We start from the raw sequence: 72,089 nt of genomic DNA, 5'->3' as shown, positions 1-72,089 counted from the left end.
TGATATTTTGAGGAAAACGGGAAAGCACTAATGTCCACGGTTTTCTCAGGGCAATATCCTCATGAACATTGAAGATAGGAGCAGGAGAAGGCCACTCAGCCCTTTGAGCCTGCTCTGCCATTCATCATCATCCAGCTCAATAGCCTCGTCCTGTTTACTCCCCATGACCTTTGGTCCTATTTGCTCTAAATACTACATGTAGCCGCGTCTTCAATACATTCAATGCTTTGGCATTAACAAGTTCCTGTGGTAATGAATTCCACAGGCTCATCACTCTTTCGGTGAAGAAATGTCTCCTCATCTCCATCCTACATGATCCACCCCGAATCCTCAGTCTGTGTCCCCTGATTCTGGACACACTCACCATCAGGAGCATCCTCCCTGTATCTACCCTTTCTCGTCCTATTAGAATGAGATCCCCTCCCATTCGTTTAAACTCCAGCGAAAACAATCCTAAGCTAGACAGCCTGTCCTCATATGTTCGTTCCACCATCCTCGGAATCAGTCAGGTAAACCTTCGCTGTACTCCCTCCAGAGAAAGAGCATCCTTCCTCGGAAAAGGAGACCAAAACTGCACACAGTGTTTGAGGTGTGGCCTCACCAAGGCCCTGTACAACTATAACAACGTATCCCTGCTCCTGTACTCGAAACATCTCTCAATGAAGGTCAATATAACATTTTCCTTCTTTACTGCCTGCTGCACCTGCATACGTACCTTCTGCGACTGGTGCACAAGGACATGTGGGCCCTGCAGCACACTCCCCTCTCCCAATTTGCAGCCAGTCAGGTAGTAATCCACCACCTTCCTTTTGTTTCCAAAGTGAATAACCTGACATTTATCTAAAATAAACTGCATCTGCCATTGATTGGCCCGCTCACAATCTGTCCAGATCATGCCATAGGGTCTCTGCATCCTCGTCACAGTTCACCCTCCCACCCAACTTGGTATCATCTGCAAACCTTGTTACATTTTATTCCTTCATCCAAATCATTAATATATATTGTTAATAGCTGGAGTCCCTGTGGCACCCCACTAGTTACTGTCTGCCTATTTGACACGGGCCCCTTCAGCCCTCCCCTGTTCCTTCTCTGCCAACCAGTTTTCTATTTATCTCAGTACACTTACCACAATCCCATGTGTTTTAATCCTGTACAGTGACCTCTTAAATGGGGCATTGTCAAATGCTTTCTGCAAGTACAAATATACCATATTGACCAGTTCCCCTTTGTCAACTCTGATAGTTACATCTTCACAGAATTCCAATAGATTTGTCAAGCATGATTTCCCCTCCATAACTCCATGCTGACTCTGTTTGATTTTGCCACGGCTTTCTCAATGCTCTGTCATAAAGGGTAAAGGATTTGAGAATTTTCCCCACTACTAATCTGCAGCTTACTGGTCTAGAATTCCCTTTCTCTGTATCTCTCTTTCTGAGTGTTGGAGTGGCAGTAACTGCCCTCCAATCTACAGGGACTGCACCAAAATCTAAAGAATCCTGACAACCAAAGCATCCACTATTTCTGGAACCACTTCCTTAAGTGCTCTGGGATGCAGATTTATCAGGCCCTGAGGATTTATCAGGTTCAATCCCCTCAATTTCCCAGCACCATTTCTCTACTAATATTGACCTCCCTCAGTTCTTCCCTCTCACTAAATCTTGCATTCTCCAGGATTTCTGGTACTTGATTTGTATCTTCGAGTCAGAGAGTCCTAAAGCACAGAGACATGTCGTTTGGCCCAAAGTGGTCCATGCTGACCAAATTGTCCACCCATGCTAACCCCATTTCCCTGCATTTGGTCCACATCCTATCCATGTATTTGTCAAAATGCCTTTAAATGTTGTTAACGTACCCACCTCAACCACTTCCGCTGGCAGCTCATTGCATACACGTGCCAGCCTCTGTGTAAACAAATTGCCCCTCAGGTTCCCTTTTGTACTTTTCCCCGCTAACCTTAAACTAATGCCATCTAATCCTCGATTCCCCAACCCTGGCAAAAAAGACCGAGTGTATGCCTCTCATAATTTTGTACAGTTCTGTAAGGTCCCCTCTCAGTCTCCTAGACTGCCAAGAAAAGAAGTTCTTGCTTGTTCAGCCTCTCCTTATAACTCAGACCATTGAGTGCGAGCAACATCCTTATAAATTTCTTCTGCACTCTTTCCAGTTTAATAACATCCTTCCTTGAGCAAGGTGACCAATACTGAACACATGCTCCAACTGCAGCCTGACCAACCTCCTGTACAACTGTCCTTTTTTGTGAAGACAGAACTAAAGTATGTATTCAGTTGCTCAGCTGTTCCTTTGTCCTTTGTCATACATTTCCCCATTTCTATCTGTAGGGAACTACATTTGTCTTCACCAATCTCTTTCTCTTCACGTACTGTAGAATCTTGTAGTGTCAGTCTTCATGTTCCCTGCAGCTTACTTCCTTTTTACTGTGTTTTCCCCATCTTAATCAATCCCTTGGTCCTTCTTTGCTGAATTCGAAACTGCTTTCAAACATCAGACCTTGGCCAATCTCTATGCTTCTTCCTTCAATTGGATACTGTCTAATTTCCTTTATAAGCCATGGATTGGCCCTGTTACCCATTTTGCTTTTGTACCAGACAGGAATAAATAGTTGTTGCAGTTCCCCCATGATTTCATTGAATATTTGCCAATGCCTATCTACTGTCGGACCTTTAAGCAACTTCCACTAATCTATCAACGCCAACTCATGCCTTATATACCTTCATAGTTTCCTTTATTAAAATTCAGCACCCTAGTCTCCAAATCAGCTGGCTCACTCTCCATCCTGATAAAAAAGCTGTATCATGTCATGGTCGCTCTTCCCCAAGGAGTCACACGCTGCTAGATTGGCAATGATTCCCTTCTCATTACACAGTACCCAGTCTCAGATGGCCTGCTCTCTAGTTGGTTCATCCACATGTTGGTTAAGAAAACCATCCCATATGTAGGCCAGGAATTCCCCCAAGTAGACATTGTGGCTAATCTGATTTGTCCGATCTGGATGCAGATTAAAATCACCCATGATCACAGATGTCTCCATATCATTAGCTTGGCTAATTTCCTGTTTAAGGAGAAAGTGAGGACTGCAGATGCTGGAGATCAGAGTTGAAAATGTGTTGCTGGAAAAGCGCAGTAGGTCAGGCAGCATCCAAGGAGCAGGAGAATCGATGTTTCGGGCGTGAGCCCTTCTTCAGGAATGCGGAAAGTGTGTCCAGCAGGCTAAGATAAAAGGTAGGGAGGAGGGACTTGGGGAGGGTCGTTGGAAATGCGATGGGTGGAAGGAGGTCAAGGTGAGGGTGATAGGCCGGAGTGGGGGTGGGGGGCGGAGAGGTGAGGAAGAAGATTGCAGGTTAGGAAGGCGGTGCTGATTTTGAGGGTTGGGACTGAGAAAAGGTGGGGGGAGGGGAAATGCGGAAACTGGAGAAATCTGAGTTCATCCCTTGTGGTTTGAGGGTTCCTAGGCGGAAGATGAGACGCTCTTCCTCCAGCCGTCGTGTTGCTATGGTCTGCTAATGGAGGAGTCCAAGGACCTGCATGTCCTTGGTGGAGTGGGAGGGGGAGTTGAAGTGTTGAGCCACGGGGTGGTTGGGTTGGTTGGTCCGGGTGTCCCAAAGGTGTTCTCTGAAACGTCCCGCAAGTAGGCGGACTGTCTCCCCAATATAGAGGAGGCCACATCGGGTGCAGCGGATGCAGTAAATGGTGTGTGTGGAGGTGCAGGTGAATTTGTGGAAGGATCCCTTGGGGCCTTGGAGGGAAGTGAGGGGGGAGGTGTGGGCTCAAGTTTTGCATTTCTTGCGGTTGCAGGGGAAGGTGCCAGGAGTGGAGGTTGAGTTGGTGGGGGGTGTGGACCTGACGAGGGAGTCTCAGAGGGAGTGGTCTTTTCGGAACGCTGATAGGGGAGGGGAGGGAAATATATCCCTGGTGGTGGGGTGGGGTCCGTTTGGAGGTGGCGGAAATGACGACGGATGATACGATGTATATGGACATTGGTGGAGTGGTAGGTGAGGGCCAGTGGGGTTCTGTCCTGGTGGCGATTGGAGGGGCGGGGCTCAAGGGCGGAGGAGCGGGAAGTGGAGGAGATGCGGTGGAGGGCATCGTCGAATTTCCTGTTTAATACTATTCCAACATGACCACTGCAGTCTGGGCGTCTCTGTATGACACCCACTAATGTTTTTGTCCTTTGGTATTTCATAGCTCCACCCACACAGACTCCACATTGTCGAAGCTAATGTCCTAAAAAGAGATGAGCAAAAATACGTGACCAGGAATTGAGATATTTCTGCTCAAATATTGATCTTGGTTTGATGCTAATTAGCCTTGTCAACTTTCAGTGAATTGCTTCGTAAAATCTGGGACCGCCAGCAGAAGGCGGTGAGCTAGAACATTTGTGGAATTGTTTTCTCAGTAAATGAACATAGATACATTTTGTTGAGATGTTCACAGTAGATGACAGTGCTTCTCTAGCAGTTGGAAGTGAGGGCTGATAGTAGACCCTTCACCCAACACCTTCACTCACAAAAGTTAAGGCACACAAAAGATTGACTGAGGCTACTTAGTTTAACATCATTTATTGAAAAAAATGGTCGAGTGTTTAAAAAAGGATGTTACAGCAGAAAACTGAGAATGGCTTTATAAAATGGAAATATTGCCTGATAAAAGTATCGGAATTCTTGGAGAAAATGGAGGAAACCGTGATTGTAATATGTTTTGATTTTCTGAAGGTGTTTGATAGCACCCATGCATAAGATTACTGAATAAGATAGGAACCTTGGCTTTGGAGGTACTGGATTAACACGGAGAGAGGATCTTTGAAATCCCAATCAGAAAAGTTTGATTAAGAGTTTTATTGTACAGGATGTCAATCTGTGGAGTACCACATAAATCTGTTCTGGGGACAAACAAAATTTACAAAGTATTTTGATGACTTAGATGAGGAAAGTGAGTATATTGTAGGTGAGTTTGCGAATGACTCAAAAATTGGAGCAGAGACAAGTGGTGAGTATGACACAAAAAGAAGTTTGCGGAGGGATACAGATAGGACAAGAGAGTGAACAAGGAGCTTTGCATAATAATGGAATGTGGATGAAATAAATGAGAACAGACATAAACAGTGAAGTTATGCATTTTAACGGGCAGATAGAGATTGAATTCAGAAATCTACAGGGAGTCAGCATCTCCGAACCACAAAAAGTTAGCTTTTAATTTCAACTGTCAGTAAGGATGGCAAATGTCATGTTGGGGTTTGTTTAAAAACTAATGGAATATTGACATTAGGAACAGTCAGATAGAGCAGCTAATGTGTGGCTGAGGAGCTGCTGCAGGGGTTAGGATTCCTATTTTCCAATAACTGGGATCTCTTCAGGGATAGAAATGACCTGTATAAGAGGGACCGGAATTGGAAGGGGACCGATATTCTTGTGGGGAAATTTGCTAGCGGTGTGCTGAAAGTTTTAAACTAGTAAGGGAGATGGTGGGAACCAACAAGATAGTGAGAAAAGAGAAATGTTTGAGGTGAGATGCGGTGAGCAATTCTAGGGGTCAAGGCAGACAACAGTTTGGCAAGAGTGAGGTAAGACTGCGAAACTGCATTTACTTCGATGCAAGAGGCCTCACATGTGAGACAGATGAACATGGGGAATAGATGGGAATGTGGGACAAGGATATCATTACCATTACAGAAATGTGGCTCAGGGGTGAGCAGGACTGGCAGCTTAATGTTCCAGGATATAGATGCTATAGAATATATAGACAGAGGAGCAAGACAGGAGATGAAGTGGTGTTTTTGGTTAGAAAGAACATTACAGCTGGATGTAGAGAGGATATTTCTTGGAGACTGCCCAGTGAAGTTATATGGATGAAACTTAAAAATAAGAAAGAGGTGATGACCTTGCTGGGATTGTAAAATGGGCCTCCTAATAGTCAGTGGGAAATTTTGAAGCGATTATGCTATTTATAAGAAAAAAGAATAATGGTAGGGAATTTTAACTTTCCAAATAGAGTTTGAGGTAGTGTTAAGATCTTGGAATGTGGAGAAATTGGTTAAGTGTGTACAAGAAAACGTTGTTATTCAATATGTGGATGCACCTACGAGACAGTTCGCAATACTTGACCTTCTGTTGGGAACCAAGGCAGGGCAAGTGACTGAGGTGTCCATAGGGGCAGGCTTCAGGGAAAGTGATCATAATTCTATTGGTTTAATAATAATATTGAGAAAGGATAACATTGATTTAAAAATGAAAGTTTCAAATTAGAGTGTGGCCAGTTTCGATGGTATTAGACTTTGAGAAGTTGGTTGGGGGAGGTTATTCACAGGTAAAGGGATGGCTGACAAGTGGGAGGCCTTTAAGAATGAGACAATGAGAGTTCAGTGATGGTATGTTTCTGTTTGTGTGAAGGGCAAGGCATGGGAAAAGCTCAATGATGAGGGAAATTGCAACTCCTGTCCAGAAAAAGAAGGGAGCATTCATCAGATATAGACAGCTGGGATTGAGTGATCCTGAGAAGGGTATAAGGGCAGTAGGAGTATACTTAAACAGGAAATCATGAGGGAAAAAATGGGACATAAAATTGCTTTGGCAAATAGAATTAAGGAGAATCCGAAAAGATTCTAAAATTATTGTAAGGTTGAAAGAATAACTAAGGAGAGAATACAGGCCTTAAAGATCAACATGGCTTTCCTGCATGTCACCACAGGAGATGGCAGAGACACTAAGGAAATATTTTGCATCAATATTTACAGTAGACAGGAGCATGGAAGCTAAGAAACTTGGGAAATAAATAATATGATCTTAAAATGAGTTTATTTTACAGAAAAGGAGGTGTCGGAGGTCTTAAAGTAGAAAAATGGAAATAAATCCCGGAGACCTGATTAGGTATTTCCCAGAACTTTGTGGGAAGTTAGGGAAGAGATTCCTGGACCCCTTGCTGAGATATTTGTATTGTTGATAATCATAGATGAGATGCAAGAAGACTGGAGAGTGACTAATGTGGCAGCATTATTGAAGAAAGTTGTATGGAAAAACAAGGGAACCGTAAACTGGTGCCCCTTTCACACCAGAGATGCTGCCAGAGCTTCTGAGCATTTCCAGCAGTTTCTGCTTTTGTTTCTGATACACAGCATTCACAGTTCTTTCCGTTTTTATTTAGTAATTAGAGAACATTACTTTTTGAATTGGAGGCCTGTTAAAACATAACAACATCCGAACATAAGAAATACAATCAGGAGTAGGCCATCTGACTCCATGAGTCAAGTCTGCCTTTCAATAATATCGTGGATCATCTTTCAATGGACTGAGACTCCACTTACCCACTGCTCACTATAACCCTTCATTCCTTTACTGTTCACAAATCTATCTTCACCTTTATATCATTCAACAGGTTAGCCTCAGCTGCTTCACTAGGCAGGGGATTCCAGAGATTCACAACCCTTTGAGTGAAGACGTTGGCTTGACCAGCTATCCTTAGTAGCCACACACGCAGATGACAAGCAACATGAGTTTGACTGCGACAACACTACTATTGGGACAAGCCAAACAGAGAACAGCCAGGGAATTCCTAGAGGCATGGCATTCATCCACAGATTCAATCAATAAGCACATCGACCTGGACCCAATAGACCGGCCACTGCAGCGGACAGCTAGAACTGACAACCGGAAGCGGCAGATACAAACCACTATAAATGCCAGAGGAAACATCGCAGAAGCGCTTCACAGGAGGCACCCAAGCCCTGAGGATGTCACCTAGACAGGGGACGAAACATCTGCAACACAAATTCCCAGCTCGGCGAACAGAACTACAACAACGAGCACCCGAGCTACAAATCTTCTCACAAACTTTGAGCCTCCCTGCTTCTGCCTTATCTATCGCATTTATAATTTTACAATCCCCTCCCTCATTCTTCTGAATTCCAATGAGTATAATCCCAGTCTGCTCATAAGCCAACCCCTTCATTTCCAGAATCAACGTAGTCAAACTCCTCAGCAAACCCCACCCCAGTGCCATCTCATGTAAGGCGATGAAAAGTGTACAGAGTACTCCAGGCGTGGCCACACCAGCGCTCCATACAGCTGCAGCAGAAAGTCCGAATTTTAACCTCTATCCACTGCCAATGAAGGACATTATTCCATTTGCCTTCCTAATTAGCTACTGGACTTGCAAACCAGACTTTTGTGTTTTATGCACAGGAACACCCAGGTCCCCCTACACAGCAGCATTCTGTAATTTTTCACCATTTTAAAGTAGACCACTTTGTTATTATTCCTACCAAAATGGATGACCTCACATTTACTAACATTGTACTCCATCTGCCAGACCCTTGCCCATTCCCTTTACCTGTCTATATCCTTCTGCACACTTTGCTCTATCACTCATTTAAGTGGCTTCTGCGAACTACAACACACTACACTTGGTCTCTAACTCGAAGCAATCTCCCTGAATTGTAAACAATTGCAGTCCTAACAATTGTAAACAGTTGCATTCTCAACACTGATCCCTGAGACACATCACTAGCCACTGAGTGTCAACCAGAAAAACACCCATTTATCCCCACTTTTTGCGTTCTGTTAGTTAACCATTCTTCTGTCCATGCTAATGCATTGCCCGTAACACTGTGCATCTTTATCTTATGCAGCAGCCTTTTGTGGAGCACTTTGCTGAATGCCTTTTGGAAATCCAGATACACCACGTTCACCAGTTCCCCATTGTCTACCACGCTCATTATAACCTCAAAGAATTCCAATAAATCAGTTAAAGATGACCTGCCTTACATGAACCCATGATTCATTAAATAAATGTAGGTGTTGCATTTTTGTAAGGCAAACCAGGGCAGGACTTATATAATTAATGGCTGGGCCTTGGGGAGTGTTGCTGAGCAAAGAAACCAAAGGGTGCAGATGCATCATTCCTTGAAAGTGGAGTTGCAGGGAGACAGGGTGGGGAAAAAGGTGTTTGGCAAGCTTTCATTCATTGGTCATAATGTTAAGTGTAGGAGTCGAGATGTCATGTCTCAGCTGTACAGAACATTTGTGAGGCCACATTTAGAATTATTATAGACAAATCTGGCTGACCGTTTCTATGAAGGATTTTGTGAAACTTAAGAGGGTGTAGAAAAGATTTCCAAGAATGATGCTGGAACTGGAGTGTTTAAGGTATAAGCTGAGGCTGAAAAGGCTGGGGCTTCTCTTTTCCCTGCAGTGAGAGAAACGGAGGCTAAGGAGTGGTCTGAACAAGACTTATAAAATCATGAGGGGCATTGATATGGTGAATTGCCAAGGCCTTTTTCCTCGAGCGGGAGAGTCCAAAACGAGAGGACAGCGGTTTCACGTGTATGTGTGGGAAAAGCTGCCAGTGGTAGTGGTGGAGGAGGGTTCAATTACTGCATTTAAAAGGCACCTGGATGGGTGTATGAACCGGTCACATTTAGAGGAAGATTGGCCAAATGTTTGGCAAATGGTACTCAGTCAGATTGGGATATCTGGTCAGTGCAGTTGGACCGAAGGGTCTGTTTCTGTGCTGGATATCTGTATGACTATAACATTTGTTAAAACTGAAAAGAAGCTGTATTCTTACCACAGCTGGAATACTGTGACCTGTTCTTGGGATTCATATCACAAAGAAAAGGTACCCTGGACAGAGAGACAATCCACACGAGGTTTAGTCGACTGATCCTAAAGATTGAGGGACTGTCTTGAGAGTAGAGATTGAGTCGTTTGGGCCTATACTCATTAGAACATAGAAGATTCAGTACTGACATTCTGAAACATCTATTATTTTCAGGAAACTTGATGGTGTAAATGCAGAAATGTTGTTTCCCCTTGTGGGAGAGTTTCGGACCAGGGAGTAGAATCTCTGAATTAGAGGTCACAAATTTTGGGCAGAAGAGAATTTTGTCTCCCACAATGTAGAGAATTTGTGGAATTCTTTACCACAGAAAACTGTCGAGGTTGGGTCATTCAGTATTTTGAAGGCGGAAATGGACAGATTTTGATTGGTAATTGAATCAATGCTGACAGTTAAAACGCTGGAAAGTGGAGGTGAGGGTTATCAGTTCAGCCATGATGTCATTGTTTGGAAGACCAAACCCCATTGGCTGAACAGGCTGCTTCTGGTTCCCTGTCATTCATCTTTGCTCTAAGTTGGTCTTTTCAGAATTAGCTCGGCCTCATTTAAATTAACCTCCATTTCATGTTTGAAGCCCAGCTGCTTCAATGCCTCCTCATCATGAAAAAAGACAGGGATTGCCTTTCTCCCTGTTTGATGGCATGGCATTCTGCCTCTAATGCAGTGACTGCATTTATAGTCCTCCAGTTCTGTTGAATATTTGTCAAACACAACCACAGCTGTCACAGAAAAGGTTAAAGACAGATCAAAACTACATTTAAACTACCATATCAAACGCATTGTCGGTATGCATTGCATGGAATACACACATTGCATATTAAAGGTCTCTCTGCACTTATCCATTAAACACTGCAAGGGTTGTTCATAGATGATTTGCTTATGTGTGTATGTATGTCTGTGCCTGTAGATGATAATCTACTTGTATAACAAAGTTTCGATGCATCGTGTTGTTCCCTTTTTATTCTGGTATCAAGCATTTCAAAATCAGAATGACAGTGGGTAGGAGTTCAAGCCCCTTTACACGGCTACATCAAATGTTTTCTGTGATTGTACAGCTCATGTAATGTGCTGGGTAAATCTCCCTCTATATTGTGCTGTCCAATGCAAACATGTCAAATACATTTTGGTTTAGACACAGTATAGATCCGCATCCAGGATTCCCTAAAAAAAACCCTCCCAGAGCAGGTACAACACAGAGTCGACACAGAATAAATCACCCTCTACAATATTAAACATTCCATGAGATGTGCAGTAAAAGTTAATTATAGACTAAATATGCATTGCACTGAACCATTAAACATTCCTCAGCCAAGAATAATACTGCTGAGTTACAATGAAAACACTATCACAGTAAAGTCTTTCCGATCAAGCATTTCCAGATCACTCAATACTCAGACAGATTTTTGAGAAAATCTGGTTGTACTGACTCAAATCTCTCGAAAGAAATGGATGAATTTGGCTGAGAGCATATGTTGGTGAGGTGTTGGCTTCATGTTATTAAGGAAAACGTTGTCCGATTGTGGAGAGGCAAAACAAGGCATCAGATATAAAGGAAAATGGGGGGAGGCAGGAGGGGAAGAGAGAAAAAGAGAGACAGAAATATTAGCTGTGCCAATGTATCACTTAATCATAGTTTTTTTTGACTAAACATGACAATTGATACCTCTGTCATTTAACAATTATACAAATTATGTATTAAAAAGTCCTAACATCAATTAGTATTGGAATCCATTGAGTTATTTGCATTTTTTCCACAATTCGTGTGCTGTGCTTGTGGGGAAATATAAATTGCGGTTTTGTTGTTCTGTAATTTATTCTGAGAATTCTATTTCTGTGTTTATTTACATAAATGCTTAATTGGTTTCAATGAAGTGATGGGGACAGCAAAGCCAGATGAAAGAAGTGATTTGTTGGTAAGATTCAAATCGAAACAAGTTTATTTTAAGAATGGTGACCATTTTCAGAAGTGAATACCAATTTATGAAGACGAATTGCAAAAGATTTTATTTATTTCTGAATGATAAACACAATTTAAAACTTTTATTTAGGTTAAATATTCAGTGCTGGAAATTCTGCAATTAAACTTCAATGTTGAACTGGATCTACTCTGAATGTCGCTGCTGAAAATGTGTTGCTTATGCCTGAAATGTCGATTCTCCTGCTCCTTGGATGCTGCCTGACCTGCTGCACTTTTCCAGCAACACATTTTCAGCTCTGATCTCCAGCATCTGCAGTCCTCACTTTCTCCTACTCTGAATGTCCCACTAATTTATATTGTAGTCCGTTTAGACGGTGCAACATCACTCAAAGTGCATTTTAGAATATTCACATGAAATACTTGAAATGACATCAGGAACTGCGCAACAATTACATTTAATTGATATAGTTGTTGTGAGGTTTTGTTACACGTATCACTTTCTGGTAAGGGTCAGCAATGAGTCCCTATCCCCAACTGCCCATTCAATAGCTTGCTAAAGCCACTTCAGAACACAGTGAGTCTGGAATCTCATGTTGGCCAGACCATGGAAAGGTGACAGATGCCTTGTCGTTCGTGAACCAGCTGTTTTTGTATTTTCCCATTGACTCGGGTGACATGGTCACCATTTGGCTTTCTTTCCGATTCCAGGCTTTCTTTGAATTCAAATTTCACCCTGGGCAAACGATGGTATTCCAAACCCCGTCCATTCAGCATCAAACTGGAGTTTGGGAATATTGGTGTCATGGTGTCACCGCTGTGAGCCTAATATTGGGAATGCACAGAAAGCAGTCACAAACAGAAATGCAATCAATCTGACACTTTACCTCATGAACAAATATTGGAGTGCAATACTGGCAAGAACCCTCCTGCTGTTCACAGCAACATCACAGGAGACTTTGTATCCAATCATCAATCTAAACTGTGTACCGGACTCTGTCTGAAGAGCCTCACTCACCATAATTTGCATTTTTTGAATTCTTCACTGACTTATGAAAAGATTAGTCACATATCCCAAGAAGGTGCTCATCAGCTACCTTTTTGAAGGCCTGCCATCTTACTCGGCTAATTATGGTTGATCTTTCTTAAGAAGCTTTATTACAGCCAAATGGCTTCTCAGTCGAGACTGTAGTGCTGGAAAAGTACAGCAGGTCAGGCAGCGTCCGAGGAGCAGGAGAATCGACGTTTCGGGCATGAGGCCTTCATTAGGATACCTGATGAAGGGGTTATGCCTGGAACGTTGATTTTCCTGCTCCTCGGATGCTGCCTGATCTGCTGTGCTTTTCCAGCACTACACTCTCAACTCTGATCTCCAGCACCTGCAGTCCTCACTTTCTCCTGATGGGTTTCTTAGTCAGGTTCGGCACAGGAAAGGACCATCACCTTATTGTTGAACGGGTAGTGCAGGCCAGGTAGGAAGGTCAGACGACCTCCTCTGAAGGACAATACTGAACCATGTAACATGCTTCAAACCTTTGGTAGGTCTGTGATTATCGTTCATTATTCCAGCATTTTCATTTCATACTCTTTTATTAATTGAAGCTACCATGGTAGGGACTGATTCTGGAACTTTACTTCAAACCTTTTGATTGCTTATTACATACTCATAATGCCTCCTCAACCACTTTATCAAACTGTCATGTTAGCTTCAACGATTTTTTTATTGACTCGTGGAACGTGGTGGTTGCTTTTAGTTGTCCGTAGTTGTCCTTCAGCAGATGGCAGTAAGCTGCCTTTCTGAAATAACATGTTCCAAAATGGCCTGAGGAAGGGAATTCCAGATTTTGACCCAATTACAGTAAAGGATTGGTGACATATTTCCATGTCAGGATGCCGAGTGTTTTAGAGAGGAGCTTACAGTGGTGCTGTTCCCATGTATCTGCTGCTCCTGTCCTTCGAGATGCAAGTGGTAGTGGGAAGGTACTGTCTAAGGAAGTGGCTAAGTTACTGCAGTGTAGTATTTTAGATAGTGCATATGGCAGGTACTAAGAATCAGATTTGGAGGCAATGGACGCTTGTGGATGTGCTACTGATCACGTGGATGCTTTGTCCTGGACAATGCCAAGCTTCTTGAGTGCAGTTGAAGCTGCTCCTATCCAGTCAAGGGGCGAGCTGTGCTATTAGCCTCCGGACCTCTGTCTCTTAGACAGTCAATTGGCTTTGCGAGTCAGGAGGGTGAGTTACTCGCTGCAGTATTCCTAGCCTCCGGCCTGCTCGTACAACCATTGTATTTATATGGAGTGTCCAGCTCAATTTCTAATGAACAATAAAACCCAGGGTGTCGATGGTGAGGGATTCAGTGATGGTAACACTATTGAATGTCAAGGGGTTTTGGTTAGGTTGTCTCTTATTGTCAATGGTCATTGTCTCGCAGCTTTGTGGTGTGAATGCTATGTGCCACTTGTCAGCTCAAGTCTGGAAATTGTCCAAATTTTGTTGTGTTTGAATGTGGACTGAGGAGTCACTAAAAAGTGCGAGATTAATGCAGATTTCACTTCTGACCTTCTGATGGAGGGAAGGTCATTGCTGAAGCAGCTGAACAGGATTGTGCCAAGGACACTTTCTTCAGGAACTCCAACAGGGATTTGCTTTGGCTGAGACGACTGCCCTCTAACAAGCAAAGGTATCTTTCAATGTGTGACGTATGACTGCAGGCAGCAGGGAGGTTGTCACCTGATACCCATTGAACCCAGTTTTGCTAGGCTCCATAATATCACCCTCTGTCGAATGTGACCTGAATGTGAAGGGCTGTCACTCTCCCCTCATTTCTGGAATTCAGTTGTTTGTCCATGTTTAAATCAAGTCTGTAATTCAGACATGAGCTGAGTAGGCCTTGCGTAACCCACATTTAGATTAGATTACTTACAGTGTGGAAACAGGCCCTTCGGCCCAACAAGTCCACACCGACCCGCCGAAGCGAAACCCACCCATGCCCCGACATTTACCCCTTACCTAACACTACTGGCAATTTAGCATGGCCAATTCACCTGACCCTGCACATCTTTTGGACTGTGGGAGGAAACCGGAGCACCCGGAGGAAACCCACGCAGACACGGGGAGAATGTGCAAACTCCACACAGTCAGTCGCCTGAGTCGGGAATTGAACCCGGGTCTCATGGCGCTGTGAGGCAGCAGTGCTAACCACTGTGCCACCGTGCTGCCCACTATTAGATTAGATTACATTACAGTGTGGAAACAGGCCCTTCGGCCCAACAAGTCCACAACGACCCGCCGAAGCGAAACCCACCCATACCCCTACATTTACCCCTTACCTAACACTACGGGCAATTTAGCATGGCCAATTCACCTGACCCTGCACATCTTTTGGACTGTGGGAGGAAACCGGAGCACCCGGAGGAAACCCACGCAGACACGGGGAGAACATGCAAACTCCACACAGTCAGTCGCCTGAGGCGGGAATTGAACCCGGGTCTCAAGCGCTGTGAGGCAGCAGTGCTAACCACTGTGCCACCGTGCCGCCCACAGGTTATTGCTGAGCTAGTGCTGCTTGATAGCACCTCCCTACATCTAACTCATGATTGAGCATGGACTGATGGGGCAGTAATTCGCCAGGGTGGTTTGACCTATTTTCTGTGCACAGGACGTGCCTGGCCTATTTTCCACATTGTCCATGCCAGTGTTTTAGCTGTACCGGGATTGCTTGGCTAGCACAAGTCATCAGTATTATTGCCAGAATTTTGTCAGGCTCCATAGTATTTGCAGTAACCCCTGCCTCCTCCTCCTCCTCCCACCCCCCCCCCCCCCCCCCAACCCGGCCACAGTGTCTTGATTTCACATGGAGAGAGGCTAATTCCCTGCTGACAGGTATCTGTGATATTGGTGATCTATGAAAGATGCCGAGATGGATCACACAATTGGCACTTCTGGCTGAAGATTGCTGTGAATGCTTCAGCCTTAACTTTTGTGCTGATGTGTTGTGCTCTCCAACGCAGAGCAAGGAAATATCTGTGGAGCTTATTCCTTCAATGAGTTGTTTAATTATCAACTTTAATTCATGTCTTGATGTGGCAACACTGTGGGCTCAGACCCCTGTTTCCTGAAAGAATGGTCTAGCCACAATATCTCCAGACTATAATTCCAACCCCCACTCCATAATGTGGATATTCACAACAGAAGATTGCTTATCCTTTGTATTGTGTAGATTCCAACAATGCATTGTATATTCGCTTAAATTGTTAGTCTCGAAAATACTTTACTTAACAGACTTTAGGATATAATGTTCTGTTTTCAATTCTTCTCTCCGACAGACAAGGTCATCGATGTCACACTGGCTTTCCTCCTCACTAATTGCAAAACCAAATGTTTTTCACCTCATCTTTGAACTTACTGATGAAAATTGCTACATTCTTGACTAGACCGTTCATATACGCTGCAAACATCAAAGGATCCAGCAACCAGTCATGTAGTAAGCCACTGGACACAAGATGTCTTCACAATGACTACCTTCGACCATTACCTTCTGCCAACAAATAAAACTTCGATGCATTTGCCAAACTGCACCAGCTCCCATGAACCCTTACCATATTAAAGATGCAAGATCTGGTCAAAAACCTGATTGAAGTCTAGAAGCATTACATCCACTTTTTACACCCGATGTTACATCTCATTGCCTCTCCGGAAAACAGAATCAACCACTTCCGATATGATATCACTTCCACCAAAGCCATGCTGAATTTTATTGCTTAAACCTTACAATTCAAACTTTTAATGAATGCTGTCTCTTAGATTTACTTATTTACTTCCCTCAAGCTTTCTACTTTTAAACATAGGTTTATGAGTGAAACTACACATTGTCACTTAGCTCCTTTCACCCGATGACAACTCTTCTTATCTCTCTGACAGATAATTTACTCTAGCTGAAATAATCTTGTGTCTCTTCTGTTTCATTCTGGGAAATGGGAATGGAATTGAATACAGTGTTGAAACCAACAGCAATCTGTCCGTTTGTTCTTGACACTGTCAGTGTGTGTTCCCCCTCAGAGGCAGGAAGACTTTGTGCTGATAATACGGAAAGTAACGCCTGATGTATCATTCTCAGCTGGCACACAACTTCCTGTTTCTCTGTGCCAGCAGCAAGCCACACATCTCACTTCTGATCAGAAAATAAACCCAGGGGATGCAGTCTGGCGGAAACATCTGCCAATGTGGCCTATATCAGGACACAGAGTATGAAGTGATTACATTGAAGTGACATTTGCAAATTGACCTTTTGATCTCTGTTTCGCGGTCTGATTCCAGGACATCATTGGACGAGTCTCTCGACCATCTAACAAGCTCATTCGATTCACTAACGTCTGGGACATATCGACATGCACCTTGTCATGTCTTTGATCTTGTACTACTTGTTACTCTCTCTTCAGATTTAATGTTCCCAGTTTTTGATTCTGTCTTCTGTATCCATCACCTTCCCAGCCGAATACATTCTGTTTGATCAGTTTCCTAAATTTTGATCATCTAAACAAATAATACAGTTTTGTACAGACAGGTATGTTGGTGTGTCAGATTAACAGAACCAATATATGGAGAGATCACCTTGGCTGTATCGAACTCTGACCGACATTGAATTCAAATAAAGCACAGCACTGTATGGTTTCAATCTTTGCAAATCCTCTCTCTTTGAAAGAGCTTGTTCTAACGGTTAATTCTTTTCTTGATTATTTCAGAAACTATGACTAAAAATCCCTATTTTTAACAAAGTTTCAAATATTATTAGAAGTTGCAGCCCAGGCATTTCCTACAGTGAGCTTTGTGGTGTTTAAATGTTCTGGTCAAAATGTGCTTCAAGCACAAGACTGAAACATTGGTTTCTCCGAGTTCCCAGCCATTGCACTTGCAGTTCCATAATAACCGCAAGCTATTGCTAAGCCCCAGAGAGAACAAAATGTCCAGGCCCTGTACACATCCAAACGCCATGATGTCGGCCTCGAAGCCCTCCGTTTCTTCCTGTCACGCCAAACCAAGCAGTACATGCTCAACCTCAACTACATTTCCTTTCAATCCTCCCACTTCCTCCAAACCAACGGGGTAGCCATGGACACCTGTATGGACCCCAGCTATGCCTGCCTCTTCGTCAGATATGTGGAACAGTCAATCTTCCACAGCTACACTGGTACCATTGCCCATCTTTACCACTGCTACATTGATGACTGTATCAACGCCACCTCATGCTAGCACAAGGAGATTGAACAGTTCATCAACTTTACTAAAGCCTTCCACCCTGACCTAAACTTCACAGGGACCATCTCGGACACCTCCCTCCCTTTCCTAGACCTCTCCACCTCTATCTCCAGTGACCGACTAAACATTTACTGCAAGCCCACTGACTCCCACAGCTACCTGGGCTACACTCCTCCCACCTGACCTCCGGTAAAAATGCCATCCCTTATTGTCAATACCTCTGCCTCCACCGCACCTGCTCCCAGGAGGACCAGTTCCACCATAAAACATCCCAGATAACCTCCTTTTTCAAAGACTGCAATTTCCCCTCCCATGTGGTCGACGATGCCCTTGAACTCCCTCCCTCCAATCGCAACAGGGAGCCCTCCTGGCCCTCATCTTCCACCGTACCAACCTCGCATACATCATATCATCCTCCGCTGCTTCCACCACCTGTAAACAGACCCCATCACTCGGGGTATATTTTCCTCCCTACCCCTATCTGCATTCCGGAGACACCATTCCCTCCGCGACTCCCTCGTCAGGTCCATGCCCCTCCACCAGCCCACACCTCCCCCCTCACCTCCGACAAGGCCCCAAATGATCCTACCACATCCCGGAGCAATTTATCTATACTTCCACAAATGTCATCCACTGTGTCTGTTCCACCTGCTGTGGTCTCTTCTACATCAGGGAGACAGGACACTAACTTGCGGATCATTTCAGAGAACATCTCTGGGACACCCGTGCCAACCAACCGCACCGCCCCGTGGCTGACCACTTTAACTCCCTCTCCCACTCCACCAAGAACAGGCCGGTCATATTCTGTTCATTTCCAATGAATAAATACAAAATAACCAAGCCTGAATTTGGGATGATATTAACAGGATTTATTTTGATCTAAGCATGAACAGATTATTTTGACAAAACAGGTGGAGAGATTCACTTCCTGAAAAAGCAGCTCAAGTGGTATAAGCTGGCACCAAACCGAGTTTGGTCAATACTGAGGCAAAAATACAGCATACAGTCTTGAGTGAAATAAATAAAGAAACTGTGTTAGCTCCGGAACAAGATAGAGTGTATTAAATATGAACAAAGACACAAGTATTTTAGGATATAATAGAAAAGTAATTTATAGTATATTGAAATGCAAACAGAGATGTGAATTTGTGTCTCGACATTCTTCCTAGCTAAATTAATCATTTCAGAAATGCCTTTGTTAAATTTCATGAATCATTTGTTGGTCCATTCCACGAACCTTGCGAGGTCCTTGTTAAATTCTGAACCATCGCCTTCCAGGTTCACAGTGGTTGCGAGTTTCATGTTACAGCAAATTGTGAAGTTGTGCATTGTATGCCAATGTCTTAGTTAAAAATTTAAAGCAATCACAGCTCCAAACATTTACAAAATATCACTATGGATCTTCCTGGAATCCAAAAAAAATTGTCCCTTTGATCAATGATTTCTAAAATTTACTCACATATCTGTTGTGAAGGACGTTTTCAAATAACTTGAAGTGCAAATGGTTCACATCAGTCGGAATACAGAAACATTTCATGTGTTACCCCACACAAAAAGAAATCAAGCAATATTCACGAGTTGCTCTCAGCAAGTCTATGATGGACTGTTTTATCAAACAAAATCATTTCCAATGTTGTGAGGGCTCGTCTATCTTCTGTGCAATCGTCTGAATTTTGTGTCTGACTGCAGATGAAACTGGCTGATCTGGGTAAAAGTACAGTTTGTGCCTTTCACGTTGTTAATGTATATTGCTGACTTTAGTTGAAAAAGTGATGTTGTCCCAGGCATCGTCTGGCACCATTAATTAGACCATTAATTTCCACATCACTAGCCAGACTATCAGGGGGAGTGTATTGATCTCATTGAAACGAATGCTTTAATACTTCTGGTATAAATCATGTGAAGTGGAGCCTCTGAACGAGACATAGAACAACACAGCACAGAACAGGCCCTTTGGCCCACGATGTTGTGCCGAACATTTGTCCTAGCTTAAGCACCTATCCATGTACCTATCCAATTGCCACTTAAAGGTCACCAATGATTCTGACTCTGCCACTCCCACAGGCAGCACATTCCATGCCCCCACCACTCTCTGGGTAAAGAACATACCCCTGACATCCCCCCTATACCTTCCACCCTTCACCTTAAATTTATGTCCCCTTGTAACACTCTGTTGTACTCGGGGAAAAACTCTCTGACTGTCTACTCTATCTATTCCCCTGATCATCTTATAAACCTCTATCAAGTCACCCCTCTTCCTTCGCCTTTCCAATGAGAAAAGGCCTAGCACTCTCAACCTATCCTCGTATGACCTATTCTCCATTCCAGGCAACATCCTGGAGACAAAGTAGGAAAGATGAATTTCGAGTAGTAGGAAGTTTTCACAACAGAGAGAGATCACTTCGCCCTTCGCACCTGTATCGCGTGAAGACAAAGCCTTCCAGCCAACACCCACTTTATAGCATGTTGTCCATAACCCTGCAGGTGATAGCACTGTAAACATTCGGGAACATTGTGTAGGGTCTAATCCATTATCAACATCGATATGATCTCCAATGCTGTAAATCCAGGCTTATGGGGAAAAAGTAGGGGCAGAACTGTATCAATATTCAAACAGTTGGTCCAGCCCTGAGGAGCTAATAGGCCCATTTCTAAACGTTGTTCCTCAGGATATTTTGAATATTCTTGACTTAATATCATTGTAAACTGTCATGAAAAAAATGCAGATATGTTCCCCAGAAATGCTGACAGCAACATACCTTTATTCAGCCAAGATCAGCACCATGAATTAAGAAAGTTTTTAAAAAACTTTCTTTTAACTGATTATTGACAACACAGATTTCACAAAGTGCAAAGTACAGAGGGGAAGGGTGGAGGGGTGGGGGTGGGCGATGTTCACTATTCCCTGATGTCTGGATGCTTTTGTGAGCAACAGATGAATCTGTGAACCAGATTCAGGATGGTACTACAGGTATTTCAGCAGATACTGTGTACACGGAATTCTCCCATAAATCAGCAATGACATGAACATTTATCTTTGATGGTGTTTGAAGCCAACTAAAATTGAACAATATGGTGGGAGAAGTTCCTTTCATTTCTTTGAACTAGTAACAAGGGACACTGTCTGTGGACCTGGGGTGGCAGGAGGATCTTTCACAGCAGAATGTGAGGGAACAGAGTCACCGTTGGAAATCCAGATAGACTGTAACTTTTGTCACTGGAGGGTGAGAGTTCGGGGGGGGGGGGGGGGAGGCGGGGGTGACCTCATACAAGTTTATAAAGCCATGAGTGGAAAGGTGAATGGCTCTAATTGACATGATTCATACTGGAAATGTACGAAGCTTTTGTTTCAAAAATATCACATATCAATAAACTCCACCTGACCCTACGGCTAGCGATGGTCTAATTAATGGTGCCAGACAATGCCTGGGACAACATCTCTTTATTCAACTAAAGTCAGCAATATACATTCACAATGTGAAAGGCACAAACTGTACTTTTACCCAGATCAGCCAATTTCATCTGCAGTCAGACACAACTTAAAATTCAGACCATTGCACAGAAGATAGACGAGCGCTCACAACATTGGAAATGATTTTGTTTGATAAAAGAATCCATCGTAGACTTCCTCAGAGCAATTCGTGTCAACAAACTTGTTTTTTTGTGTGTGGGGGTAGCGCACGAAATGTTACTTTAATCCGATTGATGTGAACCATTTGCACTTAAGAAATTGTTTGAAAACGTCTGTCACAGTAGATACGCGAGTAAATTTTACAAATCATTGATCAAAGGGGACAATCTTTTTTGGATTCGAGGAAGATCCATAGTGAAATTTTGTAAATGTTTGGAGCTGGGATTGTTTTCAATTTTTGACCCAGACATTGGGGTATTTTCCCTATGGTGGGGGATTTCACCAATAGGGAACATGCTTTTCCAATGAGAGGAGAAAAATTTTAAAAAGAGATCAGAGACAACCTTTTACACAGAGAATGGTTTGTGTGTGGGATGATCTGGCGGTGGATACTTACAACCTTTAGAAGACATTTGGATCAGTAAATGAATATCAAATGTTTGGATGGATATGGGCCAAGTACACACAGGTGGGATTAGTTTAGTTTGGGATTAGGACTGGCATGGACTGGTTGGACCGAAGGGTCTGTAACCATGCTGTATCACTACATGACTCTATGACTATTGATCAGTTTTTCTCAATACTAAACAGTGCTGTAGTGATCCTTGAATGAACTGTTGATGTTAAGGTTGTGTCTGAGACTCTGCGAATATTTCCTTCAATGAGAGGAGGGACTAGTTCTCCAAGTTACACAACTGAAAATAAACTTTTCTCCAGCATTGTTGCTGAGTCGTATTGTTTCTGCGGAGGCGGTGGTTATAGTTTGTAGTTGGCTTTCCACCAACTGGTCAACCGTGAGACAAAATATCTTTGATCCACTGCAGAAACTCCACCTGCTTCCAGTAAATGAAACTGGGAACTCAAGGACCTTTTCTGTCATCAGCTTAATTGCTGCCAACTCTTGGATCTGGCCGATTAAAGGGAAAATGAATCAACTAAACTAAAATCCTACCAAACAAACTATATTTTCCCATTAACTCACAATGGACGCATTTCACTTGGTATTTCTCCCTTTAAAAGGAAAGTCACTGAATACAGCATTCATTGTATGACTATCAGAAAACAGGACATTGAATGCAGTGACGTTCTGGTTAGTTCAGTCTGTTTATTGAGTATCTTTAAAGCTCCTGAAAATGAAGTTAATGGATCCAAAATCCCACATTGCAGTAACATTTGTTATCATCTCAAAGTAAATTAACAAAATTGAATTGGTTCAAACTCACATCACTTGTTACACCATTCCCTGATTCATGCATCTCATTAAAACTGAGTGGGCCCTTTATACATGGTTAACACTGGTGTAGTGTAACAGCGAATGTTTGCTGATTTTTATGAGTTAACTGCCCTGTCAGAGCTATCAGTGAGCAGAGAAATGTACTGTTTATAACCTACATTCGTGATAATTATTACTGTAATACTCTAACTTAACCAAACATTCCTGATGTACCCAGACTGTTACCTGCAATGGTTTAGACGTTGAGGGTTTTAAAAAAAAGTTATGGACTGTCTTGTTCTAGTTCATTTGATGCTCTTTCAAAAGTTTACCTCGGTGTTATGTATCACTGCGGACTCACATTTTGTTTCTCAGGCACACAGCTTTCCTTTACTGGGCATTTTCGTGTCGGAGCAATTTGAAAAAAAGATGCAGGGAGAGACATTCTGCAATGTAAGGAGGTGCTTCTAATCTCCGGGTCCAAACTGTTTAGTGACATACACTCACATTCTGAACATAATCACTTTAGACATGCTCTATATTAGGTTGCCGAAACTGAATTTAGAAACGCAGATTAGAAATGGTATGTTATTTTGTAATGTGAGAGAGACTTTGAGTGACAGCAAAAATAAAGTCATTCATTTTGTTGGCTAATAATATTATTGAAGTTCTTTTTAGCTTTATCTGCTTGTGGTGGAATGTAGGATTAAAGGGAGTTAACTTCTAATTGAATATTCTTAATATAATCACTTTGGACACGCTCTGTATTCAGTTGACTAAATTGAATTTTGAAATGTCTAGTATGAATTACATGTTATTTTTTAGTGCGACAGAGACTTGCAGTATCCAGGGAAGAAAATCTCAACTGTTTTATTAGCTAGTAATATGTTTGAACTTTAATTTTAGTTTTATCTGCTTGTGAATGAATGTAGAAATAAATGGAGCTAACTTCCAGTTGAATGTTTTTTTTAAACAAAATACATGCAACTATCATGTGAAACAGACCTGAAGCTACTCAAATTTACTTCCAAAGAAGCTATTCAGCAAAACAAATATCCCAAGATGTGCATGTGTCCATGTTTAAGCAGAACCTCATGTAAAGACATGACCCCATGTGTTCGGGCTGTCCAAGCTGATACCAGGATCCAGTCTCAGCCTCCAGCAGGAAACCAACATGCGGAAGCTGTAAGCCTGCCCCTTCCGATGGCCGTATAAATCCTGGGCACTGGACCGTAATTCAACACTCCTGGGTCGGCTCTGTTTAGAAAGATCTTAGCAGAACCGCTTCCCACAAGTTATCAGAATGATTGTGTCGACACTTTTTCTCAGTTTGTTACTGACTTTCTTATCATGTGAGTGTTTGTTGTTCAAGTCTCTCTTTGTGACTGTCTCAATGTTAGTCTACGGCAGGAATGTAAAAGACTCAGCCATCATTTCACCAACATTAATGCTCATGGTTTATTTGTTTTCTTTTTAAAGGTGTCCAGTCGGAGGTTGTTTTGACCCAGCCAGAGGCAGAGACTGGCCGTCCCGCAGGCAGCCTGAAACTGACCTGTAAAACCAGCGGGTTCGATCTTGGCAGCTACTACATGCACTGGGTCCGACAGGTTCCCGGACAGGGTCTGGAGTGGCTGCTGTACTACTATAGTTCATCCAACAATAACTATGCACCAGCGGTTAAGGGTCGATTTACTGCGTCCAAAGACACTTCAAACAACATTTTCGCGTTGGACATGGGGAACCTGAAGATCGAAGACACCGCCATCTATTACTGTGCAAGAGACCACAGCGAGAGGAACCAGGGCTGGACCCGTTCAAAAACAGCTCGAGGGAACATTTTGTCAATTCCATCATAAACTGACGGTCAGTACGAGTTTTAAATGCAATTATACCAACTGCAATCTGAAGCAGACCTCAGGCTGCCTCTTACAAAACTATCAAAGAGGAAATGTACCATTTAAACTAGCAAACTGCTGACACAATGGGACAATGTTTTGGGCATGTCATATGTACTGCTAACACTTCCATCAATTAAATGCTCGGACAAAATGTTAGTTTTAATATATCTGACAGCTCAGGAAATCACTGCTCATTGTTATGTCAACTATGGCATCAATTCTAAACATGATCAGAACTAAATGGCTCTTTCAAATGAAAATTGAGACCTCGAGTAAAGAACAGAGAATGAGTGTACTGGTCTACATCATTGTGATACTACAGTGGGTCACAGTGTTGTGCACAGCGACATCCTCATACAAAAACCACTGACAAGTGTTTATCTCAAATTGGTGATTTCTACCATGGCAGGAGCGAGAAATAATGTGAGATGCAATTTAAACGCAATCCAGTAGTGCTAGTTTGTACAAATGTATAATTTTTTCTACCTTCTTCGTGTTGATTGTCAAGTTAAATACAGACCAAACCTGGAAAAGTATTCCAAGCTTTCAAAATACAATGGATCGTAAAAGCTGAAATAACACACTGAATCATTTTTAGAGGAGTCTAAATCACTGCTGTCTAGGAAGTGAAGAAATTCTCTGCATTTTACAGTTTACAGTCTGTCATAGTATTTGACACAACGTATCTCACAGTGATATAACTGGGGTGACACTGCAATTATGACCAATACAAAAACCTATTCAGCCTCCATTGTTTGAAACTGGTCAGTGATTACTTCTACAAACCGTCTTAACTTGCAGTGCAGTATTAGTTCTGTGCGGTTTAATGCCAGTATCACTCTTTAATTTGTAAAAGTGTTGGGTAATTATCGATACCCCAGTTGGGGATTTTGAGAATCAGCTCATGTGTTACTCTGTGAAGTATAAAATAGTATTAACATTAATCAAGAATGTTCAGAATTCACTAGCACAATTATGTGATGAAGATTTATCGTGACTTTATTTTGCCTGTGGTTCTGAAAATTTAAAATGATGGTAGATTTTTGATTTGTTTTATACAGAGTTATTGTGTGACCCAGTCCAGAGGATGTAACACTGTGACGATCTTGATTACTGGGGCCAAGGGACCATGGTGACAGTGACTTCAGGTAAGACCCTTGAACTTTCTTAGTGACTTTTTAAAAACTTTCTATTCATGTGACTAATTTCTGAATTAAATGAAACTCAGATTCTGTGCTGAGTTTGGTTTGGTTCGGATTGATTTTTGTTCAGACTGATTACAGACTTCAGTTAAGGCTCAGCAAATAGTTACAATGGGGATAATGGAGTCAGTTACTCGGTGTATCTCTTTTTTTGATCAGATGGGCATTCTGTGTGGCTGGGTTACTTGAAACACCTAATGTCTCTTAATCAGTCAGCTATAAACAATGTTTAATGTCAGTGACACCCTGACTGTGAGTTTTATTATCAACAACAAACGCTAAGAATTCAAAGATGTTTGAGACATTACTGAACATGATTAAAATATGCTAAAATATCATTATTAATTTCTTGAATATATGTTCTTACCCTGATTATATTTTCGCATTTATTTTGTTAATTTTGTTGATGACAAGCAGGTTAGAAACTGTCATACAATTTTCTTGCGGTGCTATATTGCATTCTGTTGATTAGATTCTGAGTTTGTTTTACTTGATTCTGTTGAATTGAGTTGATTAGATTTTGGCTTTGTTTTAGTTGGTTCGGTTTGAACTGTGTTGATTGGATTCTGACTTTGGTTTTACTTGGTTTTGTTGAATTGTGTTGATTGGATTTTGAAATTGTTTATTTGATTCTGTTGAATTGAATTGTTTGGATTCTGATTATGTTTCATTCAAATCTGTTGTTCTGAGTTGATTGGATTCTGATTTTATTTTCCTTGATTCTGTTGAATTGAGTTGATTGGATCTTATTCAGTTTGTGAAATTGATCAGCGTTTTTATGCTTTCTGTAATCGGTGTTTTCTTTCTGGTGAGGAGATTGACTCTCTGGATTACTTTTCATTACCAATATTTGTGAAGTTCTTTGGTTTTTCATGAATCATTTCTGCATTTGTTAAACTTATATGACACATTTTTCTCTGCTTGATTGAAAACATTACATCCATTTGTAACGGTCTGAAAAACAACTTAAGGCAGAAACCCGGAAGTGTGAGAAATGAAAAAAACGAGTTTCTAATGCATTGACTTTTAAAAGAAAACTCAGTTCTAATAGTAAACTAACTGAATTTTGTTTTGAGTAGCCTCATTCAAAATAAAATTTGGGACTAAAATCTGAAACTGCAGAATTGGTCAGATTAAGTAATTAAAACTAACTTAAAATTATAATGTGGTAATATTTGTCCATTCAGTAATTTTGTTTTGACCATGAAGTGATTAATCAATATATGCCTTCAACCGCTCTACTGTGCGCTGCACAAGATTGACATGATCAGGAAGGATGTACAGGTTGGAAATAAATAGAACTGTTGCCAGAAACGTTACAGCTTTAAGTGTTAAGTCCCCTCACAAACAAGGCTGCTGTTATGACTTGTTATTTCTATTCAATTTAATCATTAGTTTGCTGGATTCTGAGCAGGTTTGTTAGACTTCAATTTGTTTTTTTTTGTGAGGTTACATCATGTTCTTGGTTCTGTTGAAAATGTTTGCAGAGCTAGTTCTGCTGCAAACACACCGTGTTGTTATCTGGTGATCATTGATCTGTTGAGGAGGGACTGTGCTTGGGTAACATTAAATATGTTATATTTGGGAAACCGTTTCTGGTTTCTACATTGTTTTTGCAATGTTAACACGGTTGGTGACAGTGAACCGCTCCAGGTTCCTCATTCAATGCGATCAGCATGCGAGGTGAAATTTCATAAAGCCTAATATTAAGTGAAAGGCAAATCGCAAAGGTTTTAGAAATGAAGGGAAAACAGATACCTTTGGGCGCCATTTTTACTTAAAAGTAATAATTAAGGATTAATCTAATCCATGCTTTACAATCCAAATTCAGAACTCCACTATCTAGTTCAATCACAAGGTGTGTTTTTTAACAGTTTACAAGTCATAGAGAAATATAAATAGAATTCCAAAAGTCTAATGTTCTAATAGTTCTTGCTGTTGAGCAAAAATGCCATGACTGTGTTATAATTGATCAACACACACCTTTCAATTCCGCTGTACACTACATACATATTTTTCTGGCTGGAAAAGATCATTGGCAAATACCATTTGGAAATTCTGCTCAATTCTATGAAGAACAGGTCAGTTTCACTGCTTTGATCAGTTTCACACGTAACTTGAGTTAATTAATTGTTATGTCCCTGATTAAACTGGATTTACTGGATAAAATAAAACATTAACTGAATTATTTAATCTGCACAGTGCTTTAGGTGTTCCCAATCTGTGCATTTTAAATAAATAGTTACATTTTACAACAAAATATCAACTGAAGAGTCATTCTTTCGGAGCAACTGCTATAGTGAATTATGTGACCAAGGCCAAATTTCGAATTAATTAAAATAATCCATTCATGACCTCGCAGGGCAGCAAGGTGGCTCAGTGGTTGGCACTGCTGCCTCACAGTGCCAGGGTCCCAAATTCGATCCCACCCTCGGGTGATTGCCTGTGTGGAGTTTGCACATTCTCCCTGTGTCTGCGTGGGTTTCCTTCGGGCACTCTGGTTTCCTACCACAGTCCAAAAGATGTGCAGGTCAGGTGATTGGCTGTGCTAAATTGCACACAGTGTTCAGGGATGTGTAGGTTAGGGTGCATTAGTCAGGGGTAAATATACATTAGGGGGAATGAGCCTGGCTGGACTACTTATTGTTCAGAGGGTCAGTGTGGAATTGTTGGGCCAAATGGCCTGTTTCTATACTGTAGGAACCCTACTCTTAAAACCATGGGAGTGCTTGCTGCAAACGCAGAGAATTCATTTTACATCGATGTGTTCAGACGGATGCAGTGTTCACAAATTTGCAGAAGACATAAACTAGAGGATAACAGAGCACATGGTTTATTCAGACACTGAAAAGAGAGTAATATTTATTTTAATTAATATACTTGACCGATTTATTGCAATGTCGTGATCGGAAGGAATCTGCTCACATTAGTTAAGTGTGACAATCATTTAGATTAGATTTCCTGCAGTATGTATCGGGCCATTTGGCCCAACAAGTCCACACCGACCCTCTGAAGAGTAACCCACCCAGACCCATTCCCCTACCCTATATTTACCCCTGACTAATGCACCTAACACTATGGACGATATAGCATGACCAGTTCACCTGACCTGCACATCTTTGGATTGTGGGAGGAAATCCATACAGACACAGGGGAGATTGTGTAAACTCCACACAGGCAGTCACCCGAGGCTGGAACCGAGCCTGGGTACCTGGATCTGTGAGGCAGCAGTGCCCACATTTACTTAGACATCCGCTAAAGCGGGCAACTCCCGTTTTCAATTCATACCTTTTTAAACATTTTAGTTCATTAAAAGCAGTTAACAAAAAAATGACCTTGCCCTAATTCCTTCAACAGAAATGCTTTCCACACTGGAATGCAGTATTGACTTTATGCAGTGCATGCAAAATCTCCACAGTTCAAGGAACGTTTTAAGAATATGTAAAAACAATTTAGAGAATAATCCATTTCCTCCGGATCTGTGCTTTAATTGGCGATATTTCCCACCTCAATAATTTTGTTAAATACAATGACTTATTAAGTTTATTAACTCAGTGGTTATTTATGTTCATTGTGAACACATTCTCGTTCACATTAATCCTCTGGTTAGTTCCTCTGATGAATGTTCAATTACAGTGAATATATTTGACGTGAGGAGTTGAGCAATGTATCCTCTAGGATTAAGTCTGTTGTGCAGTTTGTTTCAGTGCTATGTCTGACTAACTTGTCAATGGTCCTGACCATTTGTAAATTGTCCAGTTCGGATACCTGAATCTCAGACAGTTCAATTTCATCTCGCGCTTCAAAACCACTTTTATCTGCCAGAAATACAATATTCGATTAGGTGCCTCAGAATTGAGAGCCCTGACTAAGTTGTTCCAATCAGAACGAACATTTCAGGAACAAAAGGCAGATAGCAAGAGTTTTGAAATTGTTGGCAACAAGAGATATTTGCTGCATATTTTCTTTGTGCCTCAGTTATGCAGGACATATTCCGTGGCACAATGTAGAATCAGAATTTTTTTGCATCTTATTATTTGAAAACCTATTATCAGCTTTTATTGTCACTGGCAACGGTCATATTACACTTCAAAACATTTTAATCTTTTCCAAACTAAGTCGACCGTCTGGTGCAGCAACATTCACAGGGGAAAGAGGAAGGGAGTTCTAGGTTGGAATCCAGTGACAGTGAATTGATGGCAATGCAATTCCTAGATTTATTCCTCTGTAGTTCCCATAGAGTTTGAACAATTTGGAGCTGCTGTCAAAGCATTCTTGGATATATGTTGAAATGTTACTTTCATTGTACAAACATTCTGGAACAATCCCTAGTTGTTGGAAGGTGATAATAACTAACATGGTTTATGTACTGTCAAAACATGTGGGCTGTGTTCTCCGTGATGGTGTCAAGCTCATTGTGTTCAGGTCTGTTGTGATGTTGTAGTAGAGTCCCTGATTCTGTGCCAGGTGGCCTGTGTTCACTTACAACCTGTTAGAGAGGTATGTAACACAATCTCTTATCAGGTTACTTCAGTGCAAGAAAGCAGATTGACATGTCTGGGTGTTTGTTGGAATTCCACTCACAGAGGCCAATGAAATCTATTCAATCGCAGTCCTGACTTGTGTCTCTTAGATATTAAACAGAAATTTGGTGGTTCGCAGCTTTTTCCAGATCAATATTTGTTCACAAGCTTTTGGGCATCGCTAGATGGGGTTAATGGAGTAAGTGCTCAAAGAAATCCCAGCTTTTGATTTGCTGTTCAAACAATATCATTTATAACTAATCCAGAATGAATCATTTTCGAAGCATATTTGATGAGATTAGGCTTAGGCTGGTTTACTTTATATTAAACCAGTGCTGGAGCTGAATTTGATTGTTCAGTACGGTGGGAGTTCCGCTAAATCCAACACTTGCTGCAGATGGTGATAGCTTTTCAGTTGGTCTTCAATTGCTATCTCAGACCGTCCAGTACCTCTGCTAAGAATTCTTTTTCCAACAGGAGTCAAGCCAATGTAATCACTGTTTATCTCAACAGGTGTGAGCTCTTGTGCCAAAAACATGAAAACAATTTGGTGAAGAGGGGGGGTGGGGGTCTCTGGATGCGAAAGGTTAACCTTGCCTTCTCTCCCCAGGAGCTGCTAGACCTGCTGAGTTTCTTCAGAAATTTCTGTCTTTATTTTGGTTTTCTAGCATTTAAAGTTTGTTGTTTCATTGAAAAAAGTTGTGTTCGATGAAACACGTTCTTCAGAGAAAAGATGCATTTGAACAAATTGCGAATGTTCAGAGATATTAAATATCAGAGAATCATTGAATTTGATCGCCCTGATCTCGAGCTCTAGTTTCACAAGAAACTATTATGAAGTAACAACACACTCCAGAGTGCAGTGGCTGCTGTAATTGGGTGGAAGTTATTTTGATCACTCAAATAGAGAATGTCAATGATCCCGTTCCAAATAATCAACAGAAGGTTTTTTTACAGCATGTGTGAAACAATTAATTTGTTGAAATATTTTAATAAAAAGTGTTCACCACCAGTGCTAGCTTAATGAATGACACAATGATAGGAAGGTAGGAGCAAGAGAAGGGCACTCAGCCCCTCGAGCTGTTCCACCACTTACTTAGATCATGGAGCATCTGTGAGCTAAATCCACAGGTCTCCCTTTGGCTAAAACTCTTTAACACCTTTGATTAACAAGCAAAAACTATCCCAGATTTACTGATTCGACTGCCCATAACAAAGGGAGACACCATTTCTGAAAGACATTCCTGTGAGTACTGTGACACAATGAGGCTGGAATTAATTGCTCATGAAAGTAAACTTTAAATCTCTGACAATTTCCAATTGAAACATCCCAATCATCATATTTCATTAATTTAACATTATACTTCCCTGGAATAAAGAAATATAATGTGTGATTGCCTTGCTAAAAATGCGGGAAGCTTCCTTCCTATTACATGATTAAGAAATAGCTCTGTTCATTCAGTGAAAACACAGTCAAATCACACAAAAGGAAACCATGTCATCTTGTGGAGACACACAAGTGCCTCAAATAATTTTCAATTCTTCCACTGGTTGTTTGAATCTCTAGACAGGTGTGGAAGTGTCAGACCTTTTATATCGCCTTGAGAAACCAGTTATCATCAGTCTATTTGAATTGCTGAAGTTTGTATGGTATTAGCACATTCACAGCGCTGTTAGGAAGTGAGTCCCATGGCTGTGATTGAGGAAGAGGAAACGGCAGAGAAATAGTTGAGAGTCAAGTTGAAGTCTAATTTGTAGGAGAGCTTTCAGTTGAAGCATTTACATGCATGTGCGCCCTTATCCTCAAGGATCACAGTTTTGGAACATGCTGCTGAAGGGACATGTCAGCATGCAAACTGGAAGCTGAAGAAGGCCCCGCGGCCCCTCTAGAATGCTATTCCATTCATGGGATCATCATTAATCTTGCTGCTCACCAGTCTTCCCAACACACCGATAATATTGAACCTGATTGTTTACTCTCCAGCAAAAGAATGGTGAAACTTTGGAATTCTCCACCACAGAAATTGATTGAGGACAAAACATTAAATGATTTCAATAAGGAGATAGATTCCTTCAATCCTTAAAAAAATGCTCCGGTTATGTGGGAGAAAGGCAAACAGGGTACAATATTGGTTGAAAGCCATGAAAACATTGAATGGGGCATGGTTTGTAAGTTTGCACGTAACACCAACATTGGTGGTATAATTGGCAGTGAAAGTTATCCAAATGTACAATGAGATCTTGATCAGCTGGGCCAATGGGCTGAGGAGAGGCAGATGGAGTGTAATTTAAATGAATACGACGTGTTGCTTTTTGAGAAGACAAATCAGGTCACAACTTACAGAGTTAATGGTAGGGCACTGGATAGTGATGTTGAACACAGGGCCCTGAGGGTCCAGATTCATAGAGTCTTACAGAGTTCATGGTAAGGCACTGGATAGTGATGTTGAACACAGGGCCCTGAGGGTCCAGACTCATAGATTCTTGTAAGCGTTGTCTCAAGTACCTAGTGTGTTGAAGGTGTTTGGCACATTGGTCAGAGCACTGAGTGCAGGAGTTGGGGCTTCATGTTGTAACTGTCCAAAACATTGGAATGAACTGCCAGAGGAAGTGGTAAATGCAGAGATAGGTCCAACATTTAGAAGACATTTGAACAGCTCCAGGAACTGGATAGTTCTGGATGGATATGGGCCAAAGGCAGGCAAGTGGAATTAGTTTAATTTTGGAACTCTGGTCAGCATGGATGAGCTGGACCAAAGGAACTGTTTCTGTGCTGTATGACTTTATGACTCACTGACTTTATGGTGGAGTAGGCTCAAAGTTGGAAGGTGGTGAGCAAGTGAGGGGCTAGATTGGGCATGTGGGAGAGTTTGGGCTGGTAGGCTGTGAGGTGTTGGCTGCTGGGTAAGCTTGCATGCACTCTGTCTGGCAAGGTGGCATCAAGGTAAATGGTAATGGTCACAGGATAATTTGGTCGAATTGTGCTTGGTAGGTGAGGGGTAGTTTGAGCTGAAGTGCAGGAGGTCTGTCTTTGCCAGGCTGGTTTATGGAGAGGTGGGCAGGATGCCAGGCTGGTTAGTGCATAGGTGGGCAGTGTGCCAGGCTGATTAGTGCAGAGGTGGGCAGTGTGCCAAGCTGGTTAGTGTAGAGGTGGGCAGTGTGCCAGGCTGGTTAGTGCAGAGGTGGGCAGTGTGCCGGGCTGGTTAGTGCAGAGGTGGGCAGTGTGCCAGGCTGGTTAGTGCAGAGGTGGGCAGAGTGCCGGGCTGGTTAGTGCAGAGGTGGGCAGTGTGCCAGGCTGGTTAGTGCATAGGTGGGCAGTGTGCCAGGCTGGTTAGTGCAGAGGTGGGCAGAGTGCCGGGCTGGTTAGTGCAGAGGTGGGCAGAGTGCCAGGCTGGTTAGTGTAGAGGTGGGCAGTGTGCCAGGCTGGTTAGTGCAGAGGTGGGCAGTGTGCCAGGCTGGTTAGTGCAGAGGTGGGCAGTGTGCCAGGCTGGTTAGTGCAGAGGTGGGCAGTGTGCCGGGCTGGTTAGTGCAGAGGTGGGCAGAGTGCCAGGCTGGTTAGTGCAGAGATGGGCAAAGTGCCAGGCTGGTTAGTGTAGAGGTGGGCAGTGTGCCAGGCTGGTTAGTGCAGAGGTGGGCAGAGTGCCAGGCTGGTTAGTGCAGAGGTGGGCAGAGTGCCAGGCTGGTTAGTGCAGAGGTGGGCAGTGTGCCAGGCTGGTTAGTGCAGAGGTGGGCAGAGTGCCAGGCTGGTTAGTGCAGAAGTGGGCAGAGTGCCAGGCTGGTTAGTGTAGAGGTGGGCAGAGTGCCAGGCTGGTTAGTGGAGAGGTGGGCAGAGTGCCGGGCTGGTTAGTGCAGAGGTGGGCAGAGTGCCAGGCTGGTTAGTGTAGAGGTGGGCAGTGTGCCAGGCTGGTTAGTGTAGAGGTGGGCAGTGTGCCAGGCTGGTTAGTGTAGAGGTGGGCAGAGTGCCAGGCTGGTTAGTGTAGAGGTGAGTAGTGTGCCAGGCTGTTTTATGTAGAGGTGGGTAGTGTGCCAGGCTGGTTAGTGTAGAAGTGGGCAGTGTGCCGGGCTGGTTAGTGCAGAGGTGGGCAGAGTGCCAGGCTGGTTAGTGTAGAGGTGGGTAGTGTGCCAGGCTGGTTAGTGTAGAGGTGGGCAGGATGCCAGGCTGGTTAGTGCAGAGGTGGGCAGAGTGCCAGGCTGGTTTATGGAGAGGTGAGCAGCATGCCAGGCTGGTTAGTGTAGAGGTGGGCAGAGTGCCAGGATGTTTCGGGGGTGGAGGGTCACTGTAATGAAGTGACAGGTGGACGTGTTGTCAAAATGCAAAGCTCGGAGTCTGGCAAAATGGTGGGTGGTAAAGCACAGATGCGAAAGGAGCTGGGATGCAATGTGCACAGGTTGACTTGGGTAAGGTGAGAGGTCAGTGATCAAGGGCTGAGGTCATGTCTTGGGTAGTGGGCTTTTGTCAGAGGTTGTGAAAATGATGGTGCTAGGTCCAGTCAGGGCCAGATTCACCATGGGCCAGGTACAGGGCGGCAAGAGTGTAAATGAGTGAAAGGAATTGAGATCATATGTCCATCTGGAATATAGAACATTACAGTGCAGTACAGGCCCTTCAGCCCTCAATGTTGCGCTGACCTGTGGAACCAATCTGAAGCCTATCTATCCTACTCGATTCCATTTACATCCATATGTTTATCCAATGACCTTTTAAATGCCCTTAAAGTTGGTGAGTGTACTATTGTTGCAGGCAGTGCGTTCCATGGCCCTACTACTCTCTGAGTAAAGAAACAACCTCTGACATCCGTCATCTATGTCCTCTCCTGCTAGCCATCACTATTCAAGGAAAAAGGCTTTCACTGTCCACCCTCTGTTTATCTTTTATGTCTCAATTAAGTAACCTCTCAACCTTCTTCTCTCAAATAAAACAGCCTCAAGACCCTCATCCTTTCCTCATTAAACCTTCCCACCATACCAAGCAACATCCTGGTAAACCTCCTCTGAACTCTTCCAAAGCTTCCATATTCTCCCCATAATGTGGTGACCAGAACAGTACACAATACTCCCAAGTGCAGCCACACTTTTTGTACAGCCGCAGCCTAACCTCGTGGTTCTGAAACTCATTCCCTCTATCGATGAAAGCCAACACAAAGTATGCCTTCTTAACAACTCTATCAAACTGGCTGGCAACTTTTAGGGATCTATGTACATGGACACCGAGATCTCTCTGCTCAGCTACACTACCAATATGGATTGCCTTGGATGTGTTTCGTGTGATAGGGGTTGTGTGTTCCGGGCATGAATGGGTGTATAGCAGGGTAGGGTTTGTCAATGTGAGTGGGAATTTAGGTCTAGACAGAATAAGTGCAGTGGTTAGTCTGAGACATGAGGTTTGGTGGTGAACTGTGTGTCAGTTTGATAGTTATTAAAGTTACAGATTACTTGTTCATTTCTCAAATCATATTTACGTAAATACTCAGCTGTAACACTCCAAAGTCTCTGAACCTTAATAGTCCTCCATTTTTCAGAGGCCTCCAGAATTCAGAGAATTGTAAATGAGATGTTTCAACTTCCAGCCAATTGGCATGAGTTCAGCCGTGACAGCCATCCTCCCCGTCCCAGTGCTCAGCTCCTGCCTGTTGCTGCAGTGACCTTCCTCCCAGAGAGAACATTCTGCCTTGCATTGATAAGTGAGGAAGGCTCACTGGGCCTGATTTCCAAGTATGGGGATGGCAAACACGGGGGGACACAACTTTAAAGTGAGGGGAGATAGGTATAAGACAGATGTCAGAGGTAGTTTCTTTACTCATTGAGTAATAAGGGTATGGAATGCTTTGCCTGCAACGGTAGTAGATTCGCCAAGTTTAAGTACATTTAAGTCGTCATTGGGCTAACATATGGACGTACATGGGATAGTGTAGGTGGGATGGGCTTCAGATTAGTATGACAGGGCAGCGCAACATCGAGGGCCGAAGGGCCTGTACTGCGCTGTAATGTTCTCTGTTCGATGATTCACTCTGATTTCTGTCCGGGGGTACTGCCAGCTGTTGGGTATTTCCAGCAGCACGGCACCTTGTGGGGCAGCACGCTGGTTCCGTGGTTAGTGCTGCTGCCTCACAGTGCTAGGGACTCGGGTTCCATTCCAGCCTCGGGTGACTGTCTGTGTGGAGTTGGCACTTTATCCCCAGGTCTGTGTGCGTTTCCTCCCACACTCCAAAGATGTGCAAGTTGGGGGAATTGCAAATGTTGTGTTCAGTGATTGGGAGGTTAGGTGCATTAGTCAGGGTTAACTGTAGCATAATAGGATAGGGGAATGGGTCTGGATGCGTTACTTTTCAGAGGGTGGGTGTGGACTTGTTGGGCCAAATGGCCTGTTTGCACACACTGTAGAATTTCGATGAATCTGCATTTCCTTGGTTTGTATTTTGTGAAATGTCTCTGCTCTTCACAGCAATCCAGTAAAAGTGTCAGTTGGTGAGATCTTCAAACAGTTACTGGGGTGGGATCAGGATGTTCTTCTTCTGAAATTATATGGCAATGGTCAAGGTCGAGGGCATGATTCTAAAGAGGGAACCAATGATCATGATCAGCAACTGGTAGGAAACAAAAATAAACCCCAGTTATGCTGTCGACTTCAGCGGGAGCATACTGGCAAACATTTACAGCTGAGGATACATTTGAGTAACTGATAAGGTCAAATTAACAGAAACTAACATGCTCAATTGGTCATTCTATTGTAGAGACACCATCTCCCCCCACGCTTTATGGCCTGGTCTCCTCCTGTCAGGAGCACAACACCGGTTCTGTGATCTTTGGTTGTTTGGCGATGGACTATTCCCCTGACGTCACCAAGGTAACCTGGAAGAAAGGTGGGGAGCTCATCACGACTGGATTGAAGACTTACCCATCAGTGAGAAACAAGAAGGGAACCTACACCCTGAGCAGCCAGTTAACCCTGCCCGAGTCAGCGGTAGATTGCCCCAGCAAAATCTACTGTGAGGTTCAACACAGCGGGACACACAAGAGCAAAGTAATGCCATGTCCAGGTAAGTGTTGTGGGAACTGAGATAAACAGATCATCTGTGATTAACATGAAGAAGGCATTATTTATAACCGTTTTCACAGAATCACCTTATACAGCACAGGAAAAAGGCCCTTTGATCCATCCAATTCACGCCTATCAATAACAGCCACCTAACTATTCCAGTCTCATGTGCCAGCACACGATCCATTGCCTTGTGTGACTTGCCCTTGCAAGGATACTTCATACTTATAATGAGGGGCTCAGTCTCTACATGACTTATTGGTGCTGAGCTCCAGGCTAACACCACCCTCTGTTTGATTTTGTTTTCCCCTGAGATCCACTTGGAACCTCCTGGCCTTACCTTCACCCTGTGCCCCTGAGGCATTGATTTCTCCATCAAGGGGAAAGGTTTCATCCAGTTTACCCTGTCTATGCCTAAAATAATTCTAGATATCATGATAATCTTCTCCCTAATTCTCCTCTGCTCCAAGGAGAAGAGGTTTCATCCAGTTTACCCTGTCTATGCCTAAAATAATTCTAGATATCATGATAATCTTCTCCCTAATTCTCCTCTGCTCCCTGTCTATCTAAACTAGTTTCATAACTAAAACTCTCCAACCCAGACAAGATCCTGGCAAATCTCATCAATACTGCCTTCAGTGTAATCACATTCCTTCCATAACATGCACACAACGCTTCAGTATGGCCTAACCAGTGTTTTATTAAGTTCCAGTATCATCTCACCACTCTTCATTGTCAATGTTTAGGCTAATAAAAGCAAATATCCTCCCACTTTCTTAGCCCCTTTATCCAGACGACACAGTACTATAGGGGATCGGTGGGTACATGCACCAAAGATCCTCAGGCCTTTCCAGGGTTCCACCATTCAAAACGTCATACCTCACAGATTCTTCTGCCGAATTACATCACCTTACATTTATTCAGAATAATTTCCATTTGCAACTTTTCTCTTCACATACAACCAACCCTTTTATATCCTCCTGCAATCTAAAGCCATTATGCTCATGACTTACCAACATGACAGTTTTCATTTAATCTGTGAATTCACTGGTTAATCCTCCTAAATTTGAGTCTCAATCATTGGTATGTAAGAGAAATAGCACGGAAATCAACACTAATCTCTACAGAACACCAGGAGACATAGATTTCCAGTCACGCAGACACCCGATGACTATTATCCCCTGCTCCCACCACTCAGCCAGTTCTAGATCCAATCTGTCAAATTAACTCAGATCCCATTGGCTCTGATTATTGCTATCATTTGGACATCGAGTTATCTCTATGAAAACTACTATCAAATTGTTACACATGACTTCCTCTCAATAAAACCGTGCTGAAAATTGTTGATTTATCTTCCAAATGAAAACTAATTTCACTTCTCAATAGTTTCCTTACCACTGAGACTAGCTTGACAGATCTGTGTTTTCATTATTTATCCCTTCCTTCGTCCTGCATAACAGTGCAACGTTGGCTGATCTACACTCACTTGGCACAACTGCTGTGGTCAGACAGGAATTCTAAATTATTGTCAGCAACCCAACTATTTCATCCTTTGCATCGCTCAACCGCTTGGTATACTTTTCATCTGCCCTGGAAATATAACCACTTTTCATTCAGCAAGACAATACAGAACATCACGTCATGTGTCCTAATTTCTGAAAGTACATCATAACACCCCTCCATGATTTCTGTCCCCACACTGTCCCTCTTACTAGTGAACACTGACACAACACATTCGTTTTGACCACAACCAAATCCTCCAGCTCCACTCCAATAATAACACTTAATGGGCATTACTGTTTCCCGAATAATTCTTTTATTATGAATGAGTCTGTAACTTTTAAAAATATTTTCCTTTATTTTGACTGCTATTATTTTCTCATGGTCCCTTTTGCTCTTCTAATTCCTTTGTCTTTCAAACTCCCCCTTGCACGTTCTGTACTCCATATTAGTTTCTATTGTTTTGAGATTTCAGTATAGACCGGAAGCCTCCCTTGTTTCTCTTTATCTCCCCCTCCATGCCCTTTGGTGTCCAGAGCCCGCTGCATTCTTGATACCACGCAGTGGCTTCCTGGGAAATGTCCTCCCTGTGATTTTCCTATCTCTTTCTTAAATGTGTCACACTGCTCTGACTCAGATTTACCAATAAGTGTCAGCTTCCAGTCCACTCTGGTTAAGTCATTACCTGATCTTACTAAAATTGTCCTTCCCCTTTTCAGAACTTTGGGCCAATTTCTATTCCTTTGCAGTACAATCTGAAATCCAACTGATTTACGATCACTGTCTGCAAAGTGCTCCACCATTGATGTTTTACCCACTGGGTCGACTTCATTCCCTAAAGTTAAGTTCAGGTTCACACCTCTCTTGCAAGGTCTGGATTAAAATTCTCTGTATTAAACACATACTTTGTTCAAATATTCTCCTGGGGGCATTTTCAGAATTGTGCTCCCTGTAAATTTTTGACAAAATGAATATCCAAGCCTATGCTGAGGAAGTTAAAAACCTCTTTTCTCATTCCCCTATTTAATTTCCATGTCTCTGAAATTTGCCCATGTATTTGCACTTGGTCTTTTGGACCAATAGTAAGGTCTATCGTGCTCTCCCAGTAGTTATGTTTGCTGTGTTTTGGTTTTGAAGTACTGTCCATTTGCCTTTGTTCAAGGAGGTATCCATGATTTCATTTCTCTTTACAGCCTAAAATACTCTTGTCAGAATTGCGACAGAAGCAACATTCTGTACCGCACACCCCCTGCCCCCATCATTTTCTATCTTTCCCTGTCTCGCCTGAAGGCACTAAATCCTGGAATATTGAATAGCCACTCCTGCCCAGCTCTCAATATGTCTCCGTGACAGCAACGGCATCATATCTTCATTTATGCCAGTAATTCGTCTGCCTTGTTCATCAGACTCTGTCATTAAAACGAATACCATCCAACGTTGCTATCTCCCTTCTGATGTTACCGGCCTATAGTTTCTGTGCCTCCTTGACTCCCTTGCTGTGTCCTCTAAGTTTAGCCTTTCACATTGTCCTGCTGATCTTTCTGTGTGGATCCCAGCTTCTCCAGCACTCTGCACAATTATGATTCCTGTATCCATTAACCACAAGAAACCTTGATATATGAGAACTGATTGTATTTGTTATGAAATTCGTTAGATAATGTATGTGATGTGTTTCCTAAAGGTCCAGATATTCTCCAACCAACTCTTCTCCTAACTGTGAGCTCCAGTGAAGAAATCGCAAGCAGCAAGTTTGCAACCGTCGTCTGTTCAATCATCGAGTTCCATCCGAAGTCAATCTCCGTGAGTTGGTTGAAAAATGGCCGACGCTTGGATTCTGGCTTCTTCACGTCTCCCGTGTGTGAGGCGAACGGGAACTTCTCAGTGACGAGTCGGCTGATGGTCCCTTATGGTGAATGGTACAACAGTGCGGTCTATACCTGCCAGGTCACTCATGGAGAGAACACTCAAAGTAAAAACATCACCGCACTCCAGGGTAAGAGACACAGACTGAGAGAGCTACAAATCATTCTGAACTCTGATGTGAATCAAACACACTAATTTATCAGGCGTTGTAAACAGCACGGTACAGCTTCTCGTTTCCCAACATGCCACGTGTCTCATTTCAGTTTGAGTGTTACATTAGCATTGCTCATAATTCAACCTTTTGGCAAGTCAGAAAAGCATGTTTCGTCTCTGTTGAAGATAGATATATAGACAGTGAGCTTTGTTAAATAGTTTGTTGCCTGATCATGCTGGGAGAGGCATTCAGAGTGCTGAATACTTGCCTGGTAGCTGCTTCAAGGATAAGTTTGGGGTGGAGGGGGATATTGGAGAGATATCTGATTGAAACATAGAAAATACTGAGAGACTGAGGTCGAGTGAATGTGGAATAGATGCTTTGACTGGTAGGCGAGACTAGGACCCAAAGGCACAGTCTCAGGGTCAAAGGGGCACCGTTTAGAACTGAGATGGGGAGGGTTTCTTCAGCCAGAGGGTGATGAGTCTGTGGAACATGTTGCTGCAGAGGGCTGTGGGTCCAGGCCATTGTGTGTACTCAAGCCAGAGATAGATCGGCTCTTGTTTAGTACGGGGAGAAGGCAGGAGAATGGCTTTAGCCCGAAACGTCGATTTTCCTGATCGTCAGATGCTTCCTGACCTGCTGTGCTTTTCCAGCATCATTCTGATCTAAACTCTGGATTGGCCGAACAGCCTTATTCTGAACCTCTATCAAATTGACGTGGTTAACATATGCAGAGACCCTTACTTGAAAATAAATCAAAATGCGTTCAATGCTTCATTCCCTGCTCAGGAATGACCTGTTGGTTGGACATTGTATGACATCGATTTTTATCTGGTACTGAGCTCTTTAACTTCATTTATGGGATCAGACCACAGACCAAGTGGCTATCACATTTGATGAACTGGGATAAATGTGATCTCACTGAGCTTCTTTAAGATGCTCTCTGTAATTAATGGATGAGGCAGGAGAATAAATTCTGGTGGGAATGCTACAATAGGGATGAATGAACGAGGAACTTGAGACAGGCTGATTTAGCCTGGTTTGGGGTGGCGAGGTTTACACAGTGAGTAGTGGATGTCTATAAAATTAGTGACATTTCCATCGCGTTTGTAGATTAATTTAAGACGCTTTTGTTTGTTTTTTTCTCCCCTGCTCTATGAAGAAATTAAAAAATGCAGCTTGGTAAATAAAGTAAAAGTACAGACCAGTTATGAACTAACTGAATGGAGGCAAAGACTTTAGGAGATGGGTGTCCTTCTCGATATCCAGTGATGTACTCAATGTCTTGTTTTCAGATCTATTCCAAACACAGCCCACGAGGAACAATGACATAAATTAGAGAATGACATCACACCAATAACGCAAAGTATTTTTGATCACGTTAAATATAATGAACAGAATTTCCATGGCTGTACACCGCTCCTGTAACACTTTAGAACTCTGCAAAGAGAATAATTATTATTTATTATAATTTGTCCAAAATTTGGGATGTGATTTGGCAGTCAGTGTGACCAGCAGCACTTGTACCTAAGGGTTATGAACATGGAAATGAACTCATTATATTCAGATTACTCTTCTCACAAGTATCAATAGATGGTCTTAAGTGAGAGACAAACTCCGAAAGAAAGATAATTCCATGGGTTACATGATGGTATCTTCGATGATTTTACTTTTTTCACAGGTTTCACTTGTTACAAAGCCAGTGTTCTTTACGAATAATTACACAGGGTATGTTATAGGTAATCACAAATGTTTCACAGATCAAAATACATCAACAATAGTAAGCATCGTTTCAGCAATAGTTGGATTTGCCATTTTGAAGGTGGTGTCTTCACCCTGTGAAGGAGTAATCTGAAGATTGGCTGTTTGTATCAGAAAGGGGCATTTTTCATTGACTTTGATTTTTGTTTCATAGAAGATACCGAGTGTCACCCTAACACCGTTAAAATCCTCCCACCGCCAGTAGAACAAGTCTTACTGGAGGCGACGGTGACGTTAACCTGCGTTGTGTCCAATCTTCCTTCTGGAGTCAATGTGACCTGGAGACAAGAAAAGAAGCCTCTGAAATCAGAGATTGCTGAGCAGCCTGGACAGAATCCCGACAGCGTGATCAGCAAATTAGACATTTCTACTGAAGCCTGGCTGAGTGGCGTTACTTTTGAATGTGTGGTGTACCATCAGAATCTACCGACTCCGCTGAGAGACTCCATCCACAAAGAGAAAGGTGAGCAGTGAGATTAAAACACAAAGCATCCCATGTGTAATCCAGATCCAGTTACATCAATGACAGGCTTTGATTGGAAATGAACCAACACCGTTGGGGGCATTAACGATGCATCTGAAGGCAGGATAGCTAATTAGCTGATTAAGAAAAAGATGGACCAAAGGATATTGTATTCTGATTAAGTCAGAGAAGGTGGGAAGAAGCCTGGGTTGTGACGTCACCATCAGCAATGACAAATGGACAGAATGTCCTCGTTGTGGGCTGGAAACATGGAGGCAACTTTCACATTAAACTTTCTATTTTTTACTGAACAGTATGTGTACCATTCTGCTCCTTTCGAAATCGAAAGTGAATAAATCCCAAATTTAAAATGGCGTATTTTAATATTTAGTGAAATTGTGATATTGGTTCAGGATTTTTTTGGTTGATTTATATTTGTCTCAAATATTCTGCAGTGATTAATCCACTGGAGCCATCAGTGTCGGTCCTCCTGCCACCAACAGAAGAAATCTCCGCTCAGAGGTTTCTCTCCCTCACCTGTTTAGTGAGAGGTTTCTCCCCCCGAGAGATCTTCGTCAAGTGGACAAACAATGACAAGCCGGTGAATCCCAGTAACTACAAGAACACCGAGGTGATAGCGGAGAGTGACAACACTTCCTTCTTCATCTACAGCCTGTTATCCATTACAGCGGAGGAGTGGGCCAGCGGTGCTTCTTACTCCTGTGTGGTGGGACATGAAGCGATTCCATTGAAGATCATCAACAGAACAGTCGATAAATCCAGCGGTAAACCGAGTTTTGTAAACATTTCACTTGCACTGATGGACACAGTTAATTCATGTCAATAAAAATCTCAAAGTTGCATTTAATAATTCAACAGAAGTAATGAAGTGTTTTTTTTCCTCCAGCTGTGAGTTAAATACTGAATTAGTTGTTTCTCACTCTGACTTACATTCCATCTGTGTAGTTAAAGTGGATTATTAACAGGTCTGTAACAAGTGTCTTGTGCAGTTAATGTTCTCTGCTCAGATACACCCTGGGTCAGAGACAGAGTAAAGCTCACTCATTGCAGGATTCCACCAAGTACCTTATCCATCCTAAATCCCTCTGTGACAAAATCTGACAATGTCCATTTAAGTCAAGGGTAGGGCACGAGTTTTGAACTTGGTGTTTTTGATTCCCCCGATTGGACATTCTTACAAAATTCATGTCAGTTTTAAACTGCCAAATTGCACCAATTGGAAATGTAAATTTAAGACACTTTAAAATTAAATTTGATTGGAACATACCAATCGTAAAGAGTGCAGAACAGTTTGAATGTAACCTTTGTTTCTGGGGAACTGCCAGGGATCTTGCGCCAGCGCATGAGTTTTCAGAATGTAGCTTCACTTTCACACCAAAGAGAATCAACAGATAAGTTGTTGTGGAGCAGAGGGGAGGGGAACGATGAATGGTCTGTCCTCTTGCTCCCTGTCCAGAGTTTTCATGGTAGATGTCCTCTGTAATGTAACCCAGTTGCGAACAGGAACAGTCAGCTTCTTGCTTACTGTCCAAAGATTTTCACATTTCAATGCAAAACAATACCTTTGAAACAAGTTAGACACGCTTGGCTCTGTTAACAAATGATTAACATTGATTCCCATAATCCAAAACTGGTGTTTGCATCGTCCCAGTTTGAACTCCATAGTTTTGTCTCAGTTTTCTGGAGCACATGGGATCAATTCTGGTATTCGAATACCTGATATCATTTTGTTTCACATACAGAACACAAGTAGACATTTTCTAATAAACATATTCAGAAATGTTATCTCTGGGGCAGTGGGGATTTGAACTCATGCCTTTTCTCTCAGAGACAGAAGTTCTATCACTGCAACAGAAGAGTTGCTCATAAAACGCTTATCTCTGCACGACGATGGGAAATGTTTCCTGTAACACCAAGGTCAAATCTAATTATGGGCAATGCATTAAAATTAGAACAATAAATTAGAATAATAAAAATTGCAATCTGGTATAAGAACAGATGCAGAGAGATGATCGCAAATACACACGTAATGAGACATATTTATGTGCACACTCAAATGTGCACATAGATAAGATGTCACACACACATACTCGCACAGAGCCACACATGCAAGTGGTACTTGAACACTCACCTAAGCTCATACAAAAACTCACATACACCAAAAGAAAATCATTTGCACAAATGAACAGGAGTACTCACAGATAACCATGAGAAACATCGACACACGGTAACACACAAATGGGCATGAATACATATACATTCATACAGCACAATGCGTACAGACATACACACATGAACACACAGATACAAATTCCGAAAAATGTCCTCCCACATGTCAACTCACACAGGCACGTAAGTGCACAGAGATAAACATTAATATCATTATTTTCCCATTTTCAGAATCACAAACATACGATGACAGAGGCAGCTGAATTAGTTATTTTTAAACCACATTGATCAGCGTGTATACAATATCACACGCACACACAAATTCAGAGTCTCACATGCAGACACACAAGTGCATAGATGAACAAATAGAGGGGCGTTTATTAAATAAGGGTAATGGGCACAAGCATCAGCAAGCATCCACAAACAATAGCACAAACAAGCTGATCAGGAGATAGTTTGGGAAAGATTGCCACACAAGCAAACATCATCATCTAAATATAAACATCCATCAAAACATAACATTGCATGCTAACATTTATTAAGCATAAACATGAAAATAGCCCAGTGTAGGTAGGATCTGAAACAGACACATAAGCACACGTTTTAGATAGCACTAATGAAAAGTGAACACGCACAAAGACATTACAAGATAAGCATAGGCAGCAACGAAGTGGCATATTAGCATGATGATGCTTACACACTGGGAAAATACCAAAATTTAGGTGCACAAACACATGAGCACACCAGCAGTAAAGGAACAGGAATATGTTTATTCATGCACAGACACCAACATGGGCTAGAGTGAAGTAAGAAACTCTTATAACCACATACACAAACATTAAAGGGAAACCAAACACACCAAGCAATAGATCAAATAAATTAAGGGACACACGTACCAAAATTTATTCCTAAATATACAGATCTTAAAAACTAAAATATGAAGCAATGTCCTGACTGTGATGTCACTTATATTCATGATTTGCCAAGCAATTGGTCACCAATATAAAAGATGAGAATCACATTTGAACTTTTATTCAGTGATGGCCACAATTTTCAACTAAAGTGCTGTCACAGCCTATATTTAAAATATAATGATTATAATTAAAATCATCATTCGTAATAAGCATTCCTCAAATAATAATATCCTTAAATAATAGATGAAAAGAAAAATAATTTAAAACGTTCTGACATGGATAATGAAGAAAGAACATGTGCAGTTAGTATTTGTAATTTCTTGCTGAGTCAATAATGCACTAATAGATACAGATAAGAGTCACACTTGAGAAATACCTGACTGTTTTATGAAGATGTAATGGTCTCCAATTACATGACTTGGATGCAGATAGATCGATCTGGATCAATAAACAATCTAAATGCGTTCTCTCGGCTTTATATTTATAGATTCAATAGATCACACTTGGATTGAAGACTATGAGGATGATAACAGCAACATCTGGACAACTGCTTCCACGTTCATCACCTTGTTCTTCCTGAGTATTTTCTACAGCGCTGCCGTCACTCTGGTGAAGGTGAGAATAATCACATCTTTCTCACACCAAGCAGCCCAATATGTTTTGTGAAATCTCTGAGTGTGCCATTGAATAAACATTATATCTGAAAGTCCCTGATCATAAATATCTGCGGCATTGCTTTCTCTCTCTTTTCCAGGTTAAGTGAATGAATTGTGGACCCCTTTGATTTTCCTGATCTGCTTATCAAGGTCTCTGAATTCCCAATCTCCAATCTGTCCTGTTGCTGACTCTAACAGTGAGATTACTTCAGTTTATCAGCGGGTAACTGAGACAATTATTGATGGATTTTCCTTTTTACTTTGATATCTTTGAGATGGTTGTGGTTGGAAGAATTTGTAGCTTCCCAGTTGTTTGTTTTGTTTTTATTTGTTCCTTACACAGAATGTTGCCTACCCTTTCTGATGAGCCTTTGTATTCCCTTTCTTGTGACTGTTACTGATGTACAGAAAATTCCCAGCTCACAGCGCATGTGTTCTCGTCTCAATGTGGCATCCAGCCATTATATTCACTTCTGTTAGCTTTTACATCAACCTTTTGGATAAAAATGCTTTCTGAAATGGTTAATAAATCTCGAATGAATATGCACTAACCTTGAGTTTGCTTAATTCTTTCTTCAAGGCCAGTCAGTAATAATACATTTTCCCACATCCTATTCATTTCCCAGCCAAATACTTTCACTTGTTCTGTTTGGTTGTGTTTCATCCAGTTATTTAGTTTAATGCTGTGCTACCATGCAGCCCACTAATGTACATACATCTTTCACACGATATGCCTGATGGAACACTCCAGAGGCAGAATGATGAGAGAACATTTCCGCTTATGCACCAAGGGTCACGGCCTCGGGTCACCTCATGATAATTTTATAGGCTCCACCAGAAGCCGAAAAAAGGCAGACAACGGAGTTTGAAAGTTTACTCTACACTGTCTAAACTAAAAGTACTCCCAATGTCAGGGCAGCCTGGGTTAGTAATGCAGAAATCGCCACCTAAAGCGCCCAAGGAAACATTCATCAGCCAAAAATGTCAACGTTCAGTCAGGTATTCAGACACAACACGTGCACAATCCAAGGGCGGATTCTCAGAACTGGAGATTTTCTCACACATAAATCTCATGGAGCACAATTCCTGGGATCTACTTGACACACCACACCTGTCAAATCCCAGGGAATGAGACTGAGATCTATCTGATACAGGGATATTACTGAACAGCAAACCTCAAAAATAATAAATCAGAGGTCGCTGTGATCAGGCAAGGCACAGCTCATGAGTACTTGAAATATTCAGCCATTAAGATCTATATGACGCAAGACGGAATTGAGAACCAATCATAGCAACTGGTCACAGAGTCTGGAAACTATCAGCAGAGGAGAACATTCTCAATTTCTCAGAGTTGGTGAGGTGTATCATCCCGAGAATAGTGTTGTGAATCAGTCACGCACCCAATCTCATAACTTTGCATTTTTTTCAAAAACGTGGCACCTGAAACTAGATGCAACATTTCAGGTGAGACAAGAGACTGTTTTATTTCAGTTTAACATAATTGCTGTGTGTTTGTTCTCTACAGCGTAAGGTGATGAAGTCGGGTGTATTTGCTCTTCTGTCCTTGTATCATGGTACATTCCCTGATTTGTGCACATACACACGGGGGATCCTCTGCTCCTGCACCCCTTTGGGTTTACCCCCTTACTATTGTATGTTCCCCTGAGTTCATCACAAAACAAATAAGCACGTCACGCCTCCCTGAGACTGTGATCTATCTGACACACCGATATTAATGAATAACAATCCTCAAAATTTATAAATCACAGTTTGATTTCGATCAGGGAAGGCAGAGATGAGAAGTTCTGGAAACCCTGCTGCTTTCCATGTCCTTTCCCACAAGCCGTCTGTCAAGCTTTGAAGCTCCTAGCTGTTCTTCCAATATCCTCACATTTTATTTTAAATTGCTATTAATATTTTTCTGTAACGGCAAACACCCGTTAACAAATGGTTAACAAGTACAAAACAGCGGCTGAGATTAACTTGAACTCATCAAAACAAAAGGAAAGTAATCTGGAGGTAGAGCGGTGTAGGCAAGACCTGGGCAGAAAGAATGGAGTTCGTTTTTTAAAATTCTTGTTTCTGTCCAGAATTTTCCTTCCACACAATGTAACCTTTTATTTCCCATCACCCATGTCACCCACAGTATCTTTATTTTCAGCTACTAACCATCACCAGTAAATTGAATAATTTATGTTCAAAGCCCCTCCCACCATCAAATGTACGGCAGAAGTAGGAAGAGCTAGAAGGAGATTGGAGTCAATTTTTCTTGTGGTGAAACATTACTACTGTTCTAACACAAGGGATTTCTGAGGGATGGTCTAGTGAAGCTATGTGAATGGAACTCAGAAATAAGAAAAGCATGATTACTTTGATGCGATTGCAATAGTCCCCCCTGTAGTCAGAGTGAAATTGAGTAACAAATATGTCGAAAGATCTTATTTATACGTGTGAATAATAGGATTGTAATAATAGCAAATTTTAACCTTCCAAACATAAAGTGGGACAGCCATGGTCTTAAGAGCTTGGATGGTGAGGAATTTGGTAAGTGCTAAAGTCAATTTTCTTCATTAAATGCAGATGTAACTATCACAGAAGGAGCAAACCTGACCTACTCTTGTGATATAAGGCAGAGCAAGTGACTGAATGGTTAGTAGGGGAGCTTTTTGGGGCCGGGGTCATAATGCCATTAGTTGTAAAATATTTATGGAAAGGATTGGCATTATATATAAGTTAATGTTCTTAACTGGACGAGGGCAAATTTTGATAGTATGAGACAAAACCTTTCAAGGGTTGATTGGAGTAGACTGTTTGCAGCTCAAAGGACGGCCGGGAAGATTGAAGCTTTCAGAAGTGAGATAACGGGAGTTCGGAGGCAGGATGTTCCTGTTAGTGTGAAGGTAAGGCTGGTAAGAGGAGGGAACACTGGAGGAATAAAGATATTGAGGCTTTGGTTCGGATTAAGAATGAATCGTATATTAGAAATAGAGAAATGGGATCAAGTGAATCCCGAAGAGTACAAGAGGTGCAGGGACATTCTAAATAGGGAAATGAGGAGGGCAAGAAAGGAAAATGAGATAGCCTTGGGAGATAATGTTAAAGATAATCCAAAGAGATTTGACTAGTACATTAAGAGCAAAGGGGTAGATCATAGAGTCATAGAGATGTACAACTTGGAAACAGATCTTTCAGTCTCACTTGCCCATGCTGACCAGATATCCTAAACTAATCTATTCCCATTTGCCAGTACTTGGCCCATCTAAATCCTTCCTATTCGTATACACACTCAGATGCCTTTTAAATGTTGAAATTGCACCAGCTTCCTCTGGCAGTTCATTCCATACACACCATCCTCTGCATGAAAAAGTTACTGCTAAGGTACTTTCAACTTTATCCCCTCTCACTCTAAACCTGTACTCACGATTATAGGTTTAGATGAGACTCCACCCACCTCAGGGAAAAGACCTTGTCTATTCACCGTATCCATGCCTCTGATGATTGTATAAACCTTTATAAAGTTACGCCTCAGCCTTCAACGCTCCAGGGAATTCAGCCCAAGCTTATTCAGCCTCTCCCTATATAACCCTACATGGCTGTGAATATGTATAAGCCTAGAAGGATGGCTTCATATAAATCATGTTGCATTTTATATAAATGCTTTTTTTTATTTTCATTTAGTTTAAAATGGAGGATGGGTGCCTTTGCAATTTCATACCAGTAGCCCAGAAAGACCTGGGGAAATAAACTGCAACAAAAAATGGACAAAAAGTTATTGCACTACGGATAATCTCACCATATCATTCGTGTAAAAAATAATCCCAGTTTTGACCTTGAAGTTAACAGAGTTTATTAATTAGTCCTGTGTTTGTAATAATTTTCATCTATCTGTCATTCTACATTTAGTTGTTATAGTTACCGTGTGGATTACTGCACCTCTCTAAAAAGTCAAAACAAAATAAAGTAAAACTGCAAATTAATATTGTATCTAATTACTACAAAAAAAAGCAATTCAATGACACCAAATTGGAAAGGAATGTTGAAATGTAGCTAATTCTGAGGAGTACAAGAAGTTGCAAGAGATCATTAATTAATTTACGGTATGTTCAAATAATTAGCAAATGAAGATTCACACAGATAAACGTAAGGTGTTACATCTTGGTAAGAATAATGTGCAGGTCACTTATTCAAAGATGCACGTCTAAGTGAGGGAGAGAAACAAAGGGATCTCAGACCATGACATCAGTCACGAACAATTTCACCACAGGTTCCGAAGGCCATAAAAATGCAAACAAGGCTCTAAGCTTTATCTCGAAAGGGATAGATTTGAAAGTAGGGTCCCTATAAAAATCTGGTTGACTATAATTAAGAGTATTGCTTGCAGTTCGAGTTGACATATTATATAATGGATGAGAGAGTGTGAAGAGAAGATTTATAAGAATGCTACACAAGTTTCTGGCTGTGTATATCAAGGAAGAATTGTTGTGCTGTTCACTTTTCTCTTGTAAAGAAGGCTGACAGTTCTAAAATTATGAAAGGTTTTGAAGGGAGAAGGTACAGAGAAAACATTACACGACGGGGTAGAACATAACTAGAGGCTGTCAATATAAGATGGTACCTCAAGAAATTCAAAAGGGAATTCAGAAGAAACCTCTTCACTGAAAGAATGATGAGAACGGGGAATATGTGACCAGACGGAATAGTTGAAATCATTAGTTGAGATGTATTTCAAGGAAACTAGGTGAGCACTTGGAAGGGATGGGAATAGAGAATTACAATGGGCGATTTAGATGAGGAAAGATGTGAAACACCTTGAGTGGAACATAAGCGCTGGCATGAACTGATTGTACCAAATGGTCTGTATTTCCTCTGTAATCCTATGTAGAAAATCACCATTGTATGAAACAAAAAGTGTATTAAAAACATCTAGAAGAATTATAATGTTTCTCACAAAAAAGTCTCAAGTCTTCAACAGTGAATGTAAATGATTTTATCACATGGCCACACTTCACTATTTGCTTGATAGCACTGAAACAGCAGTAATCACAGTACTCTTACTAGGAGTAGGAGTAACCCAGTGTCCATGCACCAATTGGGGGATCTTAATGACTTATTAATGGTCTCAGTAGGACCTGCCAACCTGGTCCTGGGAATGTTGTGAACACTCTAGCCCTCACGGCTTCTTTCACTCACTTACTCTGATTTCCAGTTCCCGTAATGATCGCCACCATGGACAGGAGACTGTTCCAGTATGCAGATGGAATACCCTGTTATGAGCCATATGGTACTTCATTAGGAGGGACATCCTGCAGGTTTGTCTCTAGGATGCAGGAGAAGGTCTCCCACACAATGGAGGACCCAGCTTCAGCTAATAAACTGCCAGCATTGGCGGGAACAGACTCTACATTGACCACCTGAGTGGCCATCCTTTCCCTAATTTGGGATAAATAAAATACTACGGAGGTGGAAATATGAAAACCACTGAAACTCCTTCCTTCCCTTATTATTATCCATCGAATGACCTTGCAGCCTGTCCCTAGAGGGCTGATAAAACCCAGTCCCATTGCAATATTCAAGAACATGAAGAGCTGGCAGACTGGTCAAAATTGATAAAGCTTAACACAAACAGTCTTGTCCTGAGTGTTAAATTCTAAAGTGTAACTTGAGATGAGTTCAATAAAAATGGCAGAAGTACCGACACAACCACTTCCATCCATCAGAAACAAATTTCTATGAATGGGAACGGGTGGTCCGCTATTTGGAATGGAGCAGTGCATTTGAAACGTTAATGTGGAGCAGCAATGTTATATGATGGATGTGTGCACAGTTTGAAGCTGTTTGCTGATTCAATTTTGCTAAAGCTTTGGCAGATACATTCCAATTAGAATCAATTAAATCTGCGAAAGTTAACATTAAATACTCACATTTATGAGATGCTTTAACATAGAACATAGAAAAGTACAGCACAGAACAGGCCCATTGGCACACGATGTTTTGCCGAGGTTTAATCCTAATGTAAAATATAATAACAACCTACACACCCCTCAACTCACTGCTAAACATGTGCATGTCCAGCAGTCGCTTAAAAGTCCCGAATGACTCTGCTTCCACCGCCACCACTGGCGATGCATTCCATGCATTCACAACTCTCTACATAAAGAACCTACCTCTGACGTCTCCTCTATACCTTTCTCCTAATATCTTAATACTATGACCCCCCTCGTACCAGTTAATCCTGCCCTGGCGAAAAGTGTCTAGCTATTGAATTTATCTATTCCTCTCATTATCTTGTATACCTCAATCAGGTCTCCTCTCTTCCTCCTTCTCTCCAGAGAGAAACGTCTGAGCTTATTCAACCTTTCTTCACAAGGCAAGCCCTCAGTCCAGGCAGCATCCTGGTAAACCTTCTTTGAATGCTCTCCAAAGCCTCTTTCTTATAGTAGGGCGACCAGAACTGGACACAATATTCCAAATGTGCTCTCACCAGGGACTTGAAGAGCTGTCGCAAAACCTCACGGCTCTCAAACTCGATCCCCCTGTTAATGAAAGCCAAAGCAACAAATGATTTCTTAACAACCCTATCCATTTGGGTGGTAACTTTGAGGGATCTATGTACTGCACACCCAGATCCCTCTGTTCCTCCACACTGCCAAGAATCCTGTCTTTAACCCTATATTTATTCGAGTCCGACCTTCCAAACTAGAAAAGGATGCACCAAATGCCAAACAGGGGAAGTTTATTGGCATGTATCAGAAGAGTTAGGACCAAGACCAAAAACATGAAACTGGCTTTTAAGCAAGCTTTCAAAGAAAGAATGAGTACCAGAGGGCATCTGAGGAAGTTTATCAGTAAATTACAGCTAATTAAGGGGCTTGGCCATACTCATGGACAAAAAGATATAAAGCAATCAGAGAACCAAAGAACAGAGTGTGTATATAAGGGGTACAAGAGACAGCGTGAATCAAGGCTTTGAAGAATTTAGAGATAGACGTAAGTTTAAACTCAATACATTAGATGATGAGCCAGTTAAGATCTCAGTCCTTTCTCTATAAGCACAAGTTTAAGTTTACCAGTCTTGTCCAGGCCAGCAGTAAATGGGATTTTTATTTGCACTGTGCACATCTCCTGATTTCACAAGATATCTTAGTTTTGTAAATGCAATGGAATGCATTTTGCACCGTTTCAGGAATTCATTAAATAGAAATTAACCAAAGTAAACAACTTTCCAAAGCTGTCTTTCAACAGCCAGACTGATACAATATACAAAGAGGATCTTCATGAACAAAGTGGGCTTGTCAGGGGGTTAAATCATTTCAAATTCGAAAACTAGATTCCATTTTAATCATATCAGCTGGATGTTGGATACTCCATTAACAAAAGGTTCCCAAATTCAAACGATTGTTTGCAAATACAGAAATATTTTGACATAAAGGGAAACAACATTTTATACTGAACAAGAAAAGAGTTCTGATGCATTGGAAAGTGCACAATGATTGATCGAGATGTTCCTAATGTAAAAATGGACTGGTCAGATGGTGATGGACAGTTGACAACTGAACTTTGTTATGTTTTCAATTGGCAGGTTGCCTGAATGGTCAAGGTATTGTCATGCCAAATGAGGCAGAGAATGGTCATCGCCAATTTAGTCGAATCACAACAAGCATTGGCAGTTAACTGCCAACTATCACCTGGTCCACTCTCCATGCCTTTATCAATCAGCACTCATTACCCAGATAGATTAAATGCTTTCTCCCTTTCCATTGGAATTCTTGAGAGTGTCCTGCTTAGTACAATATTAAAGACTTAAATAAAAAAACTTTATTTTCATCAATACTCAAATTTCCATGTTGTACCAGCTGACAGAGGTGAAACTAAACTATAATGTATCAGGCCTGCAATGAACTGGTAAAGTTCTGCACTGGTCTCAGAGGAAAACCAGCAACAATGTCCTTGTGGAGACAATACTTTGCCTTTGATCCTATACAGCAGCAATTTCAAAGCCATTGAGGAACAGAAATAAATAGAAACAAACCACATGCACATACACACAGCACACTATTATTTAAAGTAATAGAGAGAAATTCTGCACTAACAAAAAACCTCATTGTCATTCCGAATACTGAATGTGGCACCAAAAGCACCTTTGGGATAATGACAGTTTGAAAATCTAGCCCATATTGGTTTGCAGCAGTTGAAGAATTAGTCATTCTATTACGAACCCCGGTTAGTTCCGGCACCAGTATGTGACCATAGATTCAGATTGCTTTTAAAGGCAGATATGAATATGAAGTTGGACAGTGGCAGGAGCACGGCTATCCTATGGACAGCACTAAAGAGATTTCACACCCATTGGCCCTTTAATAAAGAAATGGGGCAAACCTCAGAGATAGGGAAATGTAAATAAAGGAATCACTATCAAGATTTCATCCAATTCGATAGTAACTGATACCTGATCACCAAATTCAGCTGCCACTTGAAAGGATGAAAGAAGTCCCATAAGGAGAACTCCAAATTTCACTTGATTCTGTGTCACATTATCGCAAGAGAGCTTTGTAGTTGTCTTCTAGCAGACATCATTTTTTTCCACAAACCACAGAGATCAGAACCGAATAGTGCAGAACCACATCATAATTCATCTTGAGAAACTGTGTCAGTGGGTGTTTGGGTTTGCAGTGCCTCTGTATTCTGAGCTTCGGCCTCAACCTCTCGCTGATCCCTAGTTTTCTTGATAAGTTGCAGTTCCAGTCAGTTTCTATTTCATCATTGTCCCAGATTATAGAGGTTTCAGTATCAGTGAGTTCACCAGTATAGCGCATTGGTTAAATCAGCAGTGGCTCCACTGAAAAGGCTTTTAAATCTTGAGGTTCATAGAACAGCACATCGTTATCCATGTTAAAAGATGTAATAACAATTAACAACATTATATTTGATCTGCTATATTTCCCATTACTGACTGCAATGAATCTATCTCATGGGATACAGAAACTCACCAATGTGAGTAAAAACCTCTTAAACGTTGGGCAAAGCCCAGGTTATTGACTTAAGAGAATAAACTCCATACAATAATGCAACAAAGAAAAGCAGATTGAAGTCAAATGATGCACAGGTTTGATAGAGAGCAAAACCCTCTCTACCCAAGCAGAGTAGAAAAGTTGCACATTTTTATAACATCTTAATGCCACCTCAGAGTATCCAAAGCATCTCTTTCCAGATGTCTGAAACAAGTGCAGAACCCCTGGGGCCACTGTCAACTACATACTATCAAACCCAGGGAATCATAGACGGAAATATCAGTTGTGCCCAAGTAACAGTTTAAAATGTGTTTAATACCTCCGCTCGAGTAACTAACAAAATTGTTTCGAGGTATGAACAGTAAATGAGAATATGTCACTTGGCGCTTCGAGCCTGTTCCACCATTCAATAAGATCCTGACTGACCCGATATTAACAAGCTTATAAAACATTCCGCTTGCAATAGCCCACTTTAACTTCTCTCATTCTATCATTTTAGTATATTCCACTACATATATATTCTAATCTGGAGAATAATTTTCCTGCTGTTAGTCACTGTTCCACACTGTACTCCTTTCCTCATTCTCAAATTTAAAGAGCCTGCAATGCTTTTCCTCAGCCTATTCTTTAGACAAGATAAAATAGATTGCAACAGACTCCACTGTTTGCTGGTACTTGATACAATGAGAACTATTGAAATATTTTTGGTGAAAAGTATAATTTGTTTTAATCCTTTAAATCTGGTTCAGTTCGTTTTATATTTGCATTGAATGGTATTTTAGTTTGATCCAGATGTTAGCATAAAGTGAAATATTACAGCACTCAGTTTTGTCTCATTCTCCTTTGGTGGAAGTTGGAAAGGAGTGCTTTCAGAGGGTCAAGAGAGTGAAAAATGAATAGCCAAGTTGAGTAATAATACATGCAGGTTCTGACAAAGCCAATTTTCAATCAGAGATGTTCTATACAACAACCAATGTACTTTTGATCATGTAGTTACATGTCAGAAATGTGATATCTAATTTGTGTACCGTGAGAAAAGCAGGAAGGAGATGATGACCAGATCGTCTGCTCATCGGGATTGAGCGATAAATATTGGCCGGGACACCAGATATAATCTCACTTTAATTCAAAGTAATAAAGGTCCCTTTAGAGTGCAGAGTGGCTTTGGTTTAATGCCTCATATACATCTGACGTGCAGGATTATCTCAGGACTGCACTGCCGTGGCAGTATCAATTAGTGTATTCTAACCCCGAAGGTAGATCTTGAACCCTCAATCTTCCGACTCAGCGATCAGCATTATACTTAGTAGCACCTGAGCAGCACACAATACTCTGACAAGTGGCTTATTATTTACATCCCCAGGGATTAATGAAGCAATTAAGGGCAATTGCATCAATTCTGTATGAGATGCAAAACAGACCTCTGATGATAGAATGATAGTCTCCCCACCCTTGGTCAGTAGGCTTATTTTCCTAAATTAGATTTAGTAGACTTGGATTCCTATCCCACCTACTCCAGAGGTGTGTCATACATCGCTGAACATTTTAATTTTAAAAAAAAGGAACACTTCTTCAACCAATGGGCTGTTGTCATTTGGAAAGTGCAATATGTGTCATTAGGAATCAGCACTTTGGGTCACCTTTGCTGATTCCCTGTGTGTTCTACGGGAGTCAGTAATTTCTCTCAGTGTCCACCGTTAAAGCTACAAAAAGTTCTCTAATAACTCTCCTCAGTAGGTCATTTTTCCCTTTTGAATATGGGCAGTGAGCACTCAGTCCTATCTCTTTTTTTAGCAACAAATGGCTACCTTGCTTCCAGCTTGCTATCAGCAAGAGGTTAACTTGCACTGTAAAAGTGTGGTAATACAGAGAACAACCCTCCCCATACATGACCCAGGCGAAGATCACAAGATGCGGCACAAGCCAGTGTTTATGTCCAGAATTAGATAACCAGGAAGGATGTTCTCCACGGCTGGGGAGTCCCGAACCAGACCTCACGGTTTAGGAATACTGGCTCGGGCATTTTGGACTGAGATGAGGAAACTTTTCTTCACCCTGACAGTGGTGACTCTTTGGAATTCACTGTCATAGAAATTGATCTGGAAAACTGGGATAAACTGCTGAGTTAACTTCCAGATGAAAATCGAAATGACCTGAAAGAGTTGGTATAATCACATGGGGAGATATGTGGGAATAACCTGGGAATTACTAATCTCACTACACATAATATTGATTGAGGAAATGATATTCCAATCAAGCAACATCCTATAGACCTAACCTTTGTAGGTTGGCACCGGTTCAGAAAGAGACTGAACACATGCTGAAGCATAACATGGTCATACATTGGATCAAACTTACTTTTTGACTGTCACTTTCTTTTCTTGTGAACATAAATTGTCAACTTCCTCAGAATTTGGACAGAGTTTGGACTCCATGTTTGTTTCATAGCTTCAATTGAACGTAAGGAAAAATTAAGACACTTCAAGCAAACACTTTCAACTACAATTAAAGAGGCAGCTTGATATAGCACTTGGGGCAAATGGGATTGAATGTTATGGGGAGAAAGCATGATTAGGCTATTGAGTTGGACAATCAGCCATGATCGTGATGAATGGCAGAGCAAGCTCGAAAGATTGCATGGCCTCCTCCAGCTCCTATTTTCTACGTTTCTAAACCGGCTTAAATACCCAAGAAAACTAAAGATTCAGAATTATATGCCTTCGTCAGATGATTTAGGTAAACAGGTTACACATTAAATTTGTTTAGTCAGCATATAAAGTTAGTCCATATGATCTCCCAGTATTGTTGCTTGAGGCTGAGATTACAATTCATTAGAAGCTTTCCCACCACTAAGATGAATCTGGTTGCTGGATTTATCCAGACAATTTTGAACAAAAATATTTTAAATGTTGTGATTCTCCAGTCTCTGATTCCATGTCTGTATTTGAACAGGATTAGGTTGTTGCGGATATTACCACTGCAGCTTCAATTTTACTTTCCCCTGTATCCTCAAGTGTCTCCAATTCAGTTGTTATCAGCTACCAACACTCAATGACAATCAGCCTTTATAATTGAAGCAGAAATTGCTGGAGAAGCTCAATAGGTCACAGGACTCAAAAACATTAACTCTGCTTTCCCACCACAGATGCTGCCAGACATGCTGAGATTCTCCAGCAGTTTCAGTTTTGTTTCAGATTTCCAGCATCTGCCATTGTGTTTTATTTGAGCCTTTCTAAAAATTCTGTCAAACTTCATCTCGTCCAAGTCCCAACTACATTTTGTTTCACCATGAACTGGACATCAACTTCCTCTTCATAATACCTCTGCCAGGCCCCTGCCCCGCTGAAGTTTAAACGTGGGATTTATGATCATTGGCCCCACTCATTCTTTTGCCACCCTTTCACTGTTTGTGACTAATTATGACTTTTGGATTCCCTTTTAATGTTAGCTGCCAGTCTCCCTTACTTTTTATTTCCCCTCTGAACATTCTATATTTAGCACGGTTCTCACTGGGGTTAACAATAATCAATATCCTTTGCAACATCATGCAGGGAATGAGAGTATTGTTTTTGCCACCATTTCCTGCTTGTGGAAATGTTAAGCTGTACTGTACAGCTGAAGCTGAACATTGCCCAGATATGTGCTCAAATGCCCTCTTGGCCCATTGAACTCAGCCCACCTCCAAATCAGAATTATTCTGGATTTTTCCTTGTTCATTTTATACACAAGCTAAAATCAATGCTTCCTTAAATGATCCTAGTCTAATATCTAATGCATTTTATACATATTGTGTGTATGCACGCAAATTATGAAGTTGGCAGTTCAGATTGAAGATGGCATTAGGATTCTGAACATTATAAATAGGACCGTGGCATGCAAAATAAGGAAATTATGACAAATAGTTAGAAACAGTCTTGCTTTTCTAGTATTTATGCAGCACGCTTCAGGAAGGGATTTGAGAAGGTGACAAAAGGTACACAAAGATGGTACCAGAGATGAGCAATTGGACAACTATGTCGATAGTTTGAAGAAGCTCGGGCTGTTCTTTATGGAGGACAGAAGATGAAGAAGACATTTTACCTGTGTTCAAAATCATGAGGGATTTGGATAGCGTAGTGTAAAAGGGTAGGAGAATGCATCTGGATTGGTTACTCTTTGGAAGGTTGGTGTGGACTTGTTGGGCCAAGTGGCCTGTTTCCATACTGTACAGATTCTATTTTAAAAAAGGCTTGAAAAGAAAAGGACACTGATTTAAGTTGATCAGCAAAATAAAACAACGGTTAAAAGGATTACTTTATTTAAAAAAACAGCATAGTTCGGAAACTGGGATGTTCTGCCTAATAGTGCAGTGGTGGAGGCAGCTTCAACTGAGGGCTTCAAAAGGAATCTACAATTTTCATAAGGAGAGGTTTTGCAGTATCACATAGTAAAAGGATTTGGGAGTGAACATGGGCAAGTTCCTCTTTGAGAGCTGATCGAATCATTGCCTCCGAGTTGTTACCATTGATCGTTGTATAACATTGCACAAACTACCAGCTCACCAGTTATTTCCTAATGGTTGATCATATTCTGAAATAATGACTAACTTAGTCATGCCTGCAACTAAACTTACTTTGCAATTACTTCACTTGATGCGGGAGAACCTGCATTCCCATTTTCCTCACTGTTTGCACTGACAATGTTTCCGGAACTGCAATTCATCAAAGAACACAAATTAAGTCATTTAACATCAGGAGACTTATCCAGAAGTAAGTCCAAAGCAACTTAACAAAAAAAAATCGCAGACTTGAGATTCAATATTCCAAGACTGGTCGACTAGTTTTCTTAAGTTAGTCAATGACTGTGCAATTTTAATAAATCACATTATTTTGGCATAGTGATAATAAAAGAACAGGGATATCCATGCAAAGTCAGAATCAGGTGTAACAGACCTTTACCTGATCGTTGTTCTCATCAGAAATAGTGATTATAGTCAGGAAAGGTACTTTCAGTGTAAGTCCAATGAGTTGCTGTCGTCCATTCTGTGGAGTGTAAATGCAAGATGGCCCCACATCGTAGCTCAGTGATGGTGAAGGGAGTGGAAATTAGGTCCGTTAGTTCTGTTGCCAGGCAATCAAACTGCTCTCTCTTTGATCATATTGAGCTTCTTGACTATTGTTGCAATTAAACCAATCACCAGGTGAGCAGTGAAGATTCCAATGCTCCCGATTTTAGCCTTGTAATGGTGAAGTTAATGAGGGGGCAATGACAAAGCAGTATACCTTGTATCCCAGTCTTGTAATCTTGCTAATGTAACTAGTTATTGATGCCTTCACCGCCCATCCTCCTGGAGTGTATGGAAAATGCTGTCCTATGATCTGGAAAATGTTGCTGGGACTTTGTTTTCAAGATGCATCATGAACCATCGTGGTCGTGTTGGTATGTGGTTCTTTTGACTTCCCCAGGATGTCTACAGTACACCACACTGAGGGAATGCTGGGGTTGGGGTGTGGAAGAGACAGTACAGAGTGAAAAGAAGAGAAAACCATTTCTTTAGTATGTCACCATTGTTTATAGCCATTTCTGGCTATGCAAGACCTTCATACTGAAAGACAAGCAAAATTCAACCGACCATCGAAAACCTTTGGATGCTTTATGCTGATTCAAGATTGGTCTCTCAAAATAAGCCAAGCATTTCTGAACAAGTCAAACAGTTGTTTTCTGTGATTGTTCTCATCTGTGTTAGTGTTCACCACGCTGCCATGGGATGCCTTCGTGAGGCAATCCTGACATAATCTTACAACTGCCAGCACTCCCCTTTCACAATATTGGATCCCTAACATAGCAGATTTAAATCTGACATTAGACCAAACTTAATTGCCAACTTGTTTCCTTAAGTTTCTGACAAACTTAGGTTTCCACCTAATTCACATTGTGAGGTGTCAACATTTTCACAGCTGCAACTGGTCATAAAGTACCAATTTAATCATTTTAAATATGTGCATGATCACCAAGTTAATATTTGGCACTTCTTACCAACATCGAGAGTTTTGGCTGTGAGGGCAGGAGCTGGTGGGTAGGGAGTAAGGAGGTCAAATAAAGATTTGTCTGCACTGGGACAGAGGGAAAACATCCCAAATGCAAGGATTCAAGTTTAACTGCCTTCTCTCTGAAAAAGAAACTCAAGATCTTTATGCACTATTGCTAATTTAACCCTTACAAGCACAATTTGTAACTCAATGTTTGATTCAGAATCCGAATATAGTAATTTCTCATTATTCAAATTCACTGAAGGTTCATGTCATATTAATCAGTATTGGCTGTTTTGTTGAAAAAAGAATTTTATTCCTTTTCCTTTCCTGCTCCTTCATCCGTTCGGAGTTTACTGAAAGATCTGACCATAATAACCCCTGGAGTAATTACAGGCCTCTGACCCAGGGCACTGTAATAACCTCAGTATTTAGGCTTCTATTCATTGATGACATCAGTGAAACGGTGTGGATGTGATGCTGCCTGTATTGAATTCACCATGAAAGCACTTTAAAGCTTGATTCAAACAAATAACTATTACTAGGGAAAGCGCCTGACTCTGTGGATACACATGGCCTCTGGCAAACTTAAATTATAAAAAGTGCGAAGCATTCAATGGCGACATTGTATGGGAGATAGACCAAGGTGAGGAGACCAGGAGCTGGTGCCAATCCATAGCCATATTTCTTCAAATATGTCGCCATATTCCATCAAATGTCACCAAACTTTGGAGACCATGCAATGATTTTGGAGGTAGTGTGGAATGGAGGGTGGGGGAGTGAGGATGAGCAAGAAAGAGAAACAAAGAGAAGCGATGAGGTGGGGTGAAGGAGAGGAACCCAATTCTTCAGTATTTTCACTATAGCTCCAATGGCCAGAAACAGAACCTCATTATTGATCAGCAAGTAATTTCCCTCTGAGCATTTAGGGTGGTGCTACTACTGTTTAAGACAACTCTGTCATTAATATTAAATTCCATGGGAGGCAGTCTAGCAGCCTCTTTAATGTAGCTGCTGTTATCTGGACTGGCATTCGGCGCATTGCACAAAACATTTCAAAGGAATCAATGGTTCTTCAACATTCCCTTTTTACATTGTTGCATTCCAAATGAAGCATAATTAAACCACATCAAAATCAGATCATATTCAAACTTGCTTCCTCATGTCTGGCAAACTTTGATTCCCATCCTCCTGACAATCTGGTCTGTCAAAATGTCCCCAGCCACAAGTCATTGTGAAACACAAATTAAACAAAAGACTTACAACTATAAATGACTTGCAAACATTTGAAAATAAACCCTGAAGATCAAAAGGCTCTATTGAGCTGATAGAGCATTTTTTTTAAAAGGAAGAGGAATCACTCTACTCACCAGGTGTAATGCAAATATTGGGAGGGGCTGTGGTCTGGGATGGTGGTGTTTGCTATAGCACTGGGAGATGTTGTCAAGAGGAAGTTCCTCCAGAAATCTTACAGAAATTCCTGCTCTCTAGAAATTCATTTTCACATTACATTCTGTTACAAAGGCCACTTTCAAAAGCTTTCCTGCAAGAAATGTTGATTTTTTTTTCAACTTGCACAGAGGTTTGCAGGACACCATGGTCTGTTCTTTTTGAATCGATGGGGATGAGGAGGGGTGGCCGATGTCATAGTATTGGGAAGCAGAGAGTTAGGTAGTCAATGTGTTTTCAATATGTTTAGCCTCATTGCACAGTCCAGTGCTTGGAAGTGAACAACTGAAGGCCCGAACATTGAAGGTCTGGAAATGATTATTGAAAGACATTGTGTTGAAGCATGCTCAATTATTCACTGGCTTTTGACTGGGAGGTGGTAGTATTTGGAAAATGGCAGGTAGGGAGTCTGGCACCTTCCCATTGCTAAGCCATGCTGACATAGACCAGTTCTTCTTGACATCTTGACTCTCCATGATCTCTCAAGCCTGCCTCCCTCGTTTTCCTGATTATGCCCACCTTTGCAACTTCAGCAATGAATAGTAGGACTCAGAAATGTGTTGATCTGTTCTCCCTCTTACTGGAGTGTCAACTCTTGAAACTAAGCTGCATAGTCAACTGATGAGTAACCCTGGCAAGAATCTCTTCATTTTAGATTAGAATGGAGCTGCAAAAGCACAGCAAGTCAGGCAGCATCTGAGGAGCAGGAAAATCGCCGTTTCGGGCAAAAGCCCTTCATCAATGAAGAATCGCTTCATTGGTCACTGCTGGCAATATACCATCCTTAGCATACGCCAAAACCTCCAGGTTTCAGTCCCAGCATCAGGTCTGCAGCATTCACTGCAAGCTTCCACCTAAAATGTCTTTTTACAAGACTAACGATAGAGCAAAGATTGTATACCAGTCAATAATTTCTTTAATGTAAAATAACAAACTGTGGAAGTTGACAATCTGAAAGAAATACAGAAGTTGCTGGAGAAACTCAACATATTTTGCAGCATCTGTGGAGAGAAAGCAGAGTTCACCTTGAGTCAAGTCACCCTTCTTCAGAGAGATCTGAAGTGGTGAACATGAGAAATTCAACGAAAAACATTAACTCTGCTTTCACTCCACAAATGCAGCCAGATCTGCTAGCTGTTAGTAGATAGTCACACATTGTGTTCAGCTTACTTTTCATTGACCTTCTTAGTTTCTGGAGAAGCAGAATCACCAGCTCCCTTGCACTTTCAGCAGTTGATGTTTTCAGAGCTGCAAATGGTCATCAAGTGCCATTAAGTCAATTGAAGCAAACATTTACGTTCAGAATAAAAACATTTTTAGAAACTTGAATAGGAGTGTCAGGATTACAAGCCACTGACAATCAGGCTGGAACATGGAAATGAAGGATGTGACAAACCCATTTCTTCAATACTTTACACGTGTTGCAAAGTCTACAAAAGTCTCAAATAAGGAGCTTAGGGCAATTAGAGAAGGGCAACTAACTGTACAATTTCTCCATTTAAGAGCTTTGGATTCTGGTTCTACATACAGGATTGACTTTTCCTCATGAATGGGTATTGGCTCAGCAAATTCAAACATTAACCGTGGCACAGAAAGGTTTGCCACTCTGCTTTTGCTCCAATGAAACGATCAGCTCTTTAGATTAGGCCGTTTCATTCTTGGGATAGTGACCCAGCAACAGCTTCTTGATCAGGCCATATCAGCAGCATGTCAACATTAGTGGTATCATCATTCACAGCAGCGCTGGGTCCAGCTCTCAGTCCAAGCAGCAGGGCTCCACCACAATTCACAACATTATTACTGCAAATGGCTTGTTTTTAACAAAAACCATCACAATCTAACTTCCAGGAAAAATGCACACATGGGAGGCAGAGCCCAGCAGTTTCCGTCATGTTCTAACTATGGCCTGGAATAGCGTATTTGACATTGTTCTCGCATGTATGCAGAAGGAAATGCCTACATAACTTCACAGGAATTGCTGGTTCTCCAGTAATAACCTTTATTCCAATATTAATCAGGAATTAAATTGCACTTTGGATCAAACTGACACTTTAATTTCTTCAGTTGTTCCTGATGGACTATAGGTTTCATTTCCGTCGCAGTTTGGATTGTCACACTTAGTATGCCTGCAATTGGTCTTAAAAGGTAAATGAAGTTATTTAAATGAGCATTTGCCTCAATTGTGTGCCAGCTATTTGAAGGATTGAAGATTCTGGATTCAGGACTGCAGCCTGCATTCAGCCATTTGAGAGAAACTGGTCACACTCCAGATGGGTGACTACAATAGATGGTGAATTTGTTCTTCAAAACCTTTGTTGCTGGTGATAACGATTAGAGACAGAAAGGGGATATCAAGTTCTTGAATGTATTCATATTCAGAGTTTAGAAACTTCAATAACAAAATGCAAGCAAACTTACAATGAAGTGTTTTTGATGTCCTCTCCTAATACAATATTTTTGAATCAAAATTCTGAAGTCTAATTCTAATGCAGATAACAGAGAGACAGTAATGCAAATGCTCTTGCCTAGAGTGGTGTTCCCTGCGCTGCTGTGTGATGTTTCCTGCAAAGGCCCTAGAAAGTAATTTCCTTTCTATTTTGTGTACTCTGAATGAAGCAAAACATTAATCACATATTGTTTTCTAACATTTTTCATGATAGATTTTGGACTGTACAGTTTTTCATAGACCTTGTACTATGGACTGTCAGGTGATCTGCAAATAGTCAGAAAAGTGCTTTTCAGTCATTTTAAGCGTACAACTACATACACAATAAAATCATCATTATAAACCTGAAAAATTGAGTAATTATTTTAAGCCATTGACAGCTAGTTTTGTAAAACTAGTTCAAGACACAATTACAGTAGATGGTGATTTATTGCCCCAAAACCCTCATTGGCTGTTTGCAAGACAAGATAATGAGGCTGGAGTGTGGTAGCAAAGAAAGGGAGACACGATGCAACAAAATCATTTCTTCAATACTTTATACTTGTTGCAACGTCTCAAAATATCTCAACTAAAATGCTCCAGGCCCAAATGGAGACGAGGCAACCAATTTTCCAATGTCTCCAATGAAGACCTTTGTTACTGTCTCGACATACAGGGCTGAATTTTCCATGTCAGCTAGCTCTTGCCAAGATTCTCATGAGTCAGGCCAAGTGGAGGGGAGTTCAGGAGCAAAGCCCAACTCCCTTCTGTACCATTATATTATCTTGTCAGTGGTGGGTAAATAAAGGCATCAATTCAGAGCCACTCATGTCTGTCTATGTTGTGAACAATAGAGCTCCTCAACTCCCACAGTGGGCCGTGGCCTGCGAATCGCTTTCGTACAGGCTCAGCAATATCCATCACTAATAGCTGCAAAGGAAAGGTCGCTGATCTGCCTTCACTCTGTTATTGCTGTTAGCTGCTGGGATCATGCCCTTTCAATAATGGTTTGTGACCAGGCAGCAACTTCTGTATTAGTTACTGTGAGTACCATGCCACCCCTGGCACTGCCAACTATCGCGTTCCAATCCAGCTCTCAGTTCAACCAGCAGGGCTTCACCTGTATACATAAAATTATGACTGCAAAAGTCTTGTGTAAGAAAGAACACCATCTTCGAACTTCTGGATGTAATACATATTTTGTGGGTTAAGCTTACTATGGTAACTAGGGCCTGCTACATGGTTCCTGGATGCAGAACGAAATATCTATATAACTTCACAGGAACTGCTTGTTCTCCAGTAATTGCCTTGGAGAATATAATATCAAATGAAGCACGAATTACATAAAAGATCAAACATATTTTCTAGTTATTGCAACCAATCCTGGAGAATTACATTTTCCATATCCTATGCAGTTTGGATTATCAACCTTGCCATGCCTGTAACTGGAGAAAGTGAGGTCTGCAGATGCTGGAGATCAAAGTTGAAACTTTATTGCTGGAACAGCACAGCAGGTCAGGCAGCATCCAGGGAACAGGGGATTCGACGTTTCGGGCACAGGCCCTTCTTCAGGAAGAAGGGCCTGTGCCCGAAACGTCGAATCTCCTGTTCCCTGGATGCTGCCTGACCTGCTGTGCTGTTCCATGCCTGTAACTGGTCAGGCAAGATAAATTAAGTCCTTACCGTAGCATTTGCCTCCAGCTACTATTGAGTGCCAGCTGCTTGAATGGCTGAAGACTCTGGATTCTGTAGCCTTGGATTCTCTCAAGAAGACTCTTGAGTTCAGCTGGTTTTGTTAAACTTCTTACAATCCAGACGGATACTGCTATCAATACTGATTTTATTCTTCAACCCCTTTCACAGGTTTGATGGACACTATAGCTGGTGGTAAGGGTGAATGTGTGATGGGATACATATTTATTGAATATATTCATTTTAAGAGACTAAAATGATCAGGAAAAAGTAACCCAAATTTGCAAGCAATTTTGAATTCAAGCTTCCGAGATATCCTCTCCTAAAACTGTTTTGAAAAAAAAAACACTCTGACCCGAAGAATAATGTAGATATTGGAGAAGCAGTGTGTGATCGATATGGTCGGGAAAGGTAATCTCTACACTGCTGTGTTTTCATGAGGGGTCTGTACGTTACCTTACCGGAACTGCCTGCCCACCAGAAACTTACTTTCACTTTCTTGTACTCTGAATGAAGCAAACTCATGGTCACATATCGTATCAAACATACTTTTTCGAGACCATCTTAGATTTGGAAGGCATGGTTTTCCATCTCTAAAGCCATTTAGGCTGTCAGGTTTACCAGGCTTGCAATTGAACAGGCAAGTTTAGTCACTGAAATCAGCATTCGCCTGCATATGTAATTGTGTGCCAGCTGCTGGAATGGCTGATGGATCTGGATTCAGTATTGCAGCGCTTATACAGCTGCATTTTTAAAACTGCTCACACTGCAGAAGGATGACTGCATGAGTTGGTGATTTTTTTGGCTAACCTACATAACTGGTTTGCAAGAGGTCAGAGCACAGGTAAGAGAAGAGGCAGAGAATGTCGGGGAGATGGAATTTTCCCTTGCAGTACAGACCAGAGATTTCAATGGGAGGTAAAACGTACAGGACCGGGCTGATGAAGGGGAAACATTTCACTGAAGAGATTTGGATGTTTTAAAGCAATAGCTTTTCCAGCAACTCTGTTTTTCTTTCTGATTTATAGCATTCACAATTCTTTCGCGTTTTATTTGGATGCTTTCTGTTGTTCTAGTTAAATAAGAGCTTCAATCTGTAGGAACAAAGCAAGCATTAGAGATGCAAATTCAGTGCGATTGCTGTGGTCTGGTCTACAAAGGTGTTTGTTGCACTGCTGTCACATGCTTTTAAGAGGCAGCCCCTGAACAATCTAAACAACAGTTCTCCAGCAATATCCTTTCACGTCTTTGAATTCTTAATCAATGATCATTTATACACAAACTGGAGCAAACTTATTTTCTGCAACTGTCCCTGGAGAAATTAGATTTCCCGGTTCTTCACAGTTTACGCAGCTGAAATTAGTCATGAAAGAAGACTTTTTAAGCTAGGTCTTGTATGCACAATTGGCTGATGGCTGGTATAAAATTGCTGGATGCTCAGGGATTCAGTATTATATTCTTTGATCAACTGTATTTATTAAGTAGATCAACTTCCAGAGGTAGTGGAACAATGGAAAACAGTAGGTCTTTTCTTTAAAACTTTCATAGGGGATTTGAAAGACACCAAAGGTAGAATGAGGGCAGCAGAGGAGATAGGAACCCTAATCGTTCAATGTTTTTATCATTTCTTCAGAGTTCAGCTATCTAAACGTTCGACTAAAAATTGAGTCTGAATATTGAATGGGCAAGCAATTTTACACTGACCACTTTTGAAGGTTTTGTATTGACACAACTATTCAAAGTTTGGGAGAAGATTTGTAGCTCGGGTGCTCGTTGTTGTGGTTCTGTTCGCCGAGCTGGGAATTTGTGTTGCAGACGTTTTGTCCCCTGTCTAGGTGACATCCACAGTGCTTTGGAGCCTCCTGTGAAGGGCTTCTGTGATCTTTCCTCCGGCATTTCCTCCGAATGCAGGAGGAAACATCACAGAAGCACTTCACAGGAGGCTCCCAAGCACTGAGGATGTCACCTCGACAGGGGACGAAACGTTTGCAACCCAAACTCCCAGCTCGGCGACCAGAACCACAACGATGCAACTATTTCTTAAGCAAACAAAATCTCTAATCTATACAGGAAAGCCACACACACAGACCAAGTCCTGAACTATGAAAGCAACCACCCCAACACACACAAAAGAAGTTGCATCAAGACACGATTCAAAAGGGCCACAACACACTGCAGCACACCAGAACTGCAAAAAGAGGAAGAGAAACAAGGTATTCGCCAAAACGGATACACGTGCAATTTCATCAACAGATGCCTAAGAGAAAGACAACGGAACGAGGACATGCCGCAACCCAAAGGACTAGCCACACTACCATACATCAAGAACATCTCTGAAATGACAGCTAGATGACTGCGACCACTAGGACTTATAACAGCACACAAACCAACAGCCACTCTCAGACAACAACTCACCAGAACGAAGGACCCGATACCCAGCATGAGCAAAACTAATGTAGTGGACAAAATCCCATGCAAGGACTGCACAAAACACTATATAGGACAAACAGGAAGACAGCTAACGATCCGCATCCATGAACATCAATTAGCCAGGAAACGCCACGACCAGCTATCCTCAGTAGCAACACACGCAGACGACAAGCAACATGAATTTGACTGGGACAACACTAACATTATAGGGCAAGCCAAACAAAGAACAGCCAGGGAATTCCTCGAAGCATGGCACTCATCCACAAACTCCATCAACAAACACATAGACCTGGACCCAATATACCTGCCACTACATTGGACAGCTGAAACTGATAACCGGAAGCGGCAGGGACAGGCCACAATAAATGCCGGAGGAAACACCACAGAAGCGCTTCACAGGAGGCTCCCAAGCACTGAGGGTGTCACCTCGACAGGGGACGAAACGTTTGCAACAAAAATTTCCAGTTCGGCGAACAGAACCACAACAAATCTCTAATCTCCCAGAAAAATGCAAACATTATAGACATATTAAAGCAATCTTGTTAATGTGATTGCCTTAGGTTGGTGTTTGTCGCATTGCTGTGGCATGTACTCATACAGAAGACCCTCCATAGAACTTCCAGGAAGTGGTACTAATTTTTTTTCACATTGTTGTGTTCTAGATGAAACTTAATTAAGTCACACATTGGACTAAAATTTTCTTTGTGATCACTGCATTCATTACTGGAATCTCTTCTGCCTTGGAAGTCTCACAGTTTCCATATCTACAATTGGTGTTACAGCACAAATTAAGTGATTTGAAACAAACACTTGAAAAATTCAACCATTGAAAAAGCTCGGAAGATGGAGGATTTCAGCATTATAAACTTGTTTGTTGGATCTTGACATTGAAACTCCAATTTATCAGTTTAATCAACCTGCCACATCCCATACAAACAGGGATGGGTTAGATATTCAACATGAATATGTCTCATTAATTGTAACTTTAAATCCACATTCCTGCCTACCCTGAAAACCTTTCACCATCCCTCTCTCAACAATAAACTATTTATCCTTGCCTTTAAAATATTCCATAGCTCTGCTTTAATAACGTGTCAGAGTTTCCACATTTTGAGATAAAACCAATCTTCTCGATCTGTTTTAAAAGGACAACCACTGACATTTAGACAGTAATCCTTCATTCTCGTCTCTTCTGTAAGTGCTCTCTACTTTTGTGTTAAAATTCCCCCACGATAAAAGGAAAACATTTATTCGCTTTCCTAATTATGTACTGTGATGGAAATGTGTTGCTGGAGAAGCGCAGCAGGTCAGGCAGCATCTAGGGAACAGGAGAATCGACGTTTCGGGCATTAGCTAATGCCCGAAACGTCGATTCTCCTGTTCCCTAGATGCTGCCTGACCTGCTGCGCTTCTCCAGCAACACATTTCCATCTCTGATCTCCAGCATCTGCAGACCTCATTTTCTAATTATGTACTGTATCTGTCTGCTAGCACTTTGTGATTTAGGTAATGTTACACTGATCCCACTGCATCTCAGAACTATGGAATCTTCCTCTATTTTTTACAAAAAGCTTTTCTTCATGTCAAAATGGACAACTTCACATTTATCCACGTAAAGCTCTATTTGTCAGGTCTTTGACTACTCACTTAAGCTATATTTCTCTATATCACCCCAATGTCCTCTGAGGTTTTTTTTAACCTTTCTTTGTAATGTCAGCTTTATATTCATTACTTCATAAGTCATGGACTGTGAGTCAATACTTATAAAATTTGAGCAGATACAGATTTGATTCAAATGGCTGCTCAAGTTATATGATCCTAACCATTCTGAACTCCAGTTAATTCTCAGTTCCAAACAAACAATAAAGTAAACGCGAACATTCATGTAAAAAAGGCTGAGCCCCTGAATCTAATTAGAGAATACCAAAATAACAATCACATTCGCATAAGCCACTCTCTCGCTCTCCCTCTCTCTCTCTCCCTCTCTCTCTCTCTCACACACACACACACACACCATGGATAAGGGAAAATCTTGAAATGTAAGATGTCTGTAAGGCAAATGGATGCTATAAACTTCCACTGTACTATGATAACCTTTTAGCCAAACTACAATGGTTGACTCAGACCCGTGGCATGTGCCTCTTGCTTGATGTGGAAGTTTAGGAATGTGGCTGACTTTCCTGACTCTTACACTTGCAAGAAGTGTGTCCAGCTGCAGCTCTTGTTTGACCGTATGACGACTCTGGAGCTGCGGATGGACGCACTGTGGA

At 41.5% G+C, this 72,089-nt stretch overlaps 1 long non-coding RNA gene and 1 gene segment (V, D, J or C); both read left to right on the top strand.

Moving 5' to 3' along the window:
- The first annotated feature begins 23,845 nt into the window (after positions 1 to 23,845).
- On the top strand, positions 23,846 to 43,928 carry LOC148135630 (Ig heavy chain C region-like). The segment is given in 7 exon segments: positions 23,846 to 23,996; positions 24,124 to 24,456; positions 25,646 to 25,690; positions 36,999 to 37,304; positions 40,485 to 40,796; positions 42,739 to 43,047; positions 43,503 to 43,928. Coding segments are annotated over 7 exon segments (1,746 nt in total).
- Positions 43,929 to 46,637: 2,709 nt separating this feature from the next.
- LOC148135629 (uncharacterized) lies at positions 46,638 to 47,354 on the top strand. Its single transcript, XR_015755169.1, has 2 exons — positions 46,638 to 46,766; positions 46,906 to 47,354. It is a non-coding gene; the product is annotated as an uncharacterized LOC148135629 (long non-coding RNA).
- The last annotated feature ends 24,735 nt before the right edge of the window (positions 47,355 to 72,089 follow it).

The sequence above is a fragment of the Chiloscyllium plagiosum genome, unplaced genomic scaffold (genome assembly GCF_037043375.1).
Source record: "Chiloscyllium plagiosum isolate Xiang-an unplaced genomic scaffold, Cpla_swu_hap1 HiC_scaffold_49, whole genome shotgun sequence".
In the NCBI taxonomy this organism is placed as follows: domain Eukaryota; kingdom Metazoa; phylum Chordata; class Chondrichthyes; order Orectolobiformes; family Hemiscylliidae; genus Chiloscyllium; species Chiloscyllium plagiosum.
The sequence above is the reverse complement of the archived record's forward strand: the minus strand, read 5'-3'. Positions and strand labels throughout refer to the sequence as shown.